We start from the raw sequence: 72089 nt of genomic DNA, 5'->3' as shown, positions 1-72089 counted from the left end.
AATGATCTCTTCATCATTCTATCTGCCATTTGCAATCTCATGGAAGTTGACCTCGATTGCCCAATACCCAAAGTCTTGAAAACTGAGTAGGGCATCAAGTTGATACTTTCCCCCAAATCACATAGAGCCTTAGCAAAGTCCGCACTCCCAATGGTACAAGGAATGGTGAAAGCACCAGGATTTTCAAGCTTTTGGGGCCATTGAATGCACTATTGCACTAACTTAGTGGTTCATCTTTATAGTTTCACAATCTATGGATCATTTCTTTGTCACCAAGTCCTTCATAAATTGAGCATAGCCCAGCATTTGCTCAAGAGCCTCCACTAAAGGCACATTAATGGATAAGCTCTTCATCATATCAATAAACTTTTAAACTGATTCTCATTTTTCTGCTTCGCGAGCCTTTGAGGATAAGGTGGAGGTGGCCTTGGAAAAGGAGCCTTGGCTTTAGGCACAACCAGCTCCAGTATGTCTATTACATGTTCCCTAGACGGGTTGACGTCATTTTGAGTTTCCACCTCAGCATCTTGAATATCAATACTCACTTCTTCATTCACATTCTCATCAATCACATTTTCAACCACCAAAGGAACTTCATCTTCTTGCAACTCAACTTCATCACTCAAAATTTGCTTTTGTTTGGTGGCATTCACATCACCGCCTTGTACACTCCTTATAGTTATCGCCATAATATGATTGTTCCTACCCTTCGGTTTTACTACTGTATCACTTGGTAGAGCTTCTTTAGGGCGAGTATTCAAAGATTGTGAGATTTGGCCTAATTGAACCTCCAAATTTCTAATTGAAGTATTGTGGGAAGACAACTGAGCATCAGAGTCCACATTCTTTTTCATCATCTGTTCAAACATCATTTCAATTCTTCCCATATCATTGTTGAAAGAACTGGGACCTTGGGATGGAAATAGGGGTGGATTGTTCAGTTGTGGGTACATTGGGGGCCTTTGGAAGTCTTGCCCCTGATTTCCTTGATTGCCATTGTTCCAACTTCCCTGATTGTTATTACCACCCCAGTTGTTGTTTTTGCCATTCCAATTACCCTAATTGTTCTGATTATTGTTCTGATTGCCCCAATTGGAATTTTGGTTATTGTTCTCCTAATTACCATTGCCTTGTTGTTGTTGATTGCCCCAATTGCCTTGGGGTCTCCATTGTTGTTTGTTGGAAGAATTTCCCCTTTGGCCTTGATAGTTGTTCAAGTATTGCACCTCTTCATTCTGCCCATCATAACCATCATCTTGGAATCCACCACAATCATTGTCAAATTGATCTGAACTCTCTTGGTTCTATTGAGCTCTTTGTCTTCTTTTGTTGACTAGCATGTTGACACCCTCCATGGCATTCACTTGGGGAGGATTTTGAACTTGTTGCAACTGTGCATTTGCTAGTTGGTTCATTGTAGTTGTCAGCTCAGCTATAGCCTACCCATAATCATGTAACTCTTTGTGCAAATGAGTGACCGTGGGGTCACCCTGGGGCACATTGTCTCTACTTTGCCAAGCGGAGGAAGTGTCAGTCATCTCGTCAAGAAGGTTACAAGCCTCATCATAAGTCAGCTTCATAAAGTTGCCCCCAGCAAATTGGTTCACTATGCACTGGTTTGTTGTGTTAATGCCCCGGTAGAAAGTCTATTGGATCATTTCCTTAGTCATATCATTGTTGGGGCATTCCTTTACCATTGTTCTATAGCGCTCCCAAATCTTATGAAATGACTCAGTGAGCTCCTGCTTGAAAGCCAAGATCTCATATCTCAATGCTGCCATATGCCTCGGTGAGAAAAACGTTGCAATGAACTTATCCGCCAACTCATCCAAAGTAGTGATAGAATAGTTGGGAAGTCGCTCAAGCCAATCCAATGTCTTCCCTCTAAGTGAAAATGGGAAAAGTCTCAACCGAAGTGCATCCTCGGACATATTAGTTTGCTTGCTCCCTCAACAGGTATCCATGAAAACCTTGAGATGTTTGTAAGCATTTTGATTGGCAGCGCCCGTAAAATACCCACGCTGCTCCAGCAATGTCAGCATCACATTGGTAATTTAAAAATTGCCCGCCCAGATCCGGGGTGGGACAATTGCACTTGCATAGCCTTGGTTTGGAAGCACTCAAGGGGCTACTCTTGGAGGTGGAGGAGGAGGGTCTGGAATATTGTCATTGGTATTGGCCTGGTGGCCTCTACGTTGTCCTTGAGGTACAAGAGGCACCTCATCATCTCCGACATCATCTACTTCCACTCCCGCAATCAGATTTCCAAGAGGGTTATTGTTGTTTGTTGTCATTTTGTACCTGAAGTTGTGACACGCACAAATTAGTAACGCAGAAGGAAAGAAGAACAATACACAAAACTATTTAGATGGATATCCAAAACCGTTAACTCCCCGACAACGGCACCAAAAAGTGATCGAGGCCAACCCTACACTACTACAAGTAGCAAGAGCGGTCGAAGGAGCTTTTACCCGAGAAGGTCGTGATCGATTTCCACAGGGAGCTAGATATCGGAATTGAGTGTCTATCTAAATTGGAGTTGAGTAGTTGTTCCTAATTGCACTTCTAAACATTGGTGGTTTTGATATTACTTCTAAATTTATACTACTAAGATGCTAAATTAGGCTAAGTGAAGCTAAGAGTAAACTATTGAAGGTTGTCTAAATAGGTAAAAGGCACTAGGGAAGTAACTTTCTCCTTGGTGGATAATTGACGGATTCTCGAGACTAAGGCTAGATTGTCATATTTGGGGAGTATGATATAACCATTGCACGATTCTACCCACTCTATACCTCTCGGTAGTTCGAGTGATTTTTCCCTAATTGACTTTCTCATGACCAATTGGGTATGATAATTTGTTCAAGCAATAAAAGTTCAAATCGGATATTACTATCTCTAGGTTTAACCCTTTAATTGGGGCTATCAATCTCTTGAATACGCTCCAATTCCTTGTTGGACCAATTTTATGGACTTAGGCTCTCTTTCTCAAGAAGAGCCAAAATCAACTAGGCAAAAACTAGTGTTTGCAACCACTAATTCAACATTTAAACCATAAATTAGTCCAAATATCAAACACCTATAGACATTCAAGTCTTAAAATATAAGACCCATCAATTACCCACACTAAAGTTGAGCCACAACCCTAGCTAATGGGTCTAGCTACTCATGATTATAGAAGAAAACAAAGAAATAGATGAAGAAAAACCCGTAATATTTAATTAGTAGATAAAACTTGAAGATTCAATGATGAAACTAAGCTAAAATTACTCAAAATAGAAAAGGAGTATTGTTCACGAGCGCAGCTGATCGTTAAAATACAACTGATGACCTAAAAATGGGAAAAGAAACTATTTATACTAGGCTGAAAATTCTGGACAAAAATACCCCTGCGGGGCTAGTACGGACTGCACAAAATCGAGTGCGGCCGCATTAAGGCTCTTGGCTGAAACAATCTGCTCTCTGAAGTTGGCCAACTCCCCAACCCTGAATGCAACGTCGCGAACCCTCCGATCCGCGCAACTCTTCTATCTAGATTGGATAGTGCGAAGTCGATCTTGAATCAATTTAACATTTTCCAAAGCATCCTAAACCAAGTTTGTACCCAATAGCCTAGCCTCACCCGACTCCAACCAACCAACAAGAGACCGACATCGCCTCCCATACAAGGCCTCATACGGAGCCATTTGAATGCTTGACTGGTAGCTGTTGTTGTAGGCAAACTCCACAAGCGGCAAGAACTGATCCCAAAAACCCCAAAACTCTATCACACACATACAGAGCATATCCTTCAGTATATGATAGTATGCTCAGACTGTCCGTCCATATGAGGGTGAAATGTTGTACTCAACTCAACCCATGTGCCTAACTCACGTCGTACGACCATCCAAAACCACGATGTAAACTACGTACCTCGGTCAGAGATGATGGGTACCGGCACACCATGGAGCCTTACAATCTCGCAAATATAAACCTAAGCTAGCTGCTCTGAAGAATAAGCAGTCACCATTGGAATAAAATGCGTCGATTTGGTCAATGATAACTAGGGATTATGATGCATTTTACACTCCTTCTTGCTTAAGTTTTGATTAGAAATGTGTACAAAATAGTCCCAAAGGCTCATATGTTGTACTTGATTGCAGGGTTTGGTCAAAGGGGTGACAATTTGTCAAAACCGGCTCAAAAAGGAGGGAAACATGCACAAGTACCAAGAACAAGTCCAAGCTCAGTATAATAGGACTAGTGCGGCCGCACGCATTCTGTGCGGTCCGAAAAGAGGAGGTTCAGAGAGTGCTCATTTCAGGCAGCCAAGCAATGCGGCCGCAAAACATTTCATGTGGACCGCATTGACTTCATTGTGGCCGCACTCGATTTTGTGTGGTCCGCAAAGCTCAAGTTTAGAGAGGTTCCAAGTTGGAGGAACATTTCCAATGCGGTCCACAGTCCATTTTGTGCGGACCGCAATAGAAGCCACCGCGGTCGTGGTACATTTTGTGCGGCCCACTTCAGGTTTTGCCCATGAAGGGTGTTGTGAGGTTTAGGAAGAAGCGCAAGTTGAGCTCTAGGTATATCAGACATTTTCAAGTTATTGAAAGGATTGGAGAGGTGGCCTAAATGCTTGCACTACCACCTAGTCTAGATGTAGTTCATCCAGTATTCTATATTTCTATGCTCCGAAAGTATCACAGCGATCCGTCTCAGGTGTTGGATTTCAGCTCAATCCAGTTGGACAAAGATTTGTCTTATGTTGAGGAGCCGGTGGCCATTTTGGACAGGCAGGTCCGAACATTGAAATCAAAGAACATTGCTTCAGTGAATGTTCAGTGGAGGGGTCAGGCAGTCGAGGAGGCGACTTGGGAGACCGAGCATGATATGTGTAGCTGTTATCCTCATCTTTTCACCACTTTAGATAAGAGGGGAAGAATGTAATGACCTGACCGGTTGTTTTGAGTATTTTAGCCTCGATCCCTTATCTGTTGCCTCTTCTATTTATATTGTGATAATATGACTTTGTGGGGTGTTTGGTTTTGGTTTCGTGTAAGTTTCGGAGTGAAATAGGACACATAGTCCCTAAGTTGGAGTCTTAAGTTGATAGAGTTGATAGTAATTTTACTTTTGTGTAGACGAATCCGGAATGGAGCTTTGACGGTTACAATAGCTCCATGTGGTGATTTTGGACTTAGGAGTGTGTTCGGAAGTTCATAAGTTCATTAGGTTTGAATCGATGCGTGATTCGTGGTTGTAGTATTGTTTGATGTGATTTGACACTTCGAGCGTGTTCGTATGATGTTTTAGGATTTGTTGGTACGTTGGTCTAAGGTCTCGGGGCCTCAGGTATAATTCGGACCATGTTTATCGCATTTCGTAACCTCGAGGATTTGCTGAAGCTACTGGTTATTCTATAGGTCTGGTTTCCTTCTACATGTTCACGAAGGTTGTCCCGCATTTTCGTAGAGTCTTTAGGGGTCACTGGAATTTTACCATTCGCGTTCGCAAAGGTTCTATGAGTCGTTCATTGCGAACGCGTAAGGTTAATCGCGTTTGCATATAAGAAAGACAGACTAGGGGCCTCACACGGTTGGTCTACGCGTTCGCGTATGAGGGGTCGCATTCGCATAGGCTTGGGCTCAGTGTTCATCGCGTTCGCGTGGGGGATCTCTTGTTCACGAAGAGGACTTTGGCAGCTGTGTATTTTTGTCTATTGTGAATGCGAGGCACATTTAGCATTCACAAAGAAGGAATCGTTGGGCAGTAAAAAAAATTCAAAACGAGGGTTCTATCTCATATTTCTTAATTTGGACCTAGAGAGCTCGGTGTGAGACAATTTTTCGACGGTGCTTGAAGGAAATTGTTGGGGTAAGTGATTTTAACCCGGATTGGACTATATTTCATTAATCTATTACTATTTTCATCATCTAATTAGGGATTTGAGTTGGAAATTTGGGGGGAAATTGTGAAAACTTCCTAGGCTAAATTCTTTTGAGTTTTGAAAGGCGATTTGAGGTCGGATTTGAGTAATTCTTATATGGTTAGACTCATTGTCGAATGGGTGTTCGGATTTTGTAATTTTTATCGGGTTTCGAGACATGGGCCCTGGTTGACTTTTCGAGTTGACTTTTTATTTCTTTGTAAAGATCGTAATTTTATTATTTGAATTAGTTTCCTATAGTTTATATTTATAGTATGAAGTTTTTTTGGCTAGATTCGAGTCGTTCAGAGTTGGATAATTGAGGGAAAGGCCTACTAGTGGATTGAGTTAGCATCTTTTGAGTTAATTGACTCGCCTAACTTTGTGTGGGAGAATTTTCCCTTAGGATTGGTGTTGTTTGTGATAACTGTGATGTGTGAAAGCCGTGTACGCAAGGTGTCGAGTGTAGGCATGGGCTAAATGTGGAAATTTGTTGGTTTTAGCTAAGTAGATTCCTTTCATGCCTTAATTGAGTTATCTTAACATGTTATCTTCATCAACATTAGTATACTTTCACATGCTCTACTTGTCATATCTCTTACTTGCTAATTGCTTTACATGTTTAGTTGAAGTTCTTGTTTCCTTTATTCTGCATTCATTATTTAACTGTTGAACTCTTTACTTGAAGTTGTCATTCTTGGAATATCTTGTTGTTGAATTTGGTATTTAGTTATAGCGGACGTCAATTCCATTGAGGCAAAGTATTAAGTTGTGAAATACTATTCTGTTGAGTTATTCACTTCCGGTGTTACGACCTGGAATTCCCAACGTCGACCGTGATGGTGCCTAACATTTCACTTGCTTGGCGAACCAACTTTAGAAACTTTTGTCCATTTTTAACAGTTTAAATTAATTAATGAGAAAGAAGTGAAATAACTGCAATAATTCAAAGTAAAAATGCGGAAACTAAAATAGCTAAACATCTGATACAACTCTGGACCCGATGTCACGAGTGCACAAGCTACTAGAATAGTACAAACAAGGGTCTGAAATAAAAATAAAGTTATCTGAAAAGAAAGTACATAGCTAAATATAAAGGAAGGGGACTCCAGGAGCTGTAGGCGTTGAGCAGTTGTACCTCAAGTCTCCATAAGTTGTCCAATCCGAGCACGCTAATAACCGCCATTGGGATCGACTGCAAAATCTGCACAAGAAGTGCAGAGTGTAGTATGAGTGCAACCGACCCCATGTACTCTGTAAGTGCCGAGCCTAACCTCGACGAAGTAGTGACGAGGCTATGGCAGATCACTCACACTACAACCTGTACACAGTATATAATAAAGACAGAAAAGGTAATACGAAATGAAATAAGACAATCAGTTGAAGAAAATAGTTACAGCCTCAAGAAATAAGCTAGTGACGTTCAGAATTACCAATCCTTAGAGTTTCAAATGAAAATACAAAAAGCCAACACAGCTCAAGGAAACAGAAACACATAGGTTATTGTGGCGCGCAACCCGATCCCATCGTACAACACAGAGTCCTCCCTTATTGCTTGGATAATGCATCACAATCATTGTAACGATATCGAAAACAGTAAATAATATATATATGTTGCGGCGCGCAACCCGATCCCACCATATATCAATATCAGTATCATAATTCACCCTTATTTCACCGTATCAATCCACCCTTATTTCACATGTTGCAGCGTTCAACCTGATCCCACCATATCAGTACAAATTCACCCTTATTCTGAACCAGAAAGGAAACCTTGTATAATATGGGAATTCACATAAGTAACACTACACAGCAAGACAACCCAGTAAATGATAATTAGAAGGTGCAAGCAAGTCAATTAAAGCATATAGCAGGGAATCATGAAACTATGAAAAGATATAACATCATTAACAGGAGAAAACACTCATTAACATATAGCAAATAAGCATGGAAGGCATTTAGAGCATATAACAGTTAAGATAGGGAATAAGATAATTAAGGAAAGCGGAAAATCAGGGAAAGTAAGTAATTCGGCATTATAAGCACTCGTCACCTCGCATATACGTCACAACACATGAAATTCACATAGCACATAATCCGAGGGTCCCTAATTCCCTCAAGTCAAGGTTAAACTCAATACTTACCTCACTCCGCAGTCAATTCAGAGCTCTACCAGGGCCTTTCTCCTAGAATCCACCTCCAAACCTCTCGTATTTAACCACTATTGACTCAATAATATCAAATATTGCTAAAGGAATTAACTACAATGCATAAATTTAGAATTTACAAACTTTTCCCCAAAAAGTCAAAAATCGACCTCGGGCCTGCTTGGTCGAAACCCAAAATTCAGACCAAAACCCGATTACCTATTCACCCCTGAGCCCGATTATGCAATTTGTTTCGATATCCGACCTTAATATAAGGTCTAAATTCTAATTTTACAAAAATTCCTAATTCTTCCCAAACACTCAATTTCTACCATGAAAAATCCTAGATTTTTGGTGGAAATGTTATGAAATGTAATGGGTAATTGAAAGGAAGTAGGTTAGAATCACTTACCAACAAATTGGGGAAGAAAAACTCTTGGGAAAATTGCCTCTAGAGTTTCTAGTTTTGAAATTTTGAAAGAATGGACAAAATCCTATTTTAGGGATTTTTTAATCACTGGCGTCAAGTGTTCATCATGTTCGCGTGATCCTTGACGCGTTCGCGAAGAGCAGAGCCTCAATGGCTTAGGCGATCGCGGGAGACTACACGCATTCACGAAGGTATAGCTCACCTAATCTCCGCGTTCGCGAGACTGGACTCGTGTTCGCATAGAGTCACCCCAAATTCCCAACCCCCACCTCACTAAACTACACGTGTATGTGACTGGCCGCGTTCACGTAGAGCAGGCCCCACAGTGCTCCGCGTTCATGACCAGTGTCTCGCATTCGCGACTAGTGTCTCGCGTTCGCATCTAGTGTCTTACGTTCGCGTAGAAGAAAAACCCACCCAGCCCAGTTCACTCTTCGCGATCGCAAGAGTACCTTCGCAATCGCGAAGAAGGAAACTAGATGATATCTGAAGTTGAGGGAAAAACCAGATTTTCTAAGTCTAAACCATATGTTGCCTATCCGAAATTCATCCGAGCCCTAGGGCTCCAAACCAATTATGCACACAAGTCCAAAAACATCATACGAACTTGATCGTGCAATCAAAAAACCAAAATAATGCCTAAAACTACGAATTGGATACAAAACCAAATGAATTTTTCAAAAAAGCTTTAAAACTTCTATTTTAACAACCGGACGTCCCACTCACGTCAAACCAACTCCGTTTCTCACCAAATTTGATAGACAATTCATAAATATAGTAATGGACCTATACTGGGCTCTGGAACAGAAATACGAACCTAGTATCCACAAAGTCAAACATTAGTCAATTCTTTAAAATATTAAACCTTTAAACTTTAAATTTTCGACAAAAATAAATAATTAAAGCTAGGGACCTCAGAATTCTATTCCGGGCATACCCCCAGGTCTCAAATCACGATACGGACCCACCAGGACTGTCTAAATATTGATCCGGATCTGTTTTCTAAACACGTTAACTGAAGTCAACTCAAATGGATTTTTAAGACAAAATTTCATATTTTTATCAGTTTTTAACATAAAAGCCTTCCGGAAAAATACCCAGACTGTGTACGCAAAGTGAGGAAGGCTTGAAGAATCTATTAGAGGCTTCGAAATATAGAATTAGGTTCTAAAACCCTAGATGACCTATCGGGTCATCATATCCAGTTGTTATTGTTGAGACTCTTGTGTACATTGTGGTTGAGCCATAGGCTCTTTATTTTGAAAACACCGTTATTGTTGATTTTTTTGGCAAGTTGTGATATTGTGCACTTGAGGTGTGATTTGTGATATTGATACACATGCGGTGGTATAAGGTTTTAGGGTTGAAACGCATGCGGTGAAATAAGGTAGGCTTGATACGCGTGGATAGTAGGGGAACTACTAGAATTCATGCGGCGTGATAAGATGGGCTAAAACACGGGATGTTATTTTAGGAAAATAATTTTTAAAACTAAATGCAAGGCTCCCGCGGTGATATAAGAAAAGGTTGTGATTTACTCTTGTTATTTGAGAGTACGAGGAGATACCTCGGTAGTGACTCTTGTTGGTAATTCTCTTTGGTTGCACATGTCTTTGGTTGCTTTGTTTCCTTATCATATCATCCATTGTTTCTTCTGTGTTGCATTATTTGCTTTAGTTCCCTGAAGTTAATCTTGATATTTATTATTGTTATAGTTTCATGTTTATCATTTCTACACTACCATATACTCGTACAGTTTTCCTTATTTAAATCTAGTAAGGCCCTGACCTGACCTCATCACTACTCTACCGAGGTTAGGATTGGCACTTACTAGGTACCATTGTGGTTCCCTCATGCTACGCTTCTGCATATCTTTTGTGCAGATCCAAGTACCTCTTACCAATCCAAGTAGTAGTGAGCTGAATTCGTTGGCGGAGACTTTAAGGTACACCTGCCAGTGTCCTCAAGCCTCGAAGCCACCCTCTATCCACAGTTATATCTTCCTTCTTCTATTAGTACAGTTGTATAGGGATGACTTGATACTATCGTAGAGCTTGTGACTCGACATCACCAGGTTTTGGGGAAATTGTATATGTTAAACAGCAGAGTTTATTTATATAGATGTGGTATATTTAAGAGTTTATCTGTTATTTTAGTATCACCAGGTTTTGAGGAAATTGTATATGTTGAGCAGCGGAGTTTATTTTATATAGATGTGGTACATTTAAGAGTTTATCTGTTATTTCAGTTATTCCGCATGTTTGCTAGCTTACCTAGTCTTAGAGACTAGGTGCCGTCATGATATCTTACGGAGAGAAATTATGGTCGTGAAATGGGATCGGGCTGCAAGTCGCAGCAGGCCATATTGGCTTTATATTAGCGCTTGGGCAGGATCCGCCCCTTCGGAGTTTGACATACCAGCAGTGAGCACAGGTACCGTATAGTACCGAGTGATTGTGTATGATGAGTGGGAGTTTGAGACAGGCAGCTTGAGTATGTTTGAGGGTGAGAGTACCCAGGAATATCATCGTAACATCATTCATTTGACATTTGTACTTGGCATGTAGGCATAGAAATGCATTTTTCCTCATGTTACATAGTGTTGTGACATTCATGATTTGACATGTACATTGCCTGTAGGCATTGAGATAAGTGATGACTTGACATGCATATTGACATGAAGGCATAGAGATGCACTTACCTCATGCTATCTGATAATGAAGTATCTTATATGTTGTTGAAAGTTTGGGAAAAATAACAGTTTTATGATATACTCATATTTTGGTAATTCTGGTGAATGATTTTGGTTTTTCTGTTATACCTGAAAAGCTTGTCTATTCTTTTGTAACTATGAACGAGCTGAGCATGAGGTCTTTTGACTTATTACATGTACTGCTTTCATTATATTGTTACAGGTTATTTTCGGCTATTGTTGTTGGACTCTGACTATTTTTTCCGAGCTCGTCAATGCCCAAGGTTAGGTTTGTTATTTATTGAGTACATGGGGCCGGTTGTACTCATACTAAACTTATGCACCTTGCGTGCAGATCTTGGAGCTGATGTTGTTGCATATGGTGGGAGTTGGCATTGAAGATGCACTTGCATTCCAGTTATAGCTGCCTCTTGTTCTTGGTAGCTTTAGAATTATAAATCTGTTTATGTATATTTCAAACAGATGATGTATTTATTTCATACCATATTTGTAAAAGTCTAAGTCTTAGAAGCTCATGATTTGTACGACCAATCCTTGAGATTTTTGTATAAAAGTTCAATTATTTGATCATTTATTTTCTTAGTAAATCTCATTTTGAATTGGAATATTATTAATTGGCTTACCTAGCAGGTTTGGTTAGGTGCCATCACGACTAGTTGGATTTTTGGATCATGACAAAAAATTATCCAATTCATGATTTAGAGTTGTTGGCGATTGTGCATGCACTTAAGATTTTGAGGCATTACTTATATCGTGTATCATGTGAGTTTTATACTAATCATCACAGTCTTCAGCACTTATTCAAGTAGAAGAATTTGAATTTGAGGCTTAACAATTATGATATCACTATCTTGTATCATCCATTTTAAGGCAAATATGGTACTATTTGGTTAGATTTGGGTCATTTGGAGGAGAATTTCAAAGAAAAGCAGTTTTCTAAGTTTGAAACGCTAAAGGAAGGTATCCCGCGCTCTACCTCCGGCCCAGCAGTAACAATATGAATAGGTGTCTCGTTATCACAAATTAATGATGGTGATAACGATAATTAAACGCACATCAAACTTAACCATGTCACCTTAATTAGCCACCACAGTCCTCATGAAACTAAACTTTGGCTTCAGAAGTAACATATAGAATAGGAATTTTATCTTTCATTTCCGGTATTTCCTTTTTGTTTCTAAAAGATTGCATACGATCTTTTCCCCTAGAAATCCTTCTTCCCATTCTTCTTTGATTGTCTAAACCATCTTACTTTATGGTATGGATTTTTGGTACGTTTTTTGTTACTTTGATTTCTTTTCATCCCCTTTCTTTTTTTATAAAAATCTGTTTTCAATCCAAAAAAGAAATGGAAATTAGAAAGGCCAACATTACACGTGATATAGACCTAAATGCCCTAAACTAGAAAACAATTACAGAAATCGACAAGGTAAATGGTAAGTATACCAATGCTGAATTGGTTTCAAGAAATGTAGAAAACAATTATCGAGATACTCGATGAAGTATATACGAATAAAGTGCTCCTCGGACATCTTAAGCATATTTAGATGTTCAAAGTCTTGTCAGTAATAAGTCGGTGGTGTTCTTCTCCTGAAAACATTAATAAATTGGTAAACCGAAAATTTAGAACAAGAAAATTTGAAGGTTCAACTTTCAAAAACCATCCAATCAAAAGAACCAGAAACTCATAAATAAAGAAACGAACATTCATAAAATCCTTTTCCTTCTTCGTAAAATTTCCTTTTTTTTTCCAACTTCATAATTGCTCTCTTGTCCTTCAAAATGTTTGCAGAACTCTAAGTAATAATGTTTGAAATTATGCATATATGATCAATATATAAAAAGTACAAAAATTTGAATTCATCTCCGAAAAGTATAGCGTAGATCGCAAATAAATTAACTTATAATTAAGAAAGTGAGAAGTTTCCTTTTTACAATAGAATACAGGTTGTGTATAAACACACATATACACATGTTAGTATACTGTATTTGTAAATAATTCTGGAGAAAAAAATAATAACGTATAGATAGAAATACAGAAGAAAAAGAATTTAATCCGAGAACACTGAATTCACAGTGTTTCCTTAAGAAACTTAATCCCCTCCTAGTACCCGAAGTTGTGGATTATTTTCTTCCAGGATAGAACGGATTACACAGTGGTGTAGCGGTACTTCAAACCCAAGTATTTCAGCGAACACAATGATCGGTAGCAATCACACTTACTATTGCTTTCTTTGTAGTTAAAACAATGCAGAAGAAAGGAGGAGAATTCAAAATTTCGTATGGAAAATCTAAGAGAATGGACTGCTATTTATAGCCAACATATTGAGTTCAAACGAAGAGGTACAACTCTTCAGAGGTCAGTTATGACGGTTAACCTAAAACGGTCATAACGTAAATGGCCATTTACACAAATTAAAACGGAAATTAAAAACGCAGAGGAAAATTAATTTTTCGTTACAAAAAACGGATAATTTGGATTAAATATTAATTATCCCTTACAAAAATGGATATTTAATAATATTACGTTAATATTTACTATTAACAAATAAATTTGGTCCAAAAAATTAATCATTCAATTGACCGAAGCCGAAGCCGAGCGACAACGACGACGGCACGAGGCTTGCCTTCTTCTTAATTCTTTAAGCGCTAGAAGAAGAGCAATTGTATATATATTCATCAAAAGTCTTTTCCTCCTCCAATATAGGACAATGCCCCTTTGTCCAAGAGGGAAACTCAAATATTTCATTTTCTCTCCATTTCTCATTCACTTACATGTAATATGTTCTATTAAGGGTTGAGCTTTATTTCCAAAGTTTTTTCAACGTTGATGTACCAAATTTCCTTTCCAGCGTTCGGATAATGCCAACTGGGGCGGAGCTAGAAGGACTGCATAATATATACTCCCTCCGTTTTAATTTATGTGAACATATTTCCTTTTTAGTCCGTGCTAAAAAGAATAACCTCTTTCCTTATTTAGAAACAATTTACCTTTACACAATGATTTATTGCCACACAAAATATATGTGCCTCATTTTACATCATAAGATCAAAAGTCTTCTTTCTTTTCTTAAACTTCATACCCGATTAAATGGGTTCACATAAATTGAAACAGAGGGAGTATAATATTAAATTTATTTTTTACTATAAATGATAAATTCGTTTGATAAAATTTTGACTTCGCCACTTTTAGTAACCCCCTTCTTTTCTCTTTGTGGTACATTTTTTTAGTATATTCGTACGTGTTCTGCTTTTATCGAAATTTTGAGGTAAAATAATTCATAGGTACTATAGATGTCAATTGGAACAGTGGGAGAGAACAATGTAAGGACGAAGTAGAATGTACTTGCCCTCATGCATGTATATTATCGACATATTTTTGCATGTATATATAATTTAAGTAATGAGTATAATTTCTGTGTATAGATCATTCATAATTTTCGTACTTTATTGGGATAAATAGATTTATGTTACGACCCAAAAATCTACCGTAATCGTAACGGCACCTAACATAACTGTTAGGTAAGCCGACTTCATAATTACCCAAAGCAAAACAAATAAATGATAATTTGTTGTTATGATATAGATAAAGGTTAAATAAGTCACACAGTATCAACCAAATACGAAACATACTACAATAATCTCCCAAAATCACAAAGTCATGAGCAACTAAATAGAGTACAACTGAGTCTCAAATGTAAAAGTACTATCTGAAACAAAATAACAGTAGGATAGATAAGAAGAGGACTCCATAAGCTATGAATACAATACAACAGCTCAATGCAAAGTCTCCAAATCAAGCTGTTAAGCGCTCTCCGGAACACTGTTAGAACCAATATTAGGATCTACATAAAAATGTCACGACCCGGAATTTCCACCGTTGGGACCATGATAGCACCTAATATTTCACTTGCTAGGCAAGCCAACGTTAGAGGATTCTTAACGCCAAATTTAACCAACTTCAATAATAAGAATAATTAAGATGAACAGAAATTAAAACTGCTTTGCCTAATAACATAAACCCATAACATTTGAAACATTTAGGATCTGGAGTCACAACTCACGAGCTACTATGATTAACTATAAATAGAGTCTGAAGGGAAATATATTGTTTTAAAGGAAAAGAAACAGTAAAACACTAAGACTAGGGAGAGACTCCAGGGTCTGCGGACGCCAGCAGATCTACCTTGGGTCTCTGGTCAGACGAATCCTGCAGCCAACCTCACGATCAGCTCGGACCAGTACCAAAATCTGCACAGAAAGTGCAGAGTACAGTATCAGTATAACCGACCTCATATACTAGTAAGTGTCGAGTCTAACCTCGACGAAGTAGTGACGAGGCTATGACAAGACACTCACATAATAAATCTGTGCAAATAACAGTATACGTACAAAATAATGGCAAGTAAAAGCTAGACATGTAATATCGGGAGGGGGAACTTACTGAGGGGGATTACAAGATAGAGAATCACAACATTAATGAGAACTTGATCAACTAATATACCTTGAATCAATAAGAACAAGTAAACAAAGTAAATGAAAAATGCACAGCATCACCCTTCGTGGTTTTACTCTCAACCTCACTATAAAATCAATAGAAAAGGCACGGCATCACCCTTCATGCATTAACTCTCATAACATGGCACGGCATCACCCTTCATGCATTAACACTCACAATATGGCACGGCATTACCCTTCATGCATTAACACTCACAATATGGCACAACATCACCCTTCGTGCATTAACACTCACAACATGGCACGACATCACCCTTCGTGCATTAACACTCTCCCTTACCATAATGCAATGAACAAATAACAATTGGGAGATAAAATAATTAGTACAAGCCTTACTTCAACATTTGGTTATACAATATTAACCTCGACTTCGGAATAAATACTCAATTATCACTAAAAGATCCATAAACATGATAAGAACGATCAATTTAACAATACTATTCTAAACATGGATAACATGAACAAAGGAAGCTATAATTGCAAGAAACCAAGCCCCACCCGCATGCTTTAACCTAACTACAACGCATAAGTACGTGTCACCTCACATATACATTGCTCCCAACATTTAAACATGTAGCAAATAGACAAACAAGTCATATTCTCTCCAGTCAAGATTAACCACGACACTTACCTCGCTCCAAAGACCAAACTCAAAGCTTAACCATGGATTTTCTTTTCAAGCAAGCCTCCGAACCAATAGAATCTAGCAAATTACCAACCAAACGATTCAAATTAAGCCTTAGGAACTACCCATGATTGCAAAGAATTCAATTTATGCCATTATTGAAAAAGTCAACACCCAGTCTCGCGTGATCCTAACCCGAAATTCGGACCAAAACCCGACTACTCATTCACCCCTGAGCCCGGTTATGTAATTTATTTTGGAATCCGACCTCAATTTGAGGTTTAAATCTCCAATTTACCAAATCCCTAATTTCTACCCAAAAAGCCCCAATTCTACCATGAAAACACAAGATTTTTTGTTAAAATCTAAGGAATTATAGTGGATGATTGAAATAAAATTGGGAAGTCATCGCAAATGCGAAGCTCTTCACACTTCTGCTTTCTTCGCAAATGCGAAGAATGGTTCACAATTGCGACCAATGATCTCCGCAAATGCGACCATTTGATCACATTTGCGATCACTGCCTCACCCTGTCCCTCTTCGAAAATGCGAAGCTTTGTTCGCAAATGCGAATCCTGGCCTTCCCAGCTACTATTCGCATATGCGATGAGTAGATTGCAAATGTGAACCCAACAGTGGTCACAATAGCGAGGTTTGAGGCCTGCAATAAAACTGAAGCGCACCAACAATGCTCTAAGTCCAATTTTCACTCTGTAGCTTATCCGAAACTCACCCGAGCCCTCGGGGCTGTAAACCAAAAGTGCACACAAGTCTAAAAACATCATACAAACTTGCCCGCGTTATCAAAACACCAAAATAACACCTAGAATTTCAAGAGCACCAAATCAAATGGAATTTTCAAGAAAACTTTGAAACTTCTATTTTTACAACCGGACTTCCGAATCACGTCAAACCTACTCTGTTTCTCACCAAATTTCACAGACAGGTCATAAATGTGGTATTGGACCGATACCATATTCCAGAACTAGCCCGTTATTCAAAAAGTCAAACTTTGGTCAAGCATTTCAAATTCATTAAGCCTTTAACTTTCAAATTTCGATAAAGTTCGATAACTCAGGCTAGGGACTTCCGATTTCGATTCTGTGCATACGCTCAAGTGTTAAATCACGATACGGATCCACCGGGACCGTCAAAACACGAATTCGGGTCTATTTACCAAAAATATTGACCGAAGTCAACTCAAATGTAATTTTTAGGCAAAAATTCTTATTTTTATCAATTCTTAATATAAAAGCTTTCCGAAAATACGCCCGGACTGTGCATGCAAATCGAGGAGGGATAAAATGAGGTACTTAAAGCTTAAAAGCACATAATTGAGTTCTAAAAAATAAGATGACCTTTCGGGTCATCACATTCTTCACATTTACAATAATCGTTCGTCCTTGAACGGATATAAAAAAGTACCTAGACTGGTGAAAAGGTGGGGATATCTACTCCGCATGTCCGACTCGGACTCCTAGGTAGCTGCCTTAATGGGCTGACCTCTCCACTAAACTCGAACTGAAGGATAACTCTTCGATCTCAAGTGACGAACCTGTCGGGTTAGAATAGCCACCATCTCCTCCTCATAGGTCAAATCCTTGTCTAACTGGATAGTGCTAAAATCTAACATGTATGATGGATCACCGTGATACTTCTGGAGCATGGTCACATGGAATACCAAATGAACTACTGATAAACCAGGTGCCAACGCAAGTCTATAAGCCACCTCTCCCACTCGCTCAAGAATCTCAAAATGTCCGATATACCTAGGGCTCAATTTGCCCTTCTTTTCGAACCTCGTTACACCCTTATTGGGTGATACCCGGAGCAACACTCTCTCTTGGACCATGAAAGCAACATCACGAACTCTACAGTTGGCATAACTCTTCTACCTGGACTGAGCTGCGCGAAGTCGATCATGAATAATCTAGACTTTATCTAAGGCATCCTGTACTATGTTTGTACCCAACAACCGAGCCTACCCCCGCTCGAACCATCCAACTGGTGATCGGCATTACCTACCGTACAATGCCTCATAGGGAGCCATCTGAATGCTCGACGGATAATTGTTGTTGTAAGAAAACTCCGCAATTGGCAAGAACTGATCCCACGAACCTCCAAAGTCTATAACACAAGTGTGGAGCATATCCTCCAATATCTAAATAGTGCACTCGGACTGTCCATCTGTATGAGGATGAAATGTTGTGCTCAGCTCAACCTGTGTTCTCAACTCACGTTGTACTGCCCTCCAGAAGTGCGAGGTGAACTGCGTACCTCCCAACTCACGTTGTACTTCCCTCCTAAAGTGCAAGGTGAACTGCATACCTCGATTAGAAATGATAGACACAGGCACACCGTGAAGGCGGATGATCTCGCGGATATAAATCTCTGCCAACCGCTCTAAAGAATAAGTAACTGCCACAGGAATGAAATGCGCTGACTTGGTCAGCCTGTCCACAATGACCCAAACTGCATCGAACTTCTTCTGAGTCTGTGGGAGATTAACAACGAAATCCATAGTGATACGCTCCCACTTCCACTCAGGAATCTCTAACTTCTGAAGCAACCCACTAGGTCTCTGATGCTCACACTTTACCTGCTGACAATTTAGACATCGAGACACATATGAAACTAAATCTTTCTTCATTCTCCTCCACCAATAATGCTGCCGCAAGTCCTGATACATCTTGGCGATGCCTGGATGAATAGAATACCGGGAACTATGGGCCTCCTTAGGAATCAACTCACGAAGTCCATCCATATTAGGCACACAAACACAACCCTGCATCCTCAAAACTCTATCATCTCCAACAATTAACTGCTTGGCACCACTGTGCCGCACTATGTCCTAAGGACAAGAAAATGAGGGTCATCATAGTGCCGATCTCTAATGCGCTTAAACAAGGAACACCGGGCGACTATACAAGTCAAAATACGGTAGGGCTTAGAAACATCAAACCTCACGAACTTATTTTCCATAGCCTGAACATATAATGCAAGCGATCTCTTACTGACCAGAATGTACGCAAGGCTGCCCATACTCATTGACTTTCTACTCAAAGCATCGGCCACCACTTTGGCCTTCCTGGGATGATACAAGATGGTGATATCCTAGTCTTTCAATAGCTCCAACCATCTCTTCTACCTAAAATTGAGCTCCTTTTGCTTGAACAAATACTGCAAGCTACGATGATCTGTGAATACCTCACACAGCATGCCTTATAGATAGTGCCTCCAAATCTTCAGCGCATGAGCAATGGCTGCCAGCTCTAGGTCATGAATAGGATAATTCTTCTCGTGAACCTTCAGTTGTCGTGAAGCATTATGTGATTACCTTGCCATCCTGCATCAATACCGCACCAAGTCCAATACGAGATTCATCATAATATACCGTATAAGATCCTAAACCTATGGGCAACACAACACCGGTGTTGTAGTCAAAGCAGTCTTAAGCTTTTGAAAGCTCACCTCACACTCGTCTGACCATCTGAATGGGGCACCCTTCTGGGTCAACCTGGTCAACGGGGTTGCTATAGATGAGAACCCCTCCACAAACTGACGGTAATAACCCGTAAAACCGAAGAAACTTCGGATCTCCGTGGCTGAAGTAGGTCTAGGCCAATTCTGAAACTACCTCAATCTTCTTAGAATCCACCTGGATGCCCTTTGCTGATACAATGTTCCCCAAGAAAGCGATTGAATCCAACCAAAACTCGCACTTCAAGAACTTAGCATATAATTAGTTGTCTCAATCTGATGTACGATCCGAGGATGCTGCTCTTGCTCCTCTCGCCTGTGGGAGTAGATCAAGATATCATCAATAAACACAATCATGAAAGAATCTAAATAAGTCTTGAACACCCGGTTCATCAAATTCATAAATGTTGCTGGGGCATTTGTCAGCCCAAATGACATCACTAGAAACTCATAATGCCCATATCGAGTCCGAAAAATTGTCTTAGGAACATCGGACGCCCTTATTCTCAACTGATGGTAGCCAGATCTCAAATCGATCTTTGAAAACACCTTGGCACCCTGAAGCTGATCAAATAAGTCATCAATCCTCCGCAATGAATACTTGTTCTTGATGGTGACTTTGTTCAACTGCCGATATTCTATGCACATTCTAATCGATCCATCCTTCTTCTTCACAAACAACACGGGCGCACCCCAGGGTGAGACACTAAAACTAATGAAGCCCTTATCAAGCAAATCTTGTAACTGCTCCTTTAATTCTTTCAACTCTGGCGGGGCCATAAGGTATGGCAGAATAGAAATAGGTTGAGTGCCCGGGACCAAGTCAATCCAGAAGTCGATGTCCTTATCGGGTGGCATCCTCGACAGGTCTGCAAAAAATACCTCTAGAAACTCTTGAACAGCTGGTATCGAATCCATGGAAGGAACCTCCACAATAGAATCGTAGACATAAGCCAAATAAGCTAGGTATCCCTTCTCGACCATATGTCGAGCCTTCATATAAGAGATAACCCTGCTGGTTGAATGACCATGAGTCCCTCTCCACTCTAATCAAGGCAACCCCGACAAGGCTAAGGTCACCGTCTTGGCGTGATAATCCAATATAGTGTGATAAGGTAACATCCAATCCATACCCAAGATAATGTCAAAGTCTACCATATCGAGAAGTAGGAGGTTTGCACTAGTCTCAAGACTCCCAATGGTAACCACACATGAACGATAAATGCGGTCTACAATAATAGCATCTCCCACAGGTGTGGACACATACAAAGAAGCACTCAAAGAATCGTGGGGCACAACCAAGTATAAAGCAAAATAGGATGACACATAAGAATAAGTAGAACTCAGATCAAATAGAACTGAAGCATCTCTACTGCAAACTGAATCCGTACCTGTGATGAGAGCGTTAGAAGACTCAGCCTCAGGCTTGGCTGGAAAATCATAGCAGCGGGGTTGGGCCCCAACACTCTGAACTGCATCTCTAGGACGGGCCCTAGCTGGATGGCCTCCACTTCTAGCAGTCTGACCTCTACCTCTAATGGTCTGACCACCACCTCTAGCTGCCTGACCCTTACCTCCAGCTGGCTGAGCGGGCGGTAATGCACCCAGTGCCGGGACCATGGCACGAGAACCCTGATGTTGAGAACTGCTCGATGCACAAGGGAAAAATCTAGTAATGTGCCTCGTATCACCACAAGTATAATAGGACCTCGGCTGCTATGACTACTGACCTTGAAACTGACCCTGTCGACCGGAGTAACCACCCTAAAAACTTTGGAGTGGAGGTGCACTAATAGGAGTTGATGGTGTATTGTAAGCTAGCTGGTTGGAATAATGCATATGAGGGCCACGACCACCTGAAACACCATGGGATGTATGGAGTGCTGAATGAAACGACCTGGGAGGATGACCCCTACCAAAAGTATCTCGGCCTCCTGATGAGGCTCCACTGAATTCACCGGAGTGACGAGGCCACTTGTCAGACCCTTGAACGCTCCCCTGAGCTAGAACCATCTTGACTCGTCTGGTAACATTGGCAGTCGTCTAAAAAGAAATCTCACTCCTAATCTCCTTGGCCATCTGCAACCTGATAGGCTGTGCAAGCCCCTCAATAAACCTCCTCACCCTCTCTCTCTCTCTCTTTCTCTCTGTAGGAAGAAGAAGAATAGCATGACAGGCCAGATCTACAAAATGTGTCTCATACTGAGTGATGGTCATACTGCCCTGCTGGAGATGCTCAAACTGCCTACGATAATCCTCTCTCAGTATGACAGGAAGGAACTTCTCAAGAAATATCTAAGAGGACTGGTCCCAAGTAAAAGCAGGCAACCCAGCTGGTCTGGTCAATACAAAATCATTCCACCATCTCTTGGCAGAACCCATCATCTGAAACACAGCAAAATCGACCCCATTGGTCTCCACTATCCCCATGTTTCGCAGCACCTCATGGTAGCTGTCAAGATAATCTTGTGGGTCCTCAGAAGGTGCCCCACTGTATTGAACTAGAAAGAGCTTGGTGAACTTGTCCAATCTCAATAAGCTCTTAGAAAAAATAGTTGATCCACCACCGGCCTGTGCCGCAACAACCGGTTGAACCACTCTAACGGGCTGAGCTGATGGAGTCTGATACTGGGGAGTCATCTGCTCTGGGGTGTGAGTAGCAGGAGTCTATGCTCCTCCTCCAGCCTGAGAGACGGATGGTGCCATAGGAAATGTGCTAATCTGGGCCACACTCTCAATAAGGCCCACCAAACGGTCCAAAGCATCCGGAAGCATTAGGGTGGCGATGAACCCCTCTGGGACCTAAGTTGGTCCTGCTGGAACAGTTTGGGCTAGAGCCTCATCATCAAACTCCACCTCAGGCTCTATCACTGGTGTTGTTGCTCCAACTCTAGGTTGAGCCTGTGAGCACGTGATTTTTGCTTCACGGAAACTACTCCAAAAGAAATCAAAAAAAATAAAACAAATGTCCTTTAGGTACAATTTTAAGAATTTGCGGGGCATCTTTGGATAATTGTTTGTATTTTTGTCTGTGAATGTTTATCTTGTTTTAATTAATTAAAAATACAAAAATATATATTGCATGCACATTTAGGATTTAATTGTACACTTAGGAATTAACTGAACCATGTTTTGTTTCTAAAAGAAAGAAAATCACAAAATATGTATTTGTTGCATTTTTGTCGTTTTATTGTCCAATTGTGTGATTTTGTTTTTTAATTAATATTTAATCTTGTGTGTCAATTATTATTTAGGTTTAACTAATATTTTTAATTTAATTTTGGTTTTACAACTTATTTTAGAATTTTTAGTAATTAGGAATTAAAAAGGAAAATAATAGAAAAGAAAAACAAGTGAAATAAGAAACACATTCGGAACTGGGCCATTTTTTTTGGACCCAAAATCAGACCCAAAACACCCCATTTACCCGGTCCAATATGCCTGATCTCTCAGATGACTCAAACGACGCCGTTTAGGCGTCTTAAATCTGAACTGTTGATCAAACAGATCAAACAGTCCAGTTCAGCCCCAACATTGGTTCAAACGACACCGTTTCAGGTGATTAAATCTGAACCATCCGTTCCTTTTGATCTAATGGTCCCAGGCTTCCCCCATAACCCGGTCCATTTCACCCCGGTTCGACCCAGTCTCGTAGCATGGCCAAACGATGTCGTTTCCTATTAGTAAAATGATCCAGGCCGTTGATCGTGATTGATCCAACGGCCAAGATCAAATGCCCCCTCCCGTATATAACCCTAATCCCTTACCCCACTCCCCCAAACCAAACCCCCCTCACCCCATCGTCTCTCTCTCAAGCTCAGAGACGAACCTGACCAAACCCTAGCCGCCTTTGTTACACCTTCACCTGAAACCCGGCGGCAACAACGCCACCGGTTACCAATTAACACCCCTAAGCCATCTGACCACCCTCGTTACGAATCTGTTAACCGTTGGCCTCGAATCAACCTCTAGCTTGTCGAATCTTCAATCGAAGATTCGAGCAAAACCTAAACCTACCCCAACCAGTCCCAAACTCACACCACGGCACCCCCTGACCTCCCTCGTGCCCAAAATACCTTTGGCCTAGTTCGAATCTTGATAGAACCATTCGAACCCCAAATGGAACCAAGACCCCTATAAAGACCAACCCTGGGTTTTGTCCGAAATTAAAGGAATTTGGGCGTCTAATCGACCTTAGTCGAAGTGTTCTCCGTTGAGAACACTCGATTAAGGTCCGTTCGAGTCAAGAGTTCAACCTGGGTTCGTCTAGTTTCTGTTTTGTTAAGGTATTTTTTTTCTCCTTTTTTGTTCTATTTTTGTTACGGTTAATTGTGTTTAGTTTAGTTATAATCCAGTTTTTGTTCATTACTTCTTCTTCTTCTCCAATCAGACCTTTTTATTTGGTCGAGTCTACTTCTGTTCATGGTCGAATATATGCTATTAGCCATGTAATTTGTTAGTTTATAAGTTCCCTATTTTTGTCAATACCACTCGAATCACTTGTTGGTCTGTTTATTCTGATTGTTTGTTGTTAACTGCTAAATGTTATAGCCTGTGTAATCAATAAGCATCGTCGTAGATTAGTCTTTTAGGCTTGAATGTTATGTTAACATGATAATAGTTCAACCTTTGGTTCATACCAGTATGTTTACCATCCTGCATCTTGTATATACTTGAATTAGAGTTGTGTTTGCTCGTTCCCTGTATTTGGTTTGACCTCCTATTCTTTATAGTTGTTCGCATAAACCTCCTTCCTTGATTCATACTGCTTCAATTTTGGCTTGTATTATTGAATCCCTGCTCAATCACTGGGTCTGAGTTGATTAGGATTGGTTCCCAATATGATCAACTCATTCCCTTTGATTGATGGCATGTTTGAAATGATCTGGTCTTCTGCTTTGAATCACTGTGTGAATTTGATAGTGGGAATTGGTTTATAGCTGTAGTAATTTAGTGATCAATTAGAAATTAGTTGTTAGGGTTACAACTTATAGAGTTTTAATAACAGATCAATGAAGCTTAGGGCAGGGCAGTAATACACAGGGGTTTCAGGGGTAGTTTTGGGATTTAAAAGTTGGCAAAATGGTCTTGCTAAGTGGGCTATCAGTAAAGCACTTAATTAATATTAAACTAATTCATTTGTTTAGTGCTAATGGGGAACAAAACATAATGGTAGGGGAAGGCTTAAAAGGGATTGATTAAAATAAGTGGCCCATGCCTGTTTGAACATTAAATAAGGAAAAGACATACTCTAGTGGAATTAAAAAGAAGATCATGGGCAGAATTAGTGGGAGGATTCTGCCTGAGTGCTTTTGAGAGGGGGCAAGGTCAGTGTTTGGTATAAAAAAGGGGTCTGGACAGAGTTAAGGGGGGATTCTTTTTTAGTCTGGTCTTGGTTTACTTTGGGGTCAATGTTAGAGAAATAGAGAGAGTTCTTGGGAGTTTCACCAGTCCTGAAGAAATCAGCTGGTGAGAAAACATTTTAAGCCAGTTCTTCTTTAAGCAATCTGAGAGTTTGAAAACACTTAAAATACTGGAGAGTCAGTCAGTCTCTTAGGGATCAGTTTGGAGAGTTTTAAGCTTGAAAAGAACAGAGAGAAATACTGAGAAGCCTCACTGTGTCATTGAAATTCTTTTCCTACTTCAGTGATTTCATTTTCCTAATTCAAATACCCTAGACTGACTTTGAGTGACTTTGAGTCCAGCTGAAGTGGTTTCTGATTGAACTTTAGCCTATTGAAAGTTTCAAGTGGTTCTGGTTGTCTCTTTGAGTTCATTTGGTTTGTTTGGGTACTGCTGTGGGTCAATCTTTTGGTTTCTATTTGGTTTTTGGGTCATTGAATCATTCCTGGGTTGAAGAATAGCTGTGTTGTGGCTGTGTGAAATTCCTAATAGCTGTTGACTGCCCTGCTGAGCTAACTGCTTCTACTTCCTGTTGATTTCTGATTTCCAGGTACACAATTTGAACTCACCTAGATGTAACTGCAGATTTGAATGAAATGAAACCATATTTCCAGAGCCATGTTCGTTTGGAATGCATATGGCTGTATTTGATCATCTGTTGAGTAGTATACATATTTAGTTCATCTAATTTGTATTGTATTAAGGACTGTATAATTAGAACCATTTCTGAACTACTTAGACCAGCTGATTCATACTGGACCGTATTTGGACTGTGAGTATTTGGTTTTCTCAGACTTGTGTGAGTACTCTTAGCTAAGCATTCAGTTATACTTACGTTCAATAGAACAATGTCTTAAGGTTAACTCCAGTAGTCATTTCAGGTTGCTTCATGAAGTCATTCTAGTAAGTAATATAGTTGCAATAAAGTCATTTTAAGAAGCTATTTCAGTAGTAGTTAAGTTTGATTGAAATACTAGCTGAGTGTGCTAGGGAACATAAAGGATGTAAATAGCCAAATTATGTAATCAGGGTGGTAGTTCATATACTTGAGGTTACCTCATGAGCATTTTACTCAATCCAGTCTTTGCGTTTAATCTTGTCTGGGTACGAATTATTAAAAGTGGAAACTAAAATTCCAGCAAGTGTTTAGTCTTGTTTAAATTGGAGTTGTGGTTCATTTTGTCGAAAAGGGGCTGAGAGCCTATATTTAGGCGGTTTGGGCTTCAACGTGGGAACAAGGTGGTCCAGGTCCTGTTTCACATTAAATTCATTTGGACCTGGGCCCAGGCCTGTGAATGGCCTGCCCTTGTGCTTATTTGAATCTTAATTTTTAAAACGGGTCGCTTAAGTCGTGTTAATTAATTAGGGCCTTTTCTTTATTTTTTAGAGACAAAAATAAAAATAGCAAATCATAGTTGCTTTTAGGTTTTGCCTTTTAAATAATAAATGAGATGAGCCTCGCCAAACAAAAATATATAAATTGCGAGGCCCTTGATAAATGGTTAAAAATGAAACATTTAGAATTCGGGATGGGCCGCATAGTGAATTTCACGTCCCTCCCCAAAGATAACAACGCGCTAGTCATTTTAGACGCGCTTTTAATAATTTACTTTCTTAAACTCTGGTGCACATTTATGTGACCCAAATCCAAATCTCAACGGAGTCGAAATGTGTCAATAACCACGGGTGCATTGATGTGACGTGGTTCGAGATGTGTTTTCACGACGTTGCAATTCTCGTTAAAAATAATAATAATAAAAGCGGTAAAAAGTTAAAATTTGCACATAGGTTCAACATGTATTAAAATCAGATAAATAATCCGAATATGACATTTGAGCGACCGTGCTAGAACCACGGAACTCGGGAATGCCTAACACCTTCTCCCGGGTTAACAGAATTCCTTATCCGGATTTCTGGTTCGCGGACTGTAATATAGAGTCAATATTTTCCTCGATTCGGGATTCAACCGGTGACTTGGGACACCATAAATATCCCAAGTGGCAACTCTGAATTAAATAATAAATCTCATTTCGATTGTCCTTTAATTGGAAAAACTCCCCTACGCCCCTGCGGGCGCAGGTGAAAAAGGAGGTGTGACAGCTCTGGCGACTCTGCTGGGGACTGAACCCAGAATCTCTGGTTCAGGATTCAGAATTTGAGCTTTAAATATTTGTTATAATTGGCTTGTTTTATCCGATTTTTTACATGTTTGGGCCTAATGTGCTAAGTGATGATTTTTACCGCTTTGATATTATCTGAACTACATATAAACTGCTATGAAGCCCTTCTCTTCTCATCTTCGGGGATGTGCTCGCTGGTCGAGACTCTCTATTCTATTAGTGTCATACCTTGAAATAAGAAAGAGGCTCGGACAAGTTACTAAGTCGGATGGCCTTTTGGTTCCTGGTACGTAGCCCCCTTCTCGACTCGAGTTGTCCGCTCGGGTACACAGTCTAGAACAAATACCCAAGTTATAAACCTAGAATAACTCAGATTCATGGGGATCCCTAGTAGGAACGTTTGTTTGCATCACGTGCATTTGACTTTGGAGGTTCAACACAGGGGTTGGGTCTATCTAGGACAGGTGTACCAAAAATGACAAAAGACCATCCTTATGCATCTTACTTGCTACTTGTGCATTTGTTTGCTTCGGACTTGCATGTTGACCGGCTTTTGAATATTTTGAAAAAAGAGAGATAGAGGTACGAGGGTTAAAGAGAGTTAATCGCCTGTTTTGAAAAAAAACAATGTCCAAATAGTGTCGAAACTCTGCCGAATTTTTGAGAAAATGAAAAAAAAAAGAAAAAAATAGTTAAAAATATAATTTTATTTGCCAATGAAAAGAGTCTGGTTTTCAAAAGAAGTTTGTTTTATCGGCCCGAACTACGCTAGTTTGATTCCCACAGGGTGTGAGATACGTAGGCAACCCCCATCGGGTCCAACTTTACTTTTGCGAAATTAGCCAAAAGAACAAAAATTTTATTTGAAAATAACTAGGGCGATGTCATTCTTGCTAGAAATAGCCGAATGTCCCTAAAAAGGCGCCGAAAGGCTATTTTTGCAAGAACAGCCGTCTGTAGTCATTTTTTAGGGGCTTTCACCGGTTAGCCGACACAGCCTTAAAATCTTCGACCCTGAGGTGATGAAAGGCCATATTGGCAAAACTAGGTTTTATCTTAAATGAAAAAAAAAAGAGAAAAATGTCCACGTTACCTTTGAGTCAATTGAATCGTGATTTTTGCTTAAACCACCCTAATAAATGTGCAGAATGAACACAAGACAGAATTTGCACGTAACAATTGTAATCAAGATCCTTTTGGAGTTGCACATGTGGTGGGACGACTTGGGCGAATCAGGGCGCGACACGGTCAATCTATACCTGGGAGGCCTCACTGGGTTGCTGAAGATTAATCGTAGAGGGGATATCATAAAGGCCTTGGTCGCATTCTGGGACCCAACTCACAATGTATTTCATTTCTCAGATTTTGAACTTACCTCAACATTAGAAGAAATAGCCGGATACATCGGGGGTCCCAAGGTTCCTCTGAGACACCAGTACCTGATTGTGCCAAGGGCCGTAGCCGTACACAGGTTCCTAGACTCTTTGAAAATAAGCAGGGGGGTCCACAATCCAGACTTGGCAGCTGGTTTTTGTACTTTGCGGTTTATATACAACAGATATGGCCACATAGGGGGCTTCAATAAGCCAGAAAATAAAATCTATAGCAAAGGAAATCGCCTTAAGTGGGAAGAACATAGGTGTTTTGCCTTCATGGTAGCCTTTTTTGGACTCCTGGTGTTTCCTAGAAAAGACGGGAACATTGACATACGAGTATCGGGGTTTGTCAGCACTTTACTTACTCAGGCCAACAGCACCCTCGCACCCATGATAGTAGCTGAAATCTTCCGCGCTCTCACAGCCTGCAAAGTCGGGGGAAGCTTTTTTGAGGGGTGCAACGCGTTGCTGCAAATGTGGATGATCGAACACCTATGTCGCCGTCCTCAATTTATGAGTTATGGGTCGACGGAGAAAACGTGCATAGAAGAATTTCCTACGAGGGTCGACGGAATCAGCTTACCAGAAGGGGTCACAGAGTGGACAGCGCGCTTCCGTGCTGTCACTGCGAGCCAAATAGAATGGACATTCAGATGGTTGCCTGTGGATGAAATCATATATATGCCAGCCACTGGACCCCATTTCCTTTTGATGGGACTCAGGAGTATTCAGCCCTATGCCCCGTATCGAGTATTGAGGCAGTTGGGGAGATGCCAAATAGTTCCGAAAAATGAAGATCTTAGTGGCCAAGTAGTCGAGATCGGGCCCAACGAACAGTTTCATGAAGCAGCAGTCCGACAAATTTGGAGCGAGTGTCAATACTTAACAGCAAATACATGTGTGCGTGATCGGTCCAAGGGTGAAGTTTCGCCGGGATACCTTGCTTGGTTTAGGAGAGAAATCGAGTTTGGGAGACCGGCCAAAAGACCCCATCTCCAGGAGTTCGCCAAGGCATTACAAGAACAGTGGGATTGGTTGGGTAAAGAAGAGAGTTACAGGGCAGAAATAGGCAAGCTGAAGCAACAGATTAAAAACCTGGAATTTGAAAATAGTCTGCAAGTTGACGCCGATCAGGGAGAAAAGAACAAATTGGCCAAGGAAAATGAGGCGCTGAAAGCCGAAATCCGACAAATGAGGATAGATGCTGACAACCAACAAAGGAGTCGATCGGATGAATTATTAGTAAAAGGGTTGAAAAAAGTAATCAGTGAGTGCCGGAATGATTTGAAGCAATCTGAGGGTACCATAGCATCACTCCAGGCACAATGGGCAAAAAGAACAAAAGAGTGCACACAGTACTTATAGCAGGCAAGGAAAGATTATGAAAAGACCATTGTCAGTCTAAAAAGGAATGTGACCACCCCATAGAGCAAGGCGGCTAAAAAAGCCAAGGTTTTTGAAACCGAAAGTAAACACTGCTATAATCTAATGGCCTCGATGGAAGATGAAATACAGCAGTTACAGAAACAACATCTGCATGATTCTCGGGTTTTGAAGGCTAGAGGGGATCAGATAGAACGTCTACTCCTAAAGAAAGACCGAACCAGGGACAAGATTCTGACTATTGCTCATGCTATTACCAGGAAATGTCGGGTGTGTGAAAACATGACCCGCACTACTTTCTTCTCGGCGGTGATGATATTTGTGAAGCAAATCATGTATGAATTGGAACAGCTGGAAAGGGACCTTACACCTAAACCCGTGGTGAGGCCGAATGACGCCCCGCGGGCACCCAAATTTAAAACTTTAATGTGTTCATAGTTCGAATCTGCATTTTCTTTTTCTTAGAGTCTATTGTCTGTTAGAGTCTGTTTTTTCTTTCGCATTAGAGTCTGTCCGAAGTTATTAAGTTCGTACTTGGTTTGGTTTCGAGGCTGTTATTTTCCTTTCCACAAGCGTCTGATTTGTAATAGAATATTTATTACTGAAAAATTGAAAATTTCCAAAAATTATCTCTTTGCTTTTTGCACTTATATGAGACAGAACTACGCACGGTCTAATTCATGCGGGGACATGATACGTAGGCAATCTCTATAGGATTCGACCACCACTAAAAAGGAAAAAAAGGGAAAATGAAAAATAAATAAAGAAGGATAGAATAAAGGAAGCTTAAAAAGAGGGCACAATTATGAGAGGCCGGAATGACGCACGCAACCGAAGCAAACGCATGATAGAAATGGTTAATTACCTAGGTGCATTGCATCCCAACGTGTAATTGCATATGTGTTAAACTCTAAAAACTAACAAGTTTGTTGATTTCCAGAGAATTCAAGCAGTTAGTTTATTTAGAGGATACTGGCATATTACTATTACCAAATCAGATCAAAGGGACCAATACCGGAAATCATGTCTAGCCTAAATGTCGACACTAGTGTTGAGGTAGAGGAGTTGGATGTCTATAAAATGAAAGAGGAGATGCTCAAGCTTAAGCAACAGATGGCCAAAATGTACCAGGCCTGGTCCAAAGGGCAATCACCGCCAGCTTACCCAGCCAACCCGGCTTTTACCCCACCATTAGCTCAGTCTCAGGATCATCCCGCCACCGATCCAGGCTTTCCCATTTATCAACAATACCATGGCACCACTTCTCATACGCCACAAGCTCCACCACCAAAATCAATTCCATACCCTCCTCCGCCAATCACCCCTGTCTTTGTGGCATCTCCACCAACTGCACTCCATAAATCCCCGAGTGAACCTGTGTTCCAAGCGCAAGACAACCAGTATTATCCCCCGGAGCTTACCTTCAAAGCGCTCGAAACCTATCCACATGATCCACATTCTGACCTACCCGGGAAAGTAGAAAAACCGGCCAGAAATCCTGAACAGGAAGAGATGTTTAGAAAAATGAAAAGCATAGAACAATCCTTCAGAGATATGAGAGGGTTAGGAGGTCAGGTGAGTGTAGCTTACAAAGACCTGTGTTTGTTCCCAAATGTACAACTACCGGTAGGGTTCAAAATGACCAAATTCGACTTGTACAACGGACACGGTGATCCGGTGGCTCATTTGAGAGGTTTTTGCAGTAAGATGAGGGGAGCCGGAGGAAAGGATGAATTGCTAATGGCTTACTTCAGTCGGAGTTTGAGCGGAGCAGCATTGGAGTGGTACACCCGCCAAGATCACGGAAGATGGTATACATGGGATGATCTGGCACAAGCATTCGCTTGTCACTTTTAGTATAATCTTGAGATCATTCCAGACCGACTATCTTTGACTAAACTAGAGAAGAAGCACAGTGAAAGCTTTAGAGAATATGGTTTCCGGTGGAGGGAGCAAGCAGCAAGCGTAGATCCCCAATGAAAGAGAGCGAGATGGTTGATTACTTTTTGCAGGCTTTGGAGCCGACCTACTTTGGTCATCTTGTGTCCGCAATTGGAAAATCTTTTAATGAGGTTGTAAAAATGGGAGGCATGGTCGAGGAGGGGCTTAAGTCCAACAAGATCATGAGTTATTCAGCGATCAAGGCAACCACTCAGGCCATTCAAAGTGGCACTAGGGGTGCGCTCGGGAAAAAGAGGAAAGAAAATGTCACGACTATTGAGTCCGGAGCCTGGTTCGGATCCAGAGGCCCGTCACCCTTCTATAGCCAACCACGACCCTACCACTAAAATTACCCTCATACTCCATATAGCCCTCCACAATATTACTACCCACCGCCAGATCCCCATTTTTCCGTCCATCATGCACAAACCTATACCCAAACTCCGGCACACGCGCCATGGCGTGCGCCAGCTCCACAAAATCCATACTCAGCTCCACAAAACACATATCCACCCCCAAGGGCCTACAGAAATCCCCCCGGGATGGGTTTCCGACCAAACCCAGCCCTCAAGAATGAGAGGTCACAGAAGCAAAAGACTTTCACTCCGTTGGGGGAATCATATACCAGTATTTTCCACAGATTGAGGCAGTTGGGCATTTTGAATCCAATTGAGCCTAAAATGCCAAATCCTCCCCATAGAAATCTTGACCACTTGGTGAGTTGTGAGTACTGTTCAGGGGTCCCAGGGCATGATACAGAGAAATGTTGGAAGCTGAAAACAGCTGTGCAAGAGCTTATCGATACTCATCGGATCGAGGTTCAAGCCCCAGAAGCACCAAATATTAATCAGAATCCACTGCCAGCTCACCATGAGACACACATGATTGAGTTGATACACAAAGAGGGGGAGCCCAAGAAGCCCTCACAGACGGTAATGATGATCCAATTCCAGCGAAATCAGCTCAAAGGAAAAAGTAACCAGTGGGAAATCAGTGGTCCACTTGAGAGGGGTAGATGATAAGCCAGCTGTGGTAGCCGAGAGAGGGTCGTCAAGCATTGTTGCAGTGAAACCAGAGAAAGTTAAAGTGGTAGTGTCGGGGGTCGCAAGTAAACCTGTTGTGGTCGTGAAGGGTGCTCGCACAGAGCCTGTTATTATAAAACCAGTAACTCAGCTTCCAGTGATCAACAGCAAGGATGTTCCTTGGAATTATGAACGGGTGACGGTGATTTACAAAGGGAAATAAGTCAAAGGAGAAGTGTGTGAAGCCCAAGGTCTAACTCGTTCAGGAAGGTGTTTTGCTCCCGTAGAGTTAAGAAGGGCCAATCCAGTAGCGACAAAGAATCCAGTTACCGAGGAAGAGGCGGAAGAATTTTTAAAGAAAATGAAGGCGCAAGATTACTCCATTATGGAGCAGTTGAGGAAGACCTCGGCACAGATCTCATTGTTATCCTTGTTGATCCATTCAGATGAGCACCGCCGGGTATTGATGGAAATTTTTAACAAGGCCCATGTTCCGGATAAGATCTTTGTGAACCATTTGGAGAAAATAGCAAACAAGATTTTCGAGGTCAACAGGGTCACTTTTTCAGACGATGAGTTGCCCGTAGAGGGTACAGAACATAATAGAGCCTTCTATTTGACCGTGAAGTGTGAAGACTCGGTAGTCACTCGAGTACTGATTGATAATGGGTCCAGTGCCAATATCTGTCCTTTGACCACGTTGAACAAACTGAAGGTCGATGGTGACAGAATTCACAAGAACAGCATCTATGTTCGAGGGTTTGATGGAGGTGGTACAGACAAAGTGGGTGACATCGTACTTGAATTAACAATTGGTCCGGTCGAGTTCACCATGGAGTTTCAAGTGTTGGACGTGGCAGTCATATAATCTTCTGTTGGGGCGACCCTAGATCCACGCCGCCAAAGCAGTGCCTTCTACATTATATTAGATGGTCAAGTTCGAGTGGGATAGGCAAGAGATCGTAGTACATGGGGAAGACAATACAAGCACCGTAAGTGATGTCATCATACCCTTCATAGAGGCTGACGATGACAAGGGTCCCTGGGTTTACCAGGTCTTCGATACGGTTTCAGTGGACAAAGTTCCCGAGGGTGAAAGCATCCCACTTCCCAAAATAGCAGCTGCAACTGTCATGGTAGCCTCGGAGATGTTGAAAAACGGGTTTGTGCCAGGCAAAGGTTTAGGGGCTGATCTTCAGGGTATTGTTCAACCGGTTTCTTTGCCCAAAAATCTGGATACCTTTGGGCTGGGGTTCAAGCCTACAGCGTCGGATGTGAGACGAGCCCGCAAGTTGAAGAAAAGAGGTTGGGTCCTTCCCAAGCCAATCCCGCACCTGTCCAGATCTTTTGCCAGGTCGAGCATCAAAAAGCAATGGTTGTCCAAGGTTACAAGGCCATTGATTGGTGCAGATGGAGACTTAAATGAAGGCTTTGAAAGATTATTCGCCGAAATCAACATGGTAGAAGTTGGGGAGGGGTCCAGCAAGGCGGATGTGCAGTTTGAGGGGCCAAAGGCAAAAATCAACAATTGGATGGCTACTCCTATTCCCATTCGGAGGGTGTCTTGATAGTTGGCTCTGATTTTCCTTCCTGTTTTCTGGATTATTCCAGGGTTGTAGTCTAGATTTCTTTTATTTTTGTTGTGTTCATCAAAGTGTGAAACCTTGTTATCCCGTAATTCAATAAAATAAAAAAGTTTTCTCTTCATTCCTTATTTTATTTTAATTTTGCTTTCGTCTTTTCTTTTTCTGTACAATTCTCTTTATACTGGTCTTAATGACATGGCGTGCATAAGGAATCCTCAACCCAGTCTTAAAAATCAATCTGATTCCAAACTGATAGTTCAAGAAGTAGATTGTGATTACGAATCAGAATATGATGATGAGGATGAATCCTTCGAAGAAATTAGTAAGGAGTTAATTCACTTCGAAGAAAAACCCAAACCCAATTTGAATGACACAGAAGCCGTCAATTTAGGGGACACAGACAACGTCCGAGAGACTAAAATAAGTGTCCACCTCGAGCCAAAAATCTAGGAGGAGTTAATCAAAGCACCCATTGAGTACAAAGATATTTTTGCATGGTCATATAATGACATGTCAGGTTTAAGCACTGATTTAATGGTCCACAAATTGCCCACTGATCCACCGTTCCCACCCGTCAAGCAAAAGTTGAGGAAATTCAAAACTGATATGGGTGTGAAGAATAAAAAAGAAGTTACCAAGAAGTTGGATGCAAAGGTTATTCGGGTCACTCGATATCCTGTCTGGTTGGCTAATGTTGTGCCTGTACCGAAGAAGGACGGTAAGATCAGAGTATGCGTTGATTACCGCAATCTCAACAAAGCAATTCCGAAGGATAACTTCCCACTACCCAATATCCACATTTTGATCGATAATTATGCCAAGCGCGAGATTGGATCTTTTGTGGATTTTATGCCGGGTATCATCAAATTCTAATGGATGAAGAGGATGCAGAAAAGACGGCCTTCATCACGTCGTGGGGAACTTATTGCTACCGAGTAATGCCATTTGGGTTGAAGAATGCTGGGGCAACTTATATGAGGGCAATGACTACTATGTTTCATGATATGATACACAAGGAGATTGAGGTATACGTAGATGATGTGATCATAAAATCAAAGCATCAGGCCGACCACGTCGAGGATTTGAGGAAATTCTTCCAGAGGCTCTGCAGGTACAACCTCAAGCTTAACCCCGCCAAGTGTGTATTTGGTGTTCCATCCGGAAAGCTGTTAGGATTCATAGTTAGTCGGCGAGGCATCGAGTTGGACCCATCAAAGATCAAAGCCATACAAGAATTGCCACCTCCTAGGAGCAAGACTGAAGTGATGAGTCTGTTAGGAAGACTGAACTACATCAGCAGGTTTATTGCTCAGCTCACGACAACTTGTGAGCCTATTTTCAAGTTGTTGAGGAAGGACGCTGCGATCAAGTGGACTGATGAGTGCCAAGAAGCGTTTGATAAGATAAAAGGTTACTTGACAAACCCACCTGTGTTGGTTCCGCCAGAACTAGGGAGACCTTTGATTCTTTACTTGACAGTCTTGGAAAATTCATTTGGTTGTGTACTGGGGCAGCATGACGTCACTGGCAGGAAAGAACAAGCCATATACTATCTTAGCAAAAAGTTCACAGCTTATGAGGTTAAGTACACTCACCTGGAAAGGACATGTTGCGCCCTAACTTGGGTAGCACAGAAGTTGAAACATTATTTGTCATCCTACACTACTTACCTCATCTCACGCTTGGATCCATTGAAGTATATCTTTCAAAAGCCTATGCCGACAGGAAGACTTGCAAAATGGCAAATTTTTCTCATAGAGTTTGACATAATCTATGTGACTCGGACTGCGATGAAAGCCCAAGCATTGGCTGATCATTTGGCCGAGAACTCGGTCGATGAAGAGTATGAGCCACTGAGGACTTATTTTCCTGACGAAGAGGTGGTGCATATTGATGAACTAGAACAAGCCGAAAACCCAAGCTGGAAACTTTTCTTTGATGGGGCTGCTAACATGAAAGGAGTCAGAATAGGAGTTGTGCTTATTTTTGAAACAGGGTATCACTATCCTGTTACGACTCAACTTCGTTTCTATTGTACTAACAATATGGCTGAGTACGAACCATGTATTTTGGGTTTAAGGTTAGCTGCAGACATGGATGTCCAGGAAGTCTTGGTGTTGGGAGACTCGGACCTTCTAGTACATCAAATTCAAGGAGAATGGGAAACGCGAGATCTGAAGCTCATACCATACCGACAATGCTTCCATGATCTTTGTCAACGGTTTAGATCAGTGGAGTTCAGGCATATTTCAAGGGTCCATAATGAGGTCGCCGATGCTTTAGCTACCCTAGCATCAATGTTGCACCATCCGGACAAAGCTTATGTCGATCCTTTGCATATTCAAGTTCGAGATCAGCATGCTTATTGTAACATGATTGAAGAAGAACTAGATGGCGAACCATGGTTTCACGATATCAAGGAATACATCAGAATGGGGATATACCCAGTGCAAGCCACGGGGGATCAAAAGAGAACAATTCGACGGTTGGCAAGTGGATTTTTCTTGAGTGGAGGAGTTCTGTATAAAAGAACACCAGACTTGGGATTGTTAAGATGCATAGATGCTAGACAGGCTATGGCTATCATGTCCGAAGTACATTCAGGAGTCTGCGGACCACATATGAGCGGATATGTGCTGGCGAAGAAAATTCTCCGAGCAGGTTATTATTGGCTCACCATGGGGCGAGATTGTATTAGTTTTGTGCGCAAGTGTCATCAGTGCCAGATACATGGAGATTTGATTCATTCTCCATCATCGGAATTACACAAAATGTCAGTGCCATGGCCCTTCGTCGCTTGGGGCATGGATATCATTGGACCAATTGAGCCAGCAGCATCCAACAGGCATAGGTTCATTCTGGTAGCCATTGATTATTTCACCAAATGGGTTGAGGCCAAAACTTTCAAATCTGTGACCAAGAAAGCAATGGTCGATTTTGTTCACTCAAATGTCATCTGTCGATTTGGAATCCCAAAGGTGATCATCACGGATAATGGTGCTAATTTTAACAGCAATTTGATGAAAGAGGTATGTCAACAGTTTGAGATTACACACCGCAATTCTACCCCATATCGTCCCAAGGCGAATGGAGCAGTTGAGGCAGCCAACAAAAACATAAAGAAGATACTTCGGAAAATGGTAGAAGGTTCTAGGCAATGGCATGAAAAATTACCATTTGCGTTGCTGGTTTATCGCACCACTGTCCGTACTTCAGTAGGTGCAACTCCTTATGTGTTGGTATATGGAACTGAAGTCGTAATACCTGCGGAAGTTGAAATCCCGTCCCTTCGGATTGTCGTTGAAGCTGAGATTGATGATGATGAGTGGGTCAAAACCCGTTTGGAGCAGTTGAACTTGATTGATGAAAAAAGATTGGCAGCTGTGTGTCATGGCCAGTTATATCAAAAGAGAATGGCAAGAGCATACAACAAAAAGGTGCATCCCCGGAAGTTTGTAGTGGGCCAGCAAGTGCTGAAACGCATCTTTCCACATCAGGCTGAGGCAAAAGGAAAGTTTGCCCCGAATTGGCAAGGGCCATTCGTTGTGACCAGAGTGTTGTCCAATGGTGCTTTATGTTTAACAGATATCGAAGGAAAATGCATCGACATGGCTATCAATTCCGATGCAGTTAAGAGATATTATGTATGATTTCTTTTAATTGTAATTGTTGTTTGTTTGCATTTGGCATGACATCAGAGAATGAAATGACGGAGGCAATTTGTTCTTCCATCCAAACACTTCAACCTTTTCTTCCCCTTTTGAGCCTTATTTATTCTTTCATACCCCTCTTTTGGAATCAGTAATGAAAATGGAAAAAGGGAGAAAAAAATAATGATAATAAAGACAAAAGGAAAGTCACAAGAAAAACAAAGGAATTGGGAACTACGTTTGACCTGATTCCTCAAAGAGGATACGTAGGTACCTCACGGCTCGGTCATAGTGTAATAAGAATCAAAAATCCCCAAGCAAAAAAGAACTGGGGCAGAAGTTGTGTTTATAATTTTGGGGAAAGAAAGTTGATTCCAAGGGTTGTAATGTTTTACCCATCAAAATTATTTTAAATTTTTCTTTAGCCATACACCAGAAACCCATATTGATGTCCAAAAGACCTCCCGATCAGTATCCGAGAAGTGCCAAGTCGGGCAAATGGAAGTCTGGAGTAACACTCTGGTCCCCAGCAGAAAAGAAATGAAATGAGAGAATCCCCAGCAGAAAAGAAATGAAATGAGAGAATCCCCAGCGGAAAAGAAATGAAATGAGAGAATTTTATCAGTAACACCCCAATCCCCAGCTGAAAAGAAATAAAATGAGAGAGTCTTATTGGTGAAAACCTTCACAGGCACCATAAGGTGACGGAACTTGAGAGAAATAAAATGAGAGTCTTATCGGTGAAAACCTTCACAGGCACCATAGGGCGACGGGAGTTGAGAGAAATGAGAGAGTCTTATTAGTGAAAACCCCTCGAAGGGCACTATAAGGCGACAAGGAATTGAAAGTGGGCAAACGAGGTAAGGTTGACAGAAATGATCCGTCGAGGCATCAAGCAGAACAAAGATGTTTATTCGGCAAAAGAGTTGGGTGGCGGGACCTTTTGAAATGCAAAGTAAGGTTATCAGAAAGATTGATGGATGTAAACAGACTGGGTTGATTAGGCCGAAATGCACGACATGATCATTAAGATCAGTTATACTATTCAGATAAGTCCTTTTCCTTTTTCTCTTCAAACAATTGTTCAGAAAGAATTTTCTTTTCATCTTTGGAAGTCATCATCTTTCATTTCTTTTGGTTAAAGATTTTTTTTATATATAGTAGTTTGTCTTTAAGAAGGATTTTCAAAGCCAACTACCAGTCGCCAACATGGGGCAAGGTAAATGGGGATAAGACAGGCCGAAGATAATGTGACGTGACAAGAAAGACGTCATTATAAGACCAAATGATGGATTGCTCTAAGATGTCGTGGAAAGTATGGAGTAAAAGTAGAAAACAACGGTTGAGAAGTTGGCAAATAACAGAAGCATCAAGAAGGTCGAAAGTTATTAGCCAAGTTTCAAGAAGGTCGAACAACGCAGAGCATGGGAAAAAGAAAAGGGGAAAACCATCCCCAGCAGGAACGTCCCCCACGTTTTAAACTAACAAATTTTCTTTGATTTGAAGCAGGGACAGGAAATGTTATTGATGATGGAAAGACATGCCACAAGAAAGATTGTCAAACTGAGGCAGAAAATTTTCTTTCATTTCGAAAATTTTCTGGAAGTCTAACACAGGTTTGTTGAAAAGCGGTATTCCCAGCAGTTTTCGGGAGAAAGCAAAACAAGTTTTAAAGAAAGAAATTTCGGGAGGAAGATAACATAAGTCTTAAGGGAAGTAGTTTCAGAGGAAGGAAAACACCAGCTTTAAGGGAAGTAGTCTTTGAAGGAGGAGAATAACATATTTTTGAATGAAACACCAATGTTATCCCCAGCAGTTTTCAGAGGATTGAAACACCAGTTTTGAGGGACGCAGTTCTGAAAGAAGATGATTCAAGTTAGAAGGAAAATGGTTCAGAAGGCAGGAAGGAACAACGGCAATAGAACGCATTTTAAGAAGTTGTTGAAGTCAAGAGCCTGCCTGGAGAATGGAGGCTGTTTTATCTTTAAATTGTTGTTGAAGTCAGGAGCCCGCCTGGAGAATGGAGGCTGTTTTATCTTTAAATTGTTGTTGAAGTCAGGAGCCCGCCTGGAGAATGGAGGCTGTTTTATCTTTAAATTGCTGTTGAAGTTAGGAGCCCGCCTGGAGAGTGGACGCTTCTTTATCTTCAAGTTACTGTTGAAGTCAGGAGCCCGCTTGGAGAATGGAGGCTGCTTTATCTTTAAGTTGTTGATGAGGTCAGGAGCCCGCCTGTAGAATGAAGGCTGTTAAATTTTAAGTTGTTGTTGAAGTCAGGAGCCCGCCTGGAGAATGGAGGCTGTATTATCTTTTAAAGTCAAGTTAGAGTCAGGAGCCCGCCTGTAGAACAGAGGAGTACATTTCAAAATAAAGTCAGGAGCCCGCCTGTAGAACGGAGGAATAAATTTCAAGTTTGAAGTCAGGAGCCCGCCTGTAGAACAGAGGACTACACTCAATTTCAAGTCAGAAGTCAGTAAAGCGGAGGGTTACAACAAAATATCCCCAGCATAAATTCCGCTGCAGAAATCAGAAGGAAGACTACAAGAGCAAGTTTGAAGATAGATAAGATGTTGTAATCCCTAGTTTAGTCTAGATTCTTGTTTTCTTTTAGCACGGTGTAATAAGGAGGTCGGAAAGCAGTAGTAACAGCACGCAGCAGTAGTAACAGCAACGTTGCAGTCCCATGGTAGTCCCAGCTACCAAAACTTCCCGAACTACATTAACCTGATTCCCTTTTAGCTAGGGATATGTAGGAAACCTTCGAAGCAAAGGTTCGGTTAAATTTTTCGAAAAAAATGCTTCACACGGAGTAGTCCAACGGGCAAAAATCGCTCGTAAGTCGTATCCGATCACCTTATCTTTGCACGAAAACCCTTCATGTTTTTGGACAAAGAGGGCAGTTGTGAGCACGTAATTTTTGCTTCACAAAAACTACTCCAAAAGAAAAAATAAAACAAATGTCCTTTAGGTACAATTTTAAGAATTTGTGTGGCATTTTTGGATAATTGTTTGTATTTTTGTATGTGAATGTTTATCTTGTTTTAATTAATTAAAAATACAAAAATATATGTTGCATGCACATTTAGGATTTAATTGTGCACTTAGGAATTAACTGAACCATGTTTTGTTTTTAAAAGAAAGAAAATCACAAAATATGTATTTGTTGCATTTTTGTCGTTTTATTGTCCAATTGTGTGATTTTGTTTTTTAATTAATATTTAATCTTGTGTGTCAATTATTATTTATGTTTAATTAATATTTTTAATTAATTTTGGTTTTACAACTTATTTTAGAATTTTTGGTAATTAGGAATTAAAAAGGAAAATAATAGAAAAGAAAAACAAGTGAAATAGAAACACATTCGGAACTGGGCCATTTTTTTTTGGACCCAAAATCAGGCCCAAAACACCCCATTTACCCGGTCCAATATGCCTGATCTCTCAGATGACTCAAACGACGCCGTTTAGGCGTCTCAAATCTGAACCGTTGATCAAACAAGATCAAACGGTCCAGTTCAGCCCCAGCATTGGTTCAAACGACACTGTTTCAGGTGATAAAGTCTAAACCATCCATTCCTTTTGATCTAACGGTCCCAGGCTTCCCCCATAACCCGGTCCATTTCACCCCGGGTCGACCCAGTCTCGTAGCATGGTCAAACGATGTCGCTTCCTATTAGTAAAATGATTCAGGCCGTTGATCGTGATTGATCCAACGGCCAAGATCAAATGCCCCCTCCCGTATATAACCCTAATCCCTTACCCCACTCCCCCAAACCAAACCCCCCTCACCCCATCGTCTCTCTCTCAATCTCAGAGACGAACCAGACCAAACCCTAGCCGTCATTGTTACACCTTCGCCTGAAACCCGGCGGCAACAACGCCGTCGGTCACCAAATTAACACCCTTAAGCCATCTGACCACCCTCGTTACGAATCCGTTAACCGTTTGCCTCTAATCAACCTCTAGATTCTCGAATCTTCAATCGAAGATTCGAGCAAAACCTAAACCTACCCCAACCAGTCCCAAACTCACACCACGGCACCCCCTGACCTCCCTCGTGCCCAAAATACCTTTGGCCTGGTTCAAATCTTGCTAGAACCATTCGAACCCCAAATGGAACCAAGACCCCTATAAAGACCAAACCTGGGTTTTGTCCGAAATTAAAGGAATTTGGGCGTCTAATCGACCTTATTCGAAGTGTCATTCTTTTCCTCGATTCGGGATTAAACTGGTAACTTGGGACACCCTAAATCTCCCAAGTGGCGACTCTGAAATAAATAAACAAATTCCGTTTCGATTGTCCTTTAATTGGAAAAACTCCCTCTGCGCCCCAGCTGGCGTGGGTAAAAAGGAGGTGTGACAGAGCCCTGCCCCTGCCTCGGCCCCTAGCACGGCCTCGGCCTCGACTTCTGCCCCTTGTAGGAGCTACCATTGGGGGTGCTGGCTGCTACTCAGCTGAGGATGTGGTACATGTTCTAGCCATCTACAAGATAACAAGAGTAGAAGAGTTCAATTAGCAATGAGAGAACAAAATTGCATGACAGAGAAGAATAGAAGTGAAATTGTTCCTAAACTCCATAGCCTCTGGAAGATAAGTACAGATGTCTCTGTATCGATCTTCCGAACTATACTAAGCCTGCTCATGAATTGTGAGACCTAGGCAACCTAGTTCTCTGATACCAACTTGTCATGATCCGGAATTTCCACCGTCGGGGCCGTGATGGCACCTAACATTTCACTTGCTAAGCAAGCCAACGTTAGAGGATTCTTAACACCAACTTTAACCAATTTCAATAATAAAAATAATTGAGATGAACAGAAATTAAAATTGCTTTGTGTAATAACATTAACCCATAACATTTGAAATATTTAGGATCTGGAGTCACAACTCACGAGCTACTATGATTAACTATAAATAGAGTCTGAAAGGAAATACATTGTTTTAAAGGAAAAGAAACAGTAAAATACTAAGACTAGGGAGAGACTCCAAGGTCTGAGGACGCCAACAGATCTACCTTGGGTCTCTTGCCAATCAATCCACCGGCTAACCTCACGATCACCTCAGACCAGTACCAAAATCTGCACAGGAAGTGCAGAATGCAGTATCAGTACAACCGACCCCATGTACTGGTAAGTGTCTAGGAGGGATAAAATGAGGTGTTCAAAGCTTAAAAGCGCGGAATTAAGTTCTAAAATATAAGATGACCTTTCAGGTCATCACAAAAAATATGCAGAAGTGTAATATACGTATAATCGACATGTACTTAGTAAGTATCAAGTCTAATCCCGGTGAAGTAGTGGCAAGGTTTAAAAAAAGGTGATATAATTCCACATAAACTCGTAATAATATACAATACTTAACCTTGACCTCCAAACGCTTCCACATAGGCTTCAACCTTTTAATATACCATTTCCTTGATCCTTGACCTCCAAACGCTTCAAATCTAGCCAAACAACGCTTAACGAGGTCATATAAAGTCATAGAAACCAATTTCAAAAATAAAGTTTCAATCTTTAATCAAATCTTAAAAGTTAACAAAAAGTCAACTTGGATACACATGGTCAAAACTCGAGTCCAAGATCAAATCCCGTTGACCCATAAACCCACGAGTTTAAATATATGATTAGTTTTTAAAACCATCGCAAATCGGTTTTCAAAAACTTAAAATCTATTTTCTTATAAGTCTTAGACAAAAAATTCTAAATTTCACTCTTTGATTTCATATTTTAAATGCAAAAATCTATAGGGAATCAAGAGTTATGAATTAATCTAAGTATGAATTATTTATCCTCAAGATTTTGGTGAAATCGTCCTTCAAAATCTCCTCCTCCCAATCTCCAAAACTCAAAGATGGTGAAAATAAGCTAAATCTCAAATTCTAGACAAAATATACCCCTAGAGCTCGATCCTTCTACGTGAGCACAACTAAGCTCACGTGATCACGAAGGCCAACTGGCCTGGCTCCTACGCTACTGCGACTGTGATACACAAGCTGATGATCCTACGCGATCGTGGACTATATATGCGATTTGGAAGTGCAAATCTCCTCCTAGTCCAATTTTTTCTACGTGATTGCGAGACTTAGCTCCACGATCGCGATGCACTATTGTGCATAAGAAAATTAACATCTACAACATGTTCTAAAGAACAACAAAACTAACCAAAAATTCACCAAAGCCCCAGGGACCCTGTCAAACCATCTTAACAAGTTTGTTTACCCTATTGTATGCGGCGAAATCAGAGGTCCTAATTTCTTACTATCGAGTCACTTCAGAAGAACACCTCGAGACCCCGAGGACGCGAAGCTGTGACCAAGTTCCCTTCCTCGGAGCTCGTCGAGGTCCAACTTAAAGAAGGTACAGATCGAGGCTAGAGTCAAATGAGGAACTCCCCAGGCACACGGCTAAGTCTGACAAGGCCAACTTACCCGGAACCTGTATCAAGGCGTCACGTCTAGCCATCCCATCTCCCTGCATTTACAATTAATGCACTTTTGTACTATATTTGAATACCCCCTCCTATATAAAGGGGATCATCACCACTTCGTGAAGGATTGTTGGTGCTCCAACTACTCTACACAAGATCAATAACAACTCTCTCTCTCTCTCTCTCTCTCTTTTCTCTCTGACTTACTCGCTCGAGGCTACCTTCTTCATTTATTGCTTTCATACGTGTTCTTCATTTATTGCTTGATATTGGCCATAAAGAGCCTTCTTTAATTATATCCTAACTGTTATTTAGCTTCACATATCTAGCATCAACTACCTTAACAACTAGCATAAAAATAGATGACGTATTTTTAGAGTCCCATTAACAAATTTAATTGTTATTACCATTTTCACGGTAAACAGTTTGGCGCCCACCGTGGGGCTAAAAATAATAGTGATTATTTTCTTGTTGGTTTCATTGCACAATTCAAGTTATCTTTCACACTTTTTCTTGTCCAAGATCTTCGATTTCAGGTCAAAATATCTGACTCAGTAAACAGAGTCAAGAATGACAACCTCGAAAACCACAAAGAAAATGGTGTGGTTGTTCCAGTTGTTGGCACGCCACTGCAAAACCCCGATAACACACCTGGACCGATTCCAATGGACACGGATTCGCAAGACGCGCAGCAGGTCAACGAAACCTCATACACCGATTGGAGCATACGATTTGGCGACCAACAGGAAACCCAAAAAACCCCAGCCCGGGAAGAACATGAAGTTAGTCTTCATGTTATTTTTGAAATGTTGCAGGCACAACAGTTGGCTATCGCTCAATTGCAAAGCCTCCCGAAGACTCCCAGCACAGTAGCACCGGAAACTACTCCCCCGGCCAAACAGGTACCGGAGAGATCGAGCAACAACGGATCAGTAGCCGATCCCGCCATCGTGAAAAAGCCGGAAGACCTCACCCAAAGGATCGAGCCAGGCGAGAAAACGATAGCAGCCAATGATAAGAAGGTCAAAACCTATAACTTCAGAGTTAACCAAATCCCGGGCTCACCCCTGGTCCTCAAAGATGTGGATTCGAAGAAGTTTATGCAAAGGTCGTTCCTTGAAGAAGCGGCCCCGAAACCCATTCCAAAGAAGTTCAAAATGCCGGAACTCCCTAAGTACAGCGGGACCACAAACCCCAATGAATACGTTATTGCCTACACCTGCGCGGTAAAGGGCAACGATATAAAAAATGACGAGATCGAGTCCATCTTACTAAAGAAATTTGGAGAAACGCTCTCGAAGGGGGCCATGATGTGGCATCACAACCTAGCTCCTAACCCCATAGATTCATTTGACATGCTAGCATATTCCTTCATAAAGACACAAGTCGGTGCCATCAAAGTATCAACAAGGAAGTCCGGCGCATTCAAGATCAAGCAGAAAGAGAATGAAATGCTGCGAGAATTTGTATCTCCTTTTCAAACGGAACAAATGCAACTTCCCCCGATCTCCGACGATTGGGCGGTGCAGGCCTTCACTCAAGGCCTAAACGAACGAAGCTTAGTGGCTTCGAACAGTTGAAATAGAACTTGATCGACTATCCAGCTACAACCTGGTCGGACGCCCACAACTGATACCAGTCACGAATCAGGGTCGAGGATAACCAGTTGGGAGCCCCCTCGAGCTCGGTATACCCAAGCAGGCTCCTGGCAAAGAAACCGAATCCAAACAAAGAAAGATACCGGTCGTACGCCAAAGATAAGAGAAATTTTCCGAGACGCAACTTGCCTCGCAACGGTCGGAGAATGGATCGAGGAAAATACCCTCGAGGGCTCATCAATAGAGCCATAATTGATGGAGACACGAGGCTACCGGGGGCGCCTCACCCATCAGAATACAACTTCAACATCGCTATATCAGACCTTGCGTTCACCGTCAGCAAAACCGGGGACACCAAATGGCCTACGCCTATTCAGTTGGATCCTTCCCAGAGCAATCACAGCTTGGTATGTGAACTTCATAATAAGCACGGCCACAGGACCAAAGATTGCCACCAGCTCCGAAAGAAAATAGCCAAGCTACTCCATAAAGATCACCGCCAAGAATTTTCAGGCAATCGAGCTCAAGTTCGGTTCCAAGAAAGAAAGGTGGCCAAAAAGAACGAATCAAATGGGCAACGACATGTTATCACAATATTGGAGGGGCATCGGTACCCCCGGGAACTTGTGAAGAGGAGGACGAATATATCCATTGCCGGAGAAAGACGAACCTGGGAATACGTACCCGGAGGTGCCCCCATATTCAACAGAAAAAGCTCTGAAACCTCACCCCAACTCCATAATAACACACTGGTAACCTCTTTCTTTATTCATCCATTTCGAATAAAGCGTGCGCTCGTGAATCCAGGTAGCTCGACCAACATTATCAGGTCGAGAGTGACAAAGCAGCTCGGGCTGCTAGACCAAATCATGCCCGCCTCTCGAATCTTTGATGGGTTCAACATGACGATCGAAACAACAAAAGGAGAGACCATTCTCTTAGCCAACACAACCGGCACAGACCGGAACGCCAAATCCCATGTCATTAAAGGATACGCGAGGCAAAAATGCCTTATTCGGACGGCTGCAGACACACCGCATGAGAGCGGTACCATCCCCCTTCGCCAAATGATGGAATCCCTAGCAAAGAACAGAATTAAAACCGTCTACGGTGAACAACACACGTCAAGGGAAGTGTTCGCATTATGTAACGTAGCGCCAGAACCAATACTTCCACCCTCGAAAGGGTCAAAGGATAATCGAACTATGTCTTCAGCTAAGCCCGATTAAACACAGCGAAGGACCGTATAGGGTCCTCACGCCAAACAGCAGGAACACATCAGGCCTCAGAACATCACCTGCGCACCCCATAGTAAGGTAAGGCCACCTCCCTTTTTTTATTATTCTACACTAACACCTATGCAGGTGCCCGGTCGAGGCAGTCGAAAATGCTGACCCAACCCGAAGATCTCAAGGCTTTAGCGGTGTCCATTGCATTCTTTCCCTTCGATCGAGCTTTTATCCCGAAAAGAGTTTTCACCAGCAAGGTTTTTAACGAGGCAACGTCCATGCGCTGCCTAAAGAGGACCCAACAAGCTTACAGGGTTTCTTTTGCAATCAACCTTGTACCATAAAATGACAAATAAGGTTCCAATAGGAAATGATATACCGGGCCAAACGGTCAAACGAACCGTGTCCGCATAAGCCAGGCTTATGGTAACAAAACAACATGTACTTACGCGAAGCAATCAAAGAATATATTTCACCAAAAGTATCTCGTACTCCGAAGAAAATTCAACATGTTCACAGCAAGGATCCCTCCATCAAGTACGTCCCGAAATACTCGGAGACTAGCGTCAAGAATTTGATACCCGCATGGCCTCAAGGGTCAGAACTCCATGCTCATAAGTCCTCTATGAGGCAATGACTCGGAGACTGTCGCCAATCGCCACTCACTAAAAAACCCGAGGTCGTAAGATCCTGAGCGGGCAAACTCGATCTGGCAAGATCCATTTTACATAGCAACAAAAACTGTAAGACCTCAACAGACATGAAAAAAAACTGTAAGACCTCAACAGGCATGAAAAAACTATAAGACCTCACCAGGCATGAAAATTTTGTAAGACCTTACTACAGGCATAAAACTCGATCCCGAAGTTTAGGCTATATGTCGCATTTGTAAGACTCCCGAAAGGGCATACCCTCGATGTAGACACCTAAACTACCATACTCAGGATCAAAAATGGCTCCAGCCAAATACAAATGACTACGGTCAATATGGTTGCACCAGCCAAATTAATGCAACTCAGGAACGCCCAACCGTCGCTATAAAATTGCAGGTCATTATTTCGAATCTACTTCGAAAAGAACCGGTTAAACACGCTACCCTCGACAGGCAAACGAGCTTCGACCATGTCAGCTCCAAATCACAAGGCTTTGAGCTACTCAGCCTACGAGCTAAACCTTCTGAGGTGCTCGAACATCGCCGCAAACGACTTGAAATCGAGGTTCTTCCCAAACCGACGATGGGTCAGGCAAAATTATTTCAAAAAGTCCTTAACGAAAGGAAAACAAAGCCTATATATGCCTAAGGGCAAAAGCGTAAGAGCCATTGTCGCCAGCCTAACTAGTTCAGGGCCACACACCAAAAGGTCGCAATGACCAAAAGCGTAAGAGCCACTATCGCCAGCTTAAAATTTGAAAGCTTGAGGACCAAAGTGAGCTCGAGTCGTAACCCGATTCATAGACCGAATCCAAAATAGTTAACTATACATGCCTAAGGGTATAGCTTAAGAGCCATCATCACCAGCTTCACGAGCCTCAGGGCCGCATACGTAAAAGGTCGCTTTGACCCAAGACGTAATAGCCATCATCGCCAGCCCACTCAAATACAAACTTGAGGGTCGATTGTGCTCGAGTCGAAACCTGACTCGGAGACCGAACCCAAAATAGTTAAAACACAAATTCCCAAGGCCAAAATGCAAGAACCATTATCGCACGCCCATGCAGACACAAAAGCTTGAGGGTCGATTGTGCTCGATTTGAAACCCAACTCAGAGACTAAACCCAAAATAGTTGAGCAAAGCATAAGAGCTCTAACGCCAGCTTACACTAAAGGCCGCATCAACCGAGCGCGTAAGAGCCTCTGGGCCTGCCTTATAACCCAAGGCCATATCACAAATCTAAGGATTCTTACCAACTCTGAAACCGGTCCAACTGGTCAGGAGCAAAAGCAGAAAGGAGTATAAAAGAAACAAAACCTCGAGTTCTTTGATATTTACAAAATGTGAAAAGGTACATTCCTCATCTACAAACTCAAAGGTATCGCATACGAAGTGGCAAGTCTATGCCCCGCCCCCGAGGGCTACGACCTATCAGCCTCGCCTTCACTCTCCTCAATATTGGGCAGAAGTAATCGAGCATCATGCTCGTCCACCCTCCTCGAGCCAGCTCTTCCGGAAGAATAAAACCCCTGGCACCGATCTCTTCAAGTACCCTTTTTCGGGACCCGCAAAGAACATATTCCGCGATCCTCTCTTCACGACCGAGGGCCCTCTTCAACTCGGCTTGGGCATCAGTAGCATCCTTCAAATGAATCCCCATCTCCTAATCAGCCTTAGTCCGGCTCAAAGCTGCTTTGGTCCGATCATCAACGATCTCAGCCTTGACCTTCGAAAGTTCAGACTCGAGCTTCGTGATCATATCCGCTTGAACTGAAGCGTTGTCACGAGCCAAGCAGAGTTGGGCCTCAAAGGCAGGAACTTTAGCCAAGGTACCTTTCTTCTCTAAAGCTTGAGCCTGCACTCGAGCTCTTAGCTAGCCACAGTCATTCCTAACTCAGTCGGCTTCACCCCTAAGGTGCTCCAAAGCCTCCATCTTTTTCTGCAACTGAAATAGGCAAGAAGTTAACCTAAAAGGTTAAAAAGCGAAATGCATACCACGAGAAGTTACCTGCTCCATCAAATAGCTCTCGTAATTCGAGCTCCGGTACGCCTCATATCTCCAGTGCATCAACTCAAATTCCTTCTCCTCACAGAGGAGCCTAAGGGACCTACCCTCATCCAGAGCTTTCCAGAGCCTAGCCCCATGACGGAGCAGCTCAAACCTAAGCCTGTCAAAGGCCTGCAGAAGAAAAACTCGATAAGGAAGAGAAAACACGAGATGCGGAAGGCCTACGCCAAAACTCACCGCGAAGTGAAGCCGGTGGACTTCCTCGAAGGCCGAGCACACTTCTGTTGATCCAGCCCCCTCGGCCTTGGAAGAACCAACCTCGGTCAAAGTATGATCACTCGGAGGAACCACCGCTCCGGAACCGGAGACTTCAGGCACAGCAGGCTCGGGCGATGTTTTCTCCTTGGAGATTCGGACCCGTTTAGCCCTACTAAAAGCTCCATCACATTGCGAGTGCTTATCCCGTTTATCACCGCCGTCCCTTGGCTCAGAAGCTGACAACTCCTCCCCCTCTCCGGAGGAGCACAGCCTCGCCCCTGGGGACCTTTCAATACCTACGACGGCAAGGTCAGTACATAAAAAGAGGAAAATGTCACCTCAAGTATACGAAGGGCAAGGTAAAAGCAGTGTACACACATACCTTGGTATTTTGCTTCCCATCTGCCCCGGGACACATCTCTCCACCTACGCTCGTCACAAGTCGAATGGGTCGCTAACCTCAGGACCCAGCCGGGCAGATCAGGAACTTCGCCCGGCACCCATGAAACTGCTGGAGAAAAGAAGGAAACACAATTACTAAACTGGCTTTCGCCATGAGCAAATCTGACAAAGCACAAGACACTTCACTCACGCATGTAATTCCATTCCTCGGGAAATGGCATAAGTTCCACGGGGATAACGTCAGTCGTCCGGACCCAGACAAATCGACTGATCCACTCCCGATCTCCATCTTCCTCATCATCAACAACAAAGGGCGTGGACGAACGGCACCGTAAGGTTAGCAGGCCTCGATGATGAAAGGGCCAGTACAGCCTGACGAGGTGACTGAGCATGAATTCAAGTCCTACCTTCTCCGCAAAAAACCTCATCCTCAACACTACTCACCAAAACGATGAACGTATCTGCGCCAAAGTAACCCGATACTTTGAACAAAAATCGAGCACAACCCTATTAAGGGGGCCTAGTGCGAAAGGGTACAAGTACACGTTCAGGAATCTATCGGTGGGGTCCGTAATACCCTCATCCGAGGAAAACACCTGCAACGCTACCCGCTCGCCCCATCCGCAATCTTTCTTCACTATCTCCAGATGCTCCTCTCTTATCGAAGACATAGTCTTCAGAGTAAACTCTCGTGGATCCTGAGCATTGGGAGTGGAACTCTCCCCTCCCAGCCGAGCAGGCCCTGAAGTAGCAGTCATGGCTATGGTAGAACTAGTAAACTGAGGCGGAAATCTACACGAACACTTTTGCGCTTAAGGTAACGAAGGACTCGATGCCAAGGCGGAAGGATAGCTATCTAAAATAATGGGATCTTCCAAGAAGCGGGAGCCACCCCATATATATGTGGGGAACAACAATGATTCACCTACCCAGGATAGGCCTCGGGAGGCCAACAGCTTCGGTACAGATCTCGAGGTGGTACACGACCCCAAGGACCTCCGTTAAAGGGAAGTTAGGCCCCAAAAGGTCAGCGACATCGTCTCCAGTCCAGAGAAGGTATCCGACTCCGAAGGTTCCTCCCAAGAAGAAAAGTAAGCACTTCAAGAGAACCTCAGAGAGCCCAATCCCGGCCTTCCACACTGATATGCACAAAGGATAGGTCGAGAAGCAAGGAGGGATGAAAAAATGCCATAGCCCGCCAAAGATCGAGGACCCTCACTAGCCAAGAGAACCTTAGAGAGACAGCAGACCTGACGAGCATCGGCCTCGCTTGCACGGCTTCTTTGAATCCACTTCTTGGAACATTGAGTTGTGAAAGCTACCAACCCGGGGCAAAGAGCCACGTCGAGCCGGGGTATGAATGTGAGAAGCGGTGTATAATCCGAGCCCCTTTGTGAGCAGCGGTATATAGTCCGAAGAACTTTTTACAAGCAAGGAAAGTCGACCCCTGTATATCATCGTCTCGAGCCAATAGGGACAGCGACAGCAGGCGTAACAACAACAACAGTAGTGACAGAATGGTATAATCATGCTCAACAAAGGGGAGCTCAGGCAAAAGGCCACGACACGGCCTATCGGAACGCTGCCAAACAACCCTAAGGCCGTGAACTCCAAACATGGTGATCAATAACAGAGGAAGATGGCGAGGAGAAAGGGATGAATGAGAAGATGAAGACACTTGGATAGAAAAATAACGCTAGAACGCCCCCATTTATAGGAGATAATGACACGGTCATCGAGGCTTTTGGAAGACTGATCGGCGGATGCAATTACTGCGTTCTTGAAAAACCGAATCGACGGCGGTACTTTCATCTTGAAGAACGGGAATCGATAGTGCATTGAATAATGTCGAAAAGACAAGTCCATGGATGTCCCGATTATCGTAAAAACTAGCACCATAGGTTGGGTCATCGGTATGACATCATCACGGGAAGCCCGAGGAGTCGGGTATCAGAATCGTTTCCCATCGCTTCGTTCTGAGAAACGCGGAGACTATCTGTATGCGGCGAAATCAGAGGGCCTAATTTCTTATTATCGAGTCATTTCAGAAGAACACCTCGAAACCCCGAGGACGCGAAGTTGTGACCGAGTTCCCTTCCTCGGAGCTCGTCGAGGTCTGACTTAAAGAAGGTACAGATCGAGGCTAAAGTCAAATGGGGAACTCCCCAGGCACACGGCTAAGTCTAACAAGGCCGACTTACCCAGAACCTGTATCAAGGCGCCACGTCTAGCCGCCCCATCTCCCTACCTTTACAATTAATGCACTCTTGTACTATGTTTGAATACCCCCTCCTATATAAAGGGGATCCTCACCACTTTGTAAAGGGCTGTTGTTGCTCCAATTATTCTACACAAGATCAATAAGAACTCTCTCTCTCTCTCTCTCTCTTTTCTCTCTGACTTACTCGCTCGAGGCTACCTTCTTCATTTATTGCTTTCATACTTGTTCTTCATTTATTGCTTGATATTGGCCATAAAGAGCATTCTTTAATTATATTCTAACTGTTATTCCCTTCCCGGTTACCCCCGACAGTTCGAGCTCGAGCCCAGGCATCGACCTCAAGGCCTTTCATCGGTTAGCCCGAGGCCCGGACGGCTAGCTCCTCGATTTGATTACAACCCCGTTTTAGTTCGTATTTCGCCGTTAAGCTTCACATATCTAGCTTCAACTGCCTTAACAACTAGCATAAAAATAGATTACGTATTTTTAGAGTCTCATTAACAAATTTAATTGTTATTACCATTTTTACGGTAAACACCTATACAAACTTGTCCAAAGGCTCATAACACTAAAAATATTATAACACGAAGAATCAAGCATCAAACCAAAAATCTCAAAACTTTCTTAAGTTCAGATTTTAACTTTCAACTAAAAGTGTCAAATCAATGTAGGGCCACCAGAGATCTGCACCGAACATAGGTACAAGTCTAAAATCGTCATGCGAACCTATCGAAACTTTCAAATGACTAATTCGAGCTCGTTTACCCATAATATTAACCTTGGTAACTCTTCCAACTTAAGACTTCTAGTTAGAAAATAAGTGTTCCAAATCATTCTCGAACCTCTTGGAAACCAAATCTATGCCTACAAGTCATAAAACACGAAAGTAACCTACGAGAGACATCAAATAGAAATATGAGATTCTAAAATTTAAAATGATTGGTCAGGTCATTCAAATTTATGTATAAGAACAAGTAATTGTTACAACAAACCTGATCAATTAATCTGAAAAACAAAATGTATGTTCCGTTAAACTACACTAATAGTGTAAGATTCTTTATCTTGTTAGTATTTAAACCAACTATTCTATAATGATATCTCTTTTCTTTTTCCGGTCCTTTCGGCTTAGTAATATTGACTGCAGTCCATTCAAGAAAGGGAATCGTGCCCCCCACCGACGAGATAAAATAAAGTAAAAAGTTGCTCTTTGGAATTAGATTCGATTCTCAATTTGGCCAATAAGATGAGCATAGAATAGTGACAACCGTTTCCTTCGAGGTCCACTGGTTGACAAACCCGTTAATTGATATAAAGTGCTGCAAAGGAATATGTACAATCTCGTTGATGAAGAAACTATCACTTCAAAATGAGAAAACCAAAATTACAAATGCCAAAATCATCATTTTTTTTTTCTTAGCACAAATTACTAGGAACAAAAAACAACTGAACTGCAATAGCTACGAGGCTAATTATAACCATTACAGTGCTGTTCAGATTGTAACTTGTTGATCTGATGTTTTTTAGGAGTTGGAATAGAAAACAAAAAGGAAATCAAGCCCAAACCTATTTTTTGGAATGTGGTTTAGTTAGGGTGTTTTTGTAAGCACAACAACCAATGAGATAAACCCATATGAGAATAACCAAAGTTATGATGAGAATGAGATTAGATTTCCTCCATTCTTTTCTGAGGTTTCCGAGTAGGCCAGCTCTGCAAGAATCACAATTGTAACATAATTGGCTAGGGTCATTGTTCCAGATGGAGCAATCAGCATCTACTATTGCGTTTGTTGGGTTAGTCCACATGATTGGGGTCATATACTGGTATCCACAGATTGTAGGAGGCTTACAACATCCAGACTGCAATTTAGGAAGGAAAAAGGGCAGCTGTTAAAAGAAAATGAGAATAAAACACCCAAGAAAATTAAAGCTAATACTCTTCCATTCTAATTCATATGAACTTGTTTGATTAGGCACATAGTTGAAGAAAATATAAAAACTTTTTTGAATTTGTGGTCCTAAACAAATCAAAAAGGGGTTCAGAGTATTTGTGTAGTTATAAAAGTTTATCATTAAAGATAGAATTGGAAGTTTAACCTAAATTGTTTCCAAATTTAAAAAGGAGACATTCTATTTGAAACAGACCAAAAAGGAAACGGTTCACATAAACTGGAACAGAGATAATAGTAAATTTTCTAGGTAAAAATTACATAATAACTGCTCCCTCTATTTCAATTTAGATGACATACTTTCCTTATTACTCCGATCCAAAAAGAATGACACGTTTCTACAATTGGAAATAATTCAATTTTAAATTCTTTGTTTTACTCATTTTATCCTTAATGAGAAGCTTCTGTAACTACACAAATGTCATGGCTCACAAAGTTTTTACCCTTAAGCTTTTAAGATCACAAGTTTCAAAAACTTTTTTTTTTAAAACTACGTGTCTAGTCAAACTAGGTCACAAGGAAGTAGTTTACAAGCTAAATAGTAGGGTAGGGGTAAAATTTACTGCAGAGCCACTTCAAATACACAAAAGATGCTTAGATGGTTGTCAAATTCTATCTTTTATTATAAAGATGAAAGGCAACATTTGTGTGTGGGACACTAGTTAAATTAAAGGGCCAAACAAACATCGCCTAGAGGCAAAAGCTGGCAAGCATGTATGTAAAAACCTTATTTTAGTACATCTTTTATCTTTTACGGTAAAGACAGTCTAATCTTAATTATTCCAGATTGACTAAGTGCTAAAGTCTCGAGCACAATTCTCTTTTGAAATAAATTAAAGTGCCTAGAAGAAGTATTTATGTGAAATTCCTAAAAAAAATTGCGTTTGTCTTCTAGCACCCAGAAAATTAAATTAAAGTTGCAGAGTAAAAAGAACAGCTAGCTTAATTTACCTGAATAGGGGAAAGATCAGCAGCAAAGAACTGTTCAGCAGAGACATACTGATTGTTAAGTCTAGGACAAATACCAGAATCAGCCAAACATGCCCTAATATTCCCCCAATTATCAGCACTAGTAATATGATCCCTCAACCAGTAAGAAAATCCTTCAAGCCTGTACTCACGGTATGCCCTTCCGGGGACCATATAGGAGCCAGTTGGGCCTGTGACGACAAAGGCGAGCACGAGGAGTACAAGGAGAAGGACGATGAGAATCGCCATGCAAACCAAGTAGACACCTAGAAGGCCTTCCTTTTTCCAGTAAGCTCCGACAAAGCCAGTCAAAGAGACCAACATGATAGCAATTCCGATGAAGATAACCGGCCATCGGAGCCAGTGGATGCATTCATTGTCGGGCTTTGAAGCTAGCCAGGTCCCTGATGCGATTATAGGGATGGAGCACATGAATGCCAAAAAGTTCAAGAATGCTGTTATGTTATTGCTCAAATTAGTCATGCTGCTTATTTTCTTTTTTGCCGGAATTCGATCGGTGTTTTCTTGGTATTGGTTTGTAGCCTTGGAGTGAGTTGGGTTTTTTGAGTGTTGGAGTTATAGGCTTATAGCTAGAGAGGAAAAAAAACAGGGGAAAGTGTATAATGTAATGTGTACGTATTTTTTTGGAAGGAAGATGCTACTTATAGAACTATATGAACTGATAAGTGGCACCAAGAGGCGTTGTGGTGGAGCGGTAATTATTCCTTCGTCCTTAACCACAGGTCTCGAGTAAGAGCCGTGGATATGAAGTCACCTTTGTTAGGGAGCGATTTACCCCCAATGTGGGACTCTCCTGCGCGAATCCGGATTTAGTTGAGCCCCAATGCGGATACTGAACATCGAATAGAAAACCAAAAAAAATAAAACTGATAAGCGGCGCTTTAAAATGAAATAAAATAAAATGATAAGTAAGGCATACGCGTAAATACTACAAAGTTGGAGACAAATATAAACGGTCAATAACTTTTATCTGTTTCAATTTGGTTGTCTTAGTTTGACTTAACACAAAATTTGATAGAGCGAAGATTTTTGAAACTAATGAACTTATATATACAATAATATTTGTGTGACTATAAAACTTTTAAAAAGTTATAATATTTGTATAATTACAAAAGTTTCCCAATAAAAAATATAGGAATGTGCCAATATTTTTGAAATAAATAAACTAACAAAAATAAGTGCCAGTCTTTTTTAAATGGAGGGAGTATACATTAACAGCATAAAATAAAAACAAGTAGTATAATAAAAGGCGGAATGAATAATATTAAATAAAGGCAATTAACGTTTTATAACAAATTAAATTAGACTGGTTATATAAAAATAATGTATACATTACGTTTTATAACAAATTAAATTAGACTGATTATATAAAAATAATTTATACATTCAGTTAATATAATATAAATACATTCATATAAACGTAAATGTAACGACCCAGCCGGTCATTTTGAGAATATTAGCCCCGATCCCTTGTTTACTAATTTTCCTGTATCTTTTTCTACTTACGTGACTTGCTGGGAGGTTCCGTTTTTGGTTTTGGAATGATTTGCGACACTTAGTCCCTAAAATGGAAGCTTAAGTTCTAGAATTTTGACCGTAGTTGAACTGTGTGAAGACGACTCCGGAATGGAGTTTCGTCGGTTCCATTAGCTCTGTTAGATGATTTTGGACTTAAAATTGTGTCTGGATTGTGATTTGGAGGTCTGTAGCTGAATTAGGCTTGAAATGGTAAAAGTTGAATTTTGGAAAAGTTTGACCGGAGTAAACTTTTTGATATCGGGGTCCATAATATCGAATATGACTTGTGTGCAAAATTTGAGGTCAATGGGACGTGATTTGATAGGTTTCGACATCGGTTGTAGAAGTTTGAAGTTTCAAAGTTCATTAAGGTTGAATTGGAGTGTGTTTCGTGTTTTTGTTGTTGTTTAATGTGATATGAGAGCTCGACTAAGTTTGTATGGTATTTTAGGAGTTGTTGGTATATTTGATTGAGGTCCTGGGGCCCTTGGGTGTGTTTCGGATCATTTTTGGATTCATTTTAGACTTGTGTGAATTGTTGAAGTTCTTTAACTTCTGGTGTCATCGCACTTGCGGTGAGGTTGATCGCAGGTGCGGACACATACGTGCGAAACATAGCTCGTAGATACGACCCTGGTCTGGGTAGCCAGTGGTCGCAGGTGCGACAATTTGACCGGCGGAGCCGCTCCTTCGGAGAAGTGATTGCAGAAGCGGGAGTCGAGCTGGGTGAGGATTTTGCAAAAGCGGACAATTGTCCACAGGAGCGCACACGCAGGTGTGGCCACTTGATCGCAGAAGCGGACCCAGGTGTCTTAAGTCAATTCTGCACCTGCAATAGAAATTCCACAGGTGCAGCGTCGCAGGTGCGACTGGGGTCCGCAGGTGTGAGATCACTGGGAAGAAATGGGGAAATTACGAGGGTTTGATCTCATTTTCACGTTGGGACTTTGAGAGCTCGGATTTAGGCGATAATTTGGAGGATTTTCAGAGGAAGGTAATAGATTTGGGCTATTCAGGGTCTGAAAATCATGGAAAAGGCATACTAAGGTTACATTTATCCTTTCAAGGCTTCCAGTGTCCATCTTTATAGTACCCATATCTAGCTGTATTATTTCAAAGTGTACCATTTGGGTGTCTCACAAGGAGATTTTGTTAGCACATTTAGAATATCCTTCGGAAATGTCAACTAACGCAAGCAATCCAACCGTCATTTTGGGTTACTCTAACCCCAACCGGTTCCTGATATTCGTCCTTCTCTTAACTATTTCTGTTAGCTCCCATGGAGCATAATTGAGATGGGTGTGACTATTGTACATACCTCTATTATAATTGAAGGTATCTCGAAATGCTTATATTTCTCTGCTTGAATTGTAAATACTACTAATCTTTATTAATTAGGTACCTCATATTCTTTTTTACCCTGCTTCTTTTACTTGCTGAAACTTGTGTCTACCTTCCGATTCTCTTATTCCATTTTACCGTACGAATGGATAGACATTCTTTCCTTAGGGATCCTTATCAAGAAACTTACACGTCTTAGTACACCCATGATCTGCTAAATACCTCAGATTTATCCATCATAAGCATGATGCAAAAATTGAGTTCCTCTGACTTAACTCTTCCACAACTTTATCTCTTACCAACCGTCTTTCTGGATGTAGGCATTGTCGTATTATGAATAAGATAAAGTTAGGAAATTGAGTTCTTACAATTGAGCTCTATGATACGATCTTGAGTAAGAAGAAAGAGCAATGGTCTTAAATGCCCTGTAGCTTCCTAGTTATAAGTGTGGTCCACGACACACCCATAAACAAGACTCTACTAGATACGGCATGTAGACTCCCTAGAACAGAACTACTCTAATACCACTATTATCATGATACAAACCGATGAGCCGCGATGGCCACCCGGTACTTTACTTAACCGAGTACCATCATAACGTATCTTTTAATGTAATACTTTCATAGATAATTGATCCAGAAGGCTGCCGTGGGATAAGTAGAATACAACATGTGATACCAACTATACATAAGATATACGGGCCTATAAGACCAAAATAACCACTCGTATACTGAGCATAGGCTGACAAGGCCATACAATCTTTTACGTACATGACATCTATCTACAAGCCTCTAAGAATACATAATTTTCATAAAGGTCGGGACAGAGTCCAACCGTACCAAACAATACAAGTCTAAATCATACTAACCAAACAAGCAACTCTGAAGCAAATGGAGCGCACCAATATTTTTCGTTGAGCTGATAGCCTACTTGGAGGGCTCTCGACTTGTCTATTGGGACCTGCGGGCATGAAACGCAGCGTCCCCGGGAAAAAGGAACATCAATACTAATAATGTATGTACCGAGTATGTAAGGCACATAAATAAGTACATAACAGATATGAAAGAAATATAGAATAAATGACTCAACCTGTAAGTCTGGATAACCTGTAATTCATGAATAGCGTCGTGCATATGCGTATGAATGTTATGTCGTGCATAGGTACATATTTCATAACATCATCATTAGGCCTCCGAGGGCATCCCATCATATCATCTCGGCCACGGTGAGCAAAATCATCAACGTATACCCGATGATCAAGTGGTGATGCGTATATAACGTCGTAACCTTTTCCTATATATATATATATATATCATAAAATAAACTTTATCAACTTACGTATTTTCTGAGACCCATGAACAGACGATTAGAATAATAATAAGACATATGGGATTTCAAGAACATAGGCACCTCTAATACTTCTATGAATAGAGTCATCTATGGAAGTTGTGCATTTACTCGTTTTCTTTGTATCGTATGGATCATATCAAAAAGAAAGAAGGGATAGCCTTAACATACCTGAACCGATTCTCTCTTGCGGAAACACGTAACGGCTGATCGAAGTAGGGAAAAATCCGTATGATATTTTTGATAAAGATTGTACCGGGCTTTGTTTTGAATTAGCATAACACGTTGGATTTCTCTCTAAAATTTCACGTTGGATCTTGTTGGATCATTGTCATTCATCTTTCAATGGTGAAGGAAATGTTATTGCTGGATTTTGAGAATGTGGACTTTTTGAAAGAAAACTATACGATCACATTTTGATCATTTAAAGGCCAAGCTTCTAATATACTTAAGTGTCATATGTATGACACTTAAATGGACACCTTTCATCCCAAGACATGAGTCATTTAGTGTATTCCAATGGGCTGCCATGTTTTTGGGTTTAATATTTATCCAAAGACTTCAATTAATCCACCACTAGTTATTAATAAACTAGGTAATGTCCCATTACCCAATAATTAACCAATTACCCACATAATTAAGAATTATTTTCACTTACTTAAAATACTACTCACTTTTCACATAACTTATACACCTTACTATCATGGTCATGTGGTACCTTGTATGGCACTAGTCCATAAATACTGAGTATTTTAGCTCGGACCCTATTTTATCCCAATATGCCAAACTTGGACGAAACTTCAATGTCTTTGACTTGCTTCCCCTCTCACCTTCACGAATTTATTCATCACTTGTTTGAAATAGCATAATGCTTATAATCTCAAAATAATCTCATTCCCGAACTTACGTCGATTAACATACGATGAAACTTTAACATATGAAAATGCGGGATGTAACACTGGGCTACCACGAACCCTTAGTGGTTATGACTCTGTATGGATGATTGTAGATCGACTGACGAAATCATCACACTTTTTGCGAGTGAAGACTACATATAGTGGAGTAAGATATGTGTCGCGCCCCCTTTTTCCCCTCCCTTTTTACGGGGAAGAAAGGTCCGAGTTTCGACATTTATAGGGGGTAATAACTCATTTTCCTTGTGAAAATTGGGTATCTGAAGAGTCGCCACCTAACGAATTATGGTGCGTTAGGGCACCTAGAGCAATTAACTCTTGGATTGGTTTGCATTACCAGAGATTTAGGGTAAGAGCTCGAAATAACCTCGAGGGGAAGGTGTTAGGCAACCCTCTTTGTCCACAACTGTGGGTCTCGGCCGAACTTATTTTCACAAATTAGTCCATTACAAATAAACAGTTGAATCAAATAGGTTGCAAGTAAAGCATGTTGGATAAATTAAACAATAAGAAAAAGATTGTGTGCACATAGGAAAGTAAAGTAAAGGGTTTGGGAAAGGAGGGTCCTAGGTTGGTTAGCCTACAGGATCACCCTATGCAATGCCCGGTAAACACTCCTCAATGAGGGGCTACACGTGACATTAGTGCGTAGTCATCATATCCCGTTCTATCTAAGTCCCTCCCCTTGGTCATAGCCTAAAGCGTTCTAGTAACCTTGATAATGCCTATGCGTGCACTACCCGTCCCCTCCTTGTGGCCCTGAAGGTAATTTAGGACCTCAAAATCTGGGCAGTTCTAGACGACCCCTAAGGTGCTTAAAAGGAGAAAACAACAGGCAAGAACACATAGGACTTAACAGCTAAATACAGAAAGAGGCAGTTAAAAGGCCCAAGTTTACCTCCACAAGTAATACACATAGGCAGCACGTTTCAAACATAAACAAGATCAGTTTTTTATTTAGAGAAAAGGCCTAAACGGGACGTCTAAGTGGATGTCAATGCACAGAAACATGAAACCTTATTTTTATAAACTCGACAGTAAGGCCCTAATCAGTCTGCCTACTGATTTTAACCTGTTAAATCTGAACAACTTCAAGTAGTAGAAATACAGTTTGTAGAATTTAAAAATCGCCCTATAGGCTTGCCTAAACGCAAAACAATGATGTCCTAAAACATGATAGCTACGTTGATATAGTAAAACAGCGAGTAGGTTTTAAAACCGACTCTTGAATTCCTATAGTCATGCTTTCTAATAGTAAATTAGGGCAGTTCTTGAAAGGATTCATTTAAGGAAAGCAAACCACTTATTAGACCAGTTTTGAAATAAACTAACATGAATTGGACTGACTTATTTAAACTAAACTTATTTTAGATCTATACGCAAAATTTCTGATGTTGTTCCCTATAAGCATGATATCTAGTTGTTTAAAAACTTATAAGCATGATTTCTAGTTAAAACAAATGTAAATACCCATAGGAACAGAAATTTGAACTTGATCACATGCTTAAGTAAGGTATCTACTTGTGAAGTTGATTGTAAAACCTATAGGCATAATTTCTAGCATGGTGAGGCAAACACAACAAATATATAAAGTCCTATAGGCATGGTTTCTAACATGGTAGGGCAGACATAGCAAATATAATATCCTATAGGCATGGTTTATACCAATATTACCCCACAAATATGTAACTACCCACCCCTTTTCACTAATCACCCCAATATTCGTTTACAAATTATTACAAATCAGATGAATGAATTACATAAATAAAGAAGAAGTTACACTATAGGGAGCCTGAATCAGGCCCAAGTGATTTCCCAAACCTCCAATAGCCTCAAATGCCAAATTCCATAAACAATATTATTGTCTAGGTGCGTCAGAGTTCCCTAAGGATCTCAAGGATCCCGAGCAGTGCTCACACCTAAACTTTGTAACCAAATTGAGTAAGTGCAGTGTGGAAGAGCCAGCCTCAGTGTGCCAGAGTTCAAAGGGATCTCATAGGGATCCCAAGGTAGTACACACACTGGAGGGTGTAAGCACGAGATTTTTGACCCTCCCCGGGAATTTTTACGTCCTTAAGCTTAAATATCTAATTTAGGACTAGTATAGCCATTTTAACTATTTTTACTTTATTTCGTTGCAAAAAGAAATTTCAAAAAATATATATATAAATTTTAGTTTATGTATCTCTCATAAACTTGAAAAATACAAAAAAAAAATTGTACTTTATTTTATAATTTCGAAAATTACAAAAAATATATAATTAAGGTTTTGTAGTCATTTTAATTTGGAAAAAATACAAAAAATATTACCTCATATTTTATCTTAATATTTAGAAACGAAAATTACAAAAATAGTTTTATTAATATTTTGTAGCTATTTTAAATCCTTAAAAAATATTTAAAAAGATATAGTTTTGTTAAATACTAGTCTTATTTTGGTAGTTATTTTGCTTACATAGGACTAGTTAAGCAACGTGTTCCTATTTCTCGGGTCCGAGCAAAAGAATAATATTCGGGTTCAAACTACCCGGTTTTAGGCCTAATTTTCGGACCTAGCCCGTAATAAACCGTGTCCGGGACACGTGGGGAACCCCACCACGCGTGGGGGACATATGCCTCGAACCCCACCACGCGTGGGGCTCATTTTCATGAGCATTGTATTACAAAAACACGGACAAACACATTTTTAAAGGGGGGACCAACGAAAAGGACTGGGGAGAATTTTAAAAACGAACAGAGGACTTGAAAAATTTGAAGGGAACGACTACTGTTCCTCTTTCTTCTTCAAAGAAGAAAGTAAGAAAACCCTACTGCCCCCCAGCGTCGGAAGCCCACCGGCAACCTCCTTCTCCTCCTGTCCAAACAACTACCTTGCCCCCGTCAAACCTCCATCCATAACCCAGCCCGACGAGCAGCAACAACGTCGTCACTGTCCAAACACCATATCCGAAAACCACCCTCAAACCTAACCCAAAACCACCACGAAAACCACCAGTCCATCACCTTCCCCCAGCGGACCCCTCGTCGTCAACCATCACTGCCCCATCGTCGAAGCTCCAGCTCCAGTCCGCCACCTTCCCATCGCCAAACAACCCAGCTTAGCACCACCACCAAACGCCACTGCCCAGACGACCCCTAGCAGCCCCGGCGACCAACCTGTAATACCACGCCAAGGCGACCATCCAGTCGCACCCCCACGTTCAAACGGTTGCCTGCAAACGTCCAGCCATGAACAACCTTTACTCCTTGCCATGACTGACCAAGAAAACACACATATGCACAAGCTGAAACCTAACGAAAACGTTCAACAAAACAGCCCAGAAGTTCTGTCCGGGATGAGTTCCGTCGAGGTCGACTTGGGTTCGTCGAGGTCCGGTACGACGAGGTTGTTGCTGTCCATTTTGGCGAGGTCGAGATGTTGAAACTCGATGTTGCTGTTAAACGTGAGTATTCATGTTATTTTTGTCTCGGTGTGTTCTTTGCTTCCATGTCTTGTTTCGATGAATTTGAGTTAGTAGTAGTACATTTGCCGTATTGTGAAGTTTATCTCGTCATGTTAGTTTATCGTTGTTTGTTAATGTTATGTTCTGTTGTTAGTTTTATATTTTTGTTTATCACTAATTGTTAGACGTTTACCATTTATTGTTAGATTAGTAGCTTATATTTCATTAAACTAGATTTAGAGGGAAAAGAATGATAGTTTATAAATAGCGTCAAATTAGTAATTTGTGGCAATATTGTTGGTTTGCATGTAATTAGATTAAAGGAACCGGGGGTGCATCTCATGTGACCCGGCTCCAATTCGGAACATAGTTAAATGGAACTTGTCGTGAACCACTAGTGCGTTGCGTACAGCATGGCTTGCAATATATTTTAATAACTTTGAATTAACTCTTTAAATAGATAAAGTAGAAATGTAGTAACCTTAAGTTTACCTCTTCTTTTAAAGAAAAAAATATATATAAAAATAAATAAATAAATAAAAATGAGACGAGCCTCGAAAAATGCACAAGTTGCGGGGCCCTCTAAATGTATATATTAAATAATTAGAATTCGAGACGTGCCGTTTAGCGAATTTTACGGCCTTCCCCAAAATAACAATGCGCTAGTCGCTTTAGGCGCGCCTTTAATAATGTTATCTCCCTAAACTCGGGTGCACATTTATGTGACCCAAATCCAAATCTCAACGGAGTCGAAATATGTCTCTAGTCACGGGCATATTGATTGTGACGTGGCCCGAGATGCATGTCCATGACGTTGCAAATTCCTTTTAAAAAATAAGAATGAAACGAGCCTCGACAAACAAATGTACAAGTCGCGGGGCCCTCTGAATGTATATATATTAAAACACTTAGAATTCGGGACAGGCCGTTTAGCGAATTTTACGGCCTTCCCCAAAAATGACAATACGCTAGTTGCGTTAGGCACGCCTTTAATAATTTAATTTCCTTAAACTCGGGTGCACATTGATGTGACCCAAATCCAAATCTCAACGGAGTCAAAGTGTGTCGACAACCACGGGTACATTGATTGTAACGCGGTTCGAGATACATTTTCACAACGTTGCAATTCTTGATAAAAACAGTAAATGATGAAAGCGGTTAAAAGTTAAATTTTGCACATAGGTTCACACTTGTATAAAATCAGATAATTAAGCCGAATATAACAGTTGAGCGACCGTGCTAGAACCACGGAACTCGGGAATGCCTAACACCTTCTCCCGGGTTAACAGAATTCCTTATCCGGATTTCTGGTACGCAGACTGTAATATAGAGTCATTATTTTCCTCGATTCGGGATTAAAATTGGTGACTTGGGACACCCTAAATCTCCCAAGTGGCGACTCTGAAATAAATAAACAAATCCCGTTTCGATTGTCCTTTAATTGGAAAAAACTCCCCTGCGCCCCCTCGGGCGCGTAAAAAGGAGGTGTGACAGAGGGGGCAAAACCTAGGGACTTAGGAGTAAAGTGAGAGTGCTTGACATAGTTTTGAAAAGGGTTTTAGTATGAAAACAATGTTAAAAGATACTAGTTTGAAATAATTTTGTAAAACAACATAGGGAATTATTCAATAAGACAATTTTAAAAAGGTAAGGTGATTACAACAACAAACCAAACACAGAACCAGAAGAGGTTCATCAGCACTCCAAGACATAGAATCAAACAGGTACAAACATTCACTGAGGGGTAATGGGGATTAAGGGTAAGTATAGGGCACATAGTGAGCACAGATGCACATGGGTACAGAATCAGAGAAGCCTTGAAAGGGGTTCAAGGGATTTTGAGGTACAACATGAAGGTGCATGCCATAAATCAGAGAAACATAGTCACATTGGGGTATACTAGAAAGGGATTCATGAGCAGGCTAATCCTAAGGGGGTATATTCAGAAGCATGCAGTAAAGAAGACAATGAAGTAAACATGTTAGTTGCAGGTTGAAAAACAAAACCATAGATAGAAGCATATTAAAAACATGACAAATTGAAGTAATAGGAGAAGCATATTGTTTTGGGGCTTGAATTGAAATGAGAACATACTAGTAGAGACACAGTAAGCACAAAGTGAAAGAGCCCAATAGTTAGCCTTGGTGCAGCCAGCTAACTTAGAACAGTAGTAAGTAACACAAAAGAGAGAAGAAAGTTTTGAGTGTGAGAGAGAGAATCTTTTTTGAACCAATGTGTTCGTGTGTTTGTGTTAATGAAAGAGCAGGGTATTTATATTTTGAAAACAGGTAGAAAATAAGGCAAGAATCAAAGTTCAGCAATAATTATGGAACCATGTACTAATTAGAATCAAATCTGTACTTCCCTTCAATTAAGGAGTTAAATAACAAATAAAGAAATAAATCAATGCACGACCAATAAGGAAAGATTTCAAATGCAGTAAGTATAGGGTAAACAATTAGGGCTAAGTTCAGAAAAAACTCTAATTAAGGAGATAGTCAGTAAGAATCCATTATCAATGCACACAAGTATGCAAATCAATCAAATTGAATAGAAAGGGTAGGAATCGAAAGTTTAAAGGAAGGTCTTCCGATCAAACCAAGAAACGGGGATCTAGAATCAATCAAAGAGAAAGTCATGAGTCAGTGTTTAGCATATAAATAAAGTAAGACATGGATAGTAAAAAAGTCGACATACAACCCTAGCAAACATGAAGGCTAAACAGCACTGATAGAAAGAGGCAAGTCTTGAATAGTTAAGATGAACACAAGCACATAGAATTAATGTAAGTTAGGCTAAGAAACTCAGTAAAAACATATTCGAGGCTTGATAGTCACAAAAACTCAAACGAGAACCGGTCAGCCACAAAAACCAAACGAAGAACCCTAAAATTAGGGCTTTCAACATAGACGAGTTGAAGATGTAGTAAAATCATATAATCAGTCAAAATATGCAAGAAATAGAAGTTTAAACACAAAGAATCATTTAAACAAGGTTTTTAAAAGGAAGTCCGGAAAACCCTAGTTTTAGAAGGAGGTGAAAAACACTTGAAATCAATGATTCTTGTAAAGAATCTCAAGGACAGTGTAAAATATTAAAGAAACAAACTCGAATCATCCTGGATCTGTACAGATCTAGGAGGTGTAGAAAAGAAATTAGGGTTTCGAAAGAAACCCATATAGAGATAAAGAACCTACTTAGAAAACCCAAGGATCGTTGCAAATATAACATGATTTTGCTTGAAATCACACTGGAGTAGCCAAGAACAGGCAGGTGATGAACCCTAGATGCAAGTGGGCATGGCCCTGGCCCTTGAAGACCTTAGAGAAGGCAAGCATGGCATGAGAGAAGCCATTGGAGGCATAGGAGACGATGAGAGATCATCGGAGATGACCGGAGATGGGAGGTCGATGGTTGAAGGGATAGGGTTAGATTGAGAGTATACTGAGAGTAGAGAGGATTTTAGGGCGGCGGTATGTGGAAAATGATTAGGGTTAGGGGTTGTTTAGAATTAAAAAAGGAAAGAATCAATACGGGTCGTTGATCTTTCAAATCAACGGCCATGATCTGATAGGTTCTGGATCAGGTAGGTGTATTTAGGGTCTGGGTCGGGTGGTTTAATATGAAATTGGGCTGGGGTATTGGGTTTAATTAGGCTAAAATTGAAATCCAATTTGGCTAAGTTTTAAATAGCCAATTTAACCTATATAATTTATAATAAATAATAGATGATTTATAAAAAATAATTTAGTATATTAAAATAATTTAAAATAGATATTTAACATTTTAAAAATATAGAAGATCGTTTTGTGCATATAAAACGTAATTATACACTAATAAGGCTAATATTACAATTATATGCAAATTAGCTTTAAAAATGCAAAATGCAATTATAAAAATGTACTAAAAATATTTTAACAATATTTTAGCATGAATATAGAATTTATATGACTAAATTACCACAATAATAATTTGAGGGATAATTATTGAAGATTTTATGAGTAAAAGGGGAGGAAATAAATCAATTTAAAATCTTTAAAATTATAGAAAAATTATAAAAACCTTGTGCATGCTTATATATGCATATATATGCTATTTTAAAGTATTTATGCATATTAAAAATATATAGAAAAAATTGGGTATCAACAATATGCACAGATATTTATGAACAAAATTATCCGACTTCACGGAGTTCCGGTATCCATTATCTCTGATAGACAATCACAATTCACTTCACGCTTTTGGAAATATTTTCATGAAGCATTGGGTACACGAGTAGATCTTAGTACTGCATTTCACGCACAGACAGACGGACAGTCTGAACGTACTATACAGATCTTGGAGGATATGTTGAGAGCTTGCCTTCTTGAGTTTGGAGGTAGTTGGGACGCGTATCTACCTTTAGGTGAATTTGCTTATAATAATAGCTTCCGGTCCAGTATTCAAATGGCACCGTACGAAAGCACTGTATGGTAGAAGATGTCGTACTCCTATCGGATGGTTTGAAGCTGGTGAGACTAACTTTGGGACTCGACTTAGTACAAGAGGCTATGGACAAGGTCCAATTGATCAGACAGAGATTGCTTACAGCTCAAAGCAGACAAAAATCTTATGCGGATAAGAAAAGAAGAGATATAGTGTTCACAATTGGGGACAAAGTATTCCTACGAGTCTCTCCTATGAAAGATGTGATGCGATTTGGAAAAAGAGGCAGATTGAGCCCCAGATTTGTAGGACCGTATGAGATACTAGACCGAGTGGGAGATGTGGCTTATCGTTTGGAACTTCCTCCTGAGTTGTCTTTTATTCATCAAGTATTTCATGTCTCTAAGCTTAGAAAATATATATCGGATTCCTCTCATGTGCTTGAAGCATCGACTATACCGCTTGATGAGAAGTTGTCTTACGAGGAAGAGCTGATGGCAATTGTTGATAGACAAGTAAGAAAGCTACGGTCAAAGGAAATTATGTTCGTGAAAGTCATATGGAGAAATCATACCGCTGAAGAAGCTACCTGGGAAGTAGAAAAAGATATGCAAACGAAGTATCCCCATTTATTTCAGTCTATAGGTATGCACCTATTGTAAATTCGATGACCGAATTTTATAAGGTGGGGAAAATATAATACCCTATATACCAATAAGTGCATACAAGTCTTTAGCTAAATATAAAAATATTAATAATAATACTAAATACAAGACAAATTGGAAAATAAAAACCTATGTTTATATAATGAAGGGATGAAATTAATGGGCCGTAACCCATTTGGTCCAAAGTGGCGTGAGATAGAAAAGAAGAACAAGGGATTTGGGAAAGAAAGAACCCTTCAGTCATCGTAAGCATCAAAGCAGAAGGGTTTTGGTGCTCCATCATGCTCCATCCAATATCACGTTCTACTTAGAAGAATAAAATATATATTTTGACCCTCAACAGTAGAATTCCAGGTAACTACATATATGTTTCCTCCTATTTGATAATTTGATTAAGAGTTGGGAAACAAATTGGGATTTAAGAAAACGAAGAAATAAAGAGAGAGCAACACATTGTTTTATTTAAATTAGTCTCGTTAGATTCTTCGTCAGGCTAAGTGAAATTGGGATTCTAAGATTTTATCAATGTTTAACTGTAATGGCAGCACTAAGTAGGAATTTTTATAATAAAATAGAATAGTTCATTAAAGGAGATATAAGTCAGGAATGGAGGATTACATAGAATTATTTTAAAGGAATAGGCAGCCTAACCGTTGCAAATTTCAGTGAAATCAAGACGTGGGTAATAAAAAATAGCGATTCGTTATCACCTTAATTATAAATTACAGAACTAGTGGATGGTAACACTAAGCTATAAATTGATTTATAAATTCATACATGAGCTGAGCAATCCGAATCTGACTGGAAGTTAAGCTTTGGTTAGTTGACATTAAGAGGTGAGTAGTAACCTTACCGCAATTTGTGTTTTCATAACTTGCATGATTTACACATGATTTTTAACATGAATATGTTACCGATTATTTTGAGTTACATACGGGACAAGTCTTTTACTCGATGTGATACCGAAATAGTTATTTGACATGATTATCATTGTTTTAAATATTCGTGCTGTAACTAGATATGTTTTACCATTACTTGATTTACTGTTATCGAAATGAAATTACATGATTTGATAAGAACCGAAATGTCCTAAATTATTTTAAAATATTTTTCTATGAGTATATACTGATTAGAGAGATAAGTATAAAATGAGAGTAGACTTTGAAGGATCCTAGATAACGGCGGGTTCGTTAGACCTGGTGCACCTTGTAATTACCGATTACTGTTACATCCCTCACTAGTGGGAAGGTAGAATTAGCATACCGTTACTAATTTCCCTCGAGTAGGGACTACCGTTATATTTGACTTCTTGCGAAGAAGTCCACAGTTATACCGATTACATGATCCGTTCATTGAAACCTCCCAAATATAAATATTGATATTATACATTAGTTACCGAGCTTATTACTGAATTGTCAATTGTATTATACTACAAGAAAAACATGACGAGAACAAAAATTATTTATTGTTTGTGAAAGGACATTTTTATGATATTTTCTGTTTAATATACTAGCATATTTTCTGACTTGTCCCCAATAAAAACGGTTGTGGTTAAGTGTTATTACTCACTGAGCTAGCGACTTATTGCCCCCTAATTCTTTTTACAGAGACAGCAGTTGACACATGCAAAAATTTCGTTAATTAGAGCGCACAAGTTGATAGTTCTTGGTGAGCCTCGCACTTGTTTGCGTGGGCGGAGATTTTATTTACTGTTATGGTCTTTTCTTTGAACGTTTAGAGTCTCTCCATAGTCCTTCTTTTAGACTCTTGAGTATTCTTTTGTTATTATAGGCTTATGTTGAGTATCGCTCGTTCTTATCAAAGTTGGAGATAAAGTTGTATTTCAAGTTGTTAGTGGGTGGACTATTAATGGTAGATAGTTATTTTGGTTAATTAATAAAGTCATTGTCTTTTGAATTGATATTAGGATGTTTGGCTGTTGATTCGAGACAGAGAAATTTTTGGGATTGTCAAAAAACAGGAGACTTCTAAAGCTAAAAGAAGTAGGAGGTGATTGGCGGTGTTAATTTATAGAATACAAAAGCTTAAATTTAAAGTTATAAATTTATAGCTGATTTCAAATTCTAAAATATTAGTCAAAGTACTAAATAAGTGTGTATATATTTTTTAAAACAAAATCTAGATGTGGGAGAAAATTAAGAACAAAAAGTATTAGAAATTTCTTAGCATAATTGTCCAAAAGATTATGGAGAAGTGGAGAAACAGAAATCTCAATCAATTTTTTTTTCCATCTCTATTTGATTAAAGAGAAATTCATTTTCTTTCATCTAAATTCCTTTATTATTAATAATCATTATTGAAATATATAAACTTAGTGTAAACGTGAAAAACTCAAAGAGACAGAAGCATTAAATGTTTATTCGTAAACATTAGGAAAAGAAATGGATA

The 72089-nt window shown here is 40.6% G+C and overlaps 2 protein-coding genes across 2 annotated transcripts; one reads left to right on the top strand and one right to left on the bottom strand.

Moving 5' to 3' along the window:
• Positions 1–54480: 54480 nt before the first annotated feature.
• LOC107759939 (tetraspanin-2-like) lies at positions 54481–56642 on the bottom strand. Its single transcript, XM_016577957.2, has 2 exons — positions 55989–56642; positions 54481–54948 (listed from the first exon to the last, which is right to left on the bottom strand). Exons 1-2 carry the CDS (start codon positions 56487–56489, stop codon positions 54655–54657), a joined length of 795 nt encoding a protein of 264 aa, XP_016433443.1. The 5' UTR covers positions 56490–56642; the 3' UTR covers positions 54481–54654.
• Positions 56643–69140: 12498 nt separating this feature from the next.
• Positions 69141–69929, top strand: LOC142165976 (uncharacterized). The gene is made up of 2 exons (XM_075224370.1): positions 69141–69660; positions 69829–69929. Exons 1-2 carry the CDS (start codon positions 69141–69143, stop codon positions 69927–69929), a joined length of 621 nt encoding a protein of 206 aa, XP_075080471.1.
• The last annotated feature ends 2160 nt before the right edge of the window (positions 69930–72089 follow it).

Source organism: Nicotiana tabacum, chromosome 11 (assembly GCF_000715075.1).
Source record: "Nicotiana tabacum cultivar K326 chromosome 11, ASM71507v2, whole genome shotgun sequence".
NCBI classification, from domain to species: Eukaryota; Viridiplantae; Streptophyta; class Magnoliopsida; order Solanales; family Solanaceae; genus Nicotiana; species Nicotiana tabacum.
The sequence above is the reverse complement of the archived record's forward strand: the minus strand, read 5'-3'. Positions and strand labels throughout refer to the sequence as shown.

What these genes read in the sequence shown, in the direction of transcription:
- LOC142165976 (XM_075224370.1), top strand. Translation starts at nt 69,141, where the DNA reads ATGGACAAGGTCCAATTGATCAGACAGAGATTGCTTACAGCTCAAAGC. An exon ending in CCATTTATTTCAGTCTATAG is followed by an intron (nt 69,661 to 69,828) that starts GTATGCACCTAT and finishes TATATAATGAAG; the next exon opens with GGATGAAATTAATGGGCCGT.
- LOC107759939 (XM_016577957.2), bottom strand. Translation starts at nt 56,489, where the DNA reads ATGACTAATTTGAGCAATAACATAACAGCATTCTTGAACTTTTTGGCA. An exon ending in CTGATCTTTCCCCTATTCAG is followed by an intron (nt 54,949 to 55,988) that starts GTAAATTAAGCT and finishes CCTAAATTGCAG; the next exon opens with TCTGGATGTTGTAAGCCTCC.